The 72,089-nt window shown below is 35.2% G+C and overlaps 3 protein-coding genes and 1 long non-coding RNA gene across 11 annotated transcripts; 2 read left to right on the top strand and 2 right to left on the bottom strand.

The window, feature by feature from the left end:
- Positions 1-19,239: 19,239 nt before the first annotated feature.
- LOC120580187 (uncharacterized) lies at positions 19,240-26,240 on the bottom strand. Of its 3 annotated transcripts, XR_005645872.1 has the most exons (11): positions 25,021-26,240; positions 24,872-24,943; positions 24,373-24,506; positions 24,227-24,279; positions 24,043-24,144; positions 23,852-23,927; positions 23,692-23,764; positions 23,520-23,589; positions 23,357-23,433; positions 19,712-19,758; positions 19,240-19,584 (listed from the first exon to the last, which is right to left on the bottom strand). It is a non-coding gene; the product is annotated as an uncharacterized lncRNA (long non-coding RNA). The 3 variants fall into 3 exon arrangements; XR_005645870.1 differs by having other exon boundaries at positions 19,240-19,758; positions 25,021-26,238; XR_005645871.1 differs by having other exon boundaries at positions 19,240-19,758; positions 24,227-24,274; positions 25,021-26,238.
- A 5,821-nt stretch (positions 26,241-32,061) lies between these two features.
- On the top strand, positions 32,062-33,742 carry LOC25491902 (glucan endo-1,3-beta-glucosidase). Its single transcript, XM_024780469.2, has 4 exons — positions 32,062-32,113; positions 32,869-32,955; positions 33,111-33,341; positions 33,681-33,742. The coding sequence occupies exons 1-4, from the start codon at positions 32,062-32,064 to the stop codon at positions 33,740-33,742; spliced, it is 432 nt and encodes a 143-aa protein (XP_024636237.2).
- Positions 33,743-34,403: 661 nt separating this feature from the next.
- Positions 34,404-40,572, bottom strand: LOC25491901 (probable acyl-[acyl-carrier-protein]--UDP-N-acetylglucosamine O-acyltransferase, mitochondrial). 6 transcript variants are annotated; one of them, XR_005645866.1, is made up of 4 exons: positions 40,123-40,572; positions 39,423-39,499; positions 38,172-39,198; positions 35,677-38,141 (listed from the first exon to the last, which is right to left on the bottom strand). XR_005645866.1 is itself a non-coding variant. In XM_013599946.3 (3 exons), the coding sequence occupies exon 3, from the start codon at positions 35,637-35,639 to the stop codon at positions 34,641-34,643; it is 999 nt and encodes a 332-aa protein (XP_013455400.1). In that variant the 5' UTR covers positions 35,640-35,670; positions 39,423-39,499; positions 40,123-40,475; the 3' UTR covers positions 34,404-34,640. The 6 variants fall into 6 exon arrangements, 4 of the variants coding, with proteins under 4 accessions (XP_013455400.1, XP_024638615.1, XP_024638613.1 ...); XM_013599946.3 differs by lacking the exons at positions 35,677-38,141; positions 38,172-39,198 and adding an exon at positions 34,404-35,670 and having other exon boundaries at positions 40,123-40,475; XM_024782847.2 differs by lacking the exons at positions 35,677-38,141; positions 38,172-39,198 and adding an exon at positions 34,404-35,557 and having other exon boundaries at positions 40,123-40,475.
- A 7,346-nt stretch (positions 40,573-47,918) lies between these two features.
- On the top strand, positions 47,919-51,479 carry LOC112420783 (uncharacterized). The gene is made up of 2 exons (XM_024780468.2): positions 47,919-50,880; positions 50,968-51,479. The coding sequence occupies exons 1-2, from the start codon at positions 47,919-47,921 to the stop codon at positions 51,477-51,479; spliced, it is 3,474 nt and encodes a 1,157-aa protein (XP_024636236.2).
- Positions 51,480-72,089: the final 20,610 nt, after the last annotated feature.

Genomic DNA, 72,089 nt, shown 5'->3' with positions numbered 1-72,089 from the left:
TTAATGAAACATTTAGTGAGAAAATATTCACTATTATCACTGACCAAAATTTTAATTGTTTATGCTTGGATCATTACATATATTATAATAATAAAAAAACACATAATCAGAAGAAAAAAAATGACCTCTATTTTAAATGATTATGTTACATACATATGTCAAAATCACCTCTAACTTAACATAGGAGATTTCCTAAAAAAAAAACTTAGAATATGAGATTTTTTTATGATACGCTATTAATGGCTATTAAAACAATTTAAGGACATTAAAATTGATTCATGACCAAATAATTTTGTAAATGAATACCCTGCATAGAACAATTGTTTTTTAGGAATGTTAAAAATATAATGGTTATTATACCAAATTACGGTGTGAAACAAGTCTATAAATTAGAAATATGGATTGGCATAATTTCACATCACAATTCATAACTCTTATCCCCCGTTTTTTATTCTTTGTTCTTCTTCTTCTTTTTTAACTTTGATATCAATGCTCCAAGATTTATATTTCCTTTATGTTGTGACTTTGATGAATCAAATGTTCAAACAAAGATTGTTTAGTTTTTTTATTCTTTTTTCTTCATATTTTTTTTCATTGATATCAATGTTCCAAGAGTAATATTTCCTTCATGCTACAATTTTGATGAATCAAATGTTCACATAAAAAGTAGTTTCTTCGTCTCTCATATAAAAAAATTATTCATCTCTCCTTTATTTTTTTTCATGTGACTTATTTTATTCTTCCTTATGCTTTTATGACATTGTTATGCTTTTTTGTTTTCGTTATTATTCTATTTAAATTTATGAATGGTTTATAGATGAATGCTATAGTTTTTTTTTTTTTTTTTTTTTTTTTTTTTTTTTTTTTTACTTTTGTGGTTCCTATGCATACAGGGTATTGAATCAAGAAATCACGAACAAGCACAAAAAATAAGAATATGGAGATATTATTTTATAGATGAAACCGATTATATGATGGTTGAGTTCAAGACAACATATTCTTCACACGAGGGCCTAGGGGAAAAAAAGATGACATTATGACAAACTTTGAGATTCCAAAGAAATTAGTCGTTCTTAGAAAAGAATCTAGATAAAAATTTTACTATGATGAGTCACTCTTTTATGTCTCTTATACAAAGAAGGATTGTGTAGTTTTTTGGTATGATTTATATGTAATCGGACTGAAAAATGGAACAATGGAGTATTATATTGATGAAATTAGTTAATAAATTACTTATCATTTTAATGCTTTTTACTATTAGTTCATAATGGAGTTTATCATTTTCTGCATATTTAAAGTCAGTTTAGTCGAAATCAAAAATAAACATCATGCACACACACTATCAAATGGCAACACCCAAGTTTCACCAGCAATCTCATGTCCTATTTTCTTCGGTAAATTGTATATTCGTTTATAATTTTTTATGATTTTATTTCAATAATTTCTTTAAAAAATTATTTTTCATTATGTAGTTGACAAAGAAAGCTATGACCAGTTGTTTATTTGACTTTAATCAATAGCAATATTTGTTTGTTGTTGAGGAAAGTAATAATCTTGATTAACATTTAATTTATCCATCACAACACCTACACCATATATGCTGTAATGTAAATGGTAATTAATAAAAAAATATATTAATTGAGTAATATAGTTACAGCTCATTAAGTCATTTTCACAAAAGAGTAGATAAAACTCTTATTTTTTTTCGAGAAAAATTTAAGAATGCCATGAAATAAACCTTTGACCAAATAATTAAGGAGTTTATATTTTCATGTTTATAAATCATGAAAATTCTAGACATTATTATTTTTTAATTAAGACAAATATCTCTAAGGATCAACAATATTTTGGATGTAATTAATTTGATACAAACTTTTTGAATAAGTGATTCACCCCCCTAATAGGCCAAACAAAAACCAATTTTATTTTTTTTTTAAGAAATTTTCAATTTTGTTTGGCCTATTAGGGGGTAAATCAAAACAAAAATATTTTACAAGGGGGTAAATCAAAAAAAATATTTTACAGGGGGGAAAACCAGAAATGACCTATATTACAGGGGGGTAAAGACCTATTAACCAAAAAATTGTTAGTAATTAAGTACCTTTAAATAACCTTTAAATAAGCATAACAAAAAAATCTATTTTGTTCTTTCAAAAATTAAACACATACTTTAATTGTCTTAATTATAAATGATTTGTTGAAACTTTGAAATGCTCCAATCAGGGCTATCTTAAAGAAGAAACTCACAGAGTTCTTTAAATCATATGAGAATATAAAGCAAGTTTTCCGTTTTCCCTTAGCTCACCTTAGTGTTGTTAATGGATTCTACAACCAAACTTTGATCATTCACAATAATTAAAGATACAATTATGTCTTGATAATAATAAAAAATGTATAATTACTTCATTAAAATTAATAAGTAAAAAAGAGGACATTGAGATAGAGATTAAATTTTCAAATTAATTTTTTTGAACTTAGAGGTTTTTTTTTTCTTAGCAACTAATTGGGTCTCAGTTTTTATACGAAACTAAAATTTGTCTTAACTTAAAATTCAAATCTACCCTCAATCATCACATTAGCCCATAAATATAAATTTTACAGTATAATATTTTTAATAGAAATTATATTACCAATTAACCATCCATTATTGTATTTATAGCAAAAACCATGACAATCAAATGATTTCAATATAGAGATATACATATGTCAACATGTATTGAAAAATAAATAAGGATGCAAACTTTCTTGCCTTTCTAATTTGAAACCTTAACTATTAATTCCTTTATCTGCATTCTCATATATTTCATCTATTGCAGACCAAAGTTTGTGCTTTTTTTTCTTCATACATATATGACTCACTTATCACGTATCAAAATATTCTCCTAAATCATCAATCATAAAAAAGTTTAATAGACATGCATTTTGTCAACTGAGCATTACACATTCATGTTTTTCTATGATTAGTTTTCACCAAAGATCAAAAGTGAAGGAATTTAAAATAATACAAAAAATTTAAATATTTTTTTTATATTTAATATAAAAAAGTAAGAAAATAACACCTAAAAATAACAAAATATTTCATCATAACGTTTGGAGTTCTGAGGGAGTCTACAATTTGTTGGATCATCATATTTGGGTTAGAGAAACCCAACATCTTCATTGAAAACACTTAAGACATGCGGAAATGGATTGCATCATACGCGAATAGATTGCATATAGAATGCAAGATAGGGTCGTTGATTATGGCAATGTTGTTAACTCGAGGAGATCTGTTGATTGCTATACTATGATTGAATCACAACGGTTGAGGTGCATTAGAAAAAATCAAAAGACCATAAGGTGCGGCATTCTGAATGGTTTGCACGAGGCAATGGATATGGGTGAAACTGATGTGTCTAATGTTGGACGAGAGATAGTGTTATAGCCGTCCTTTGCGGGTGGCAGACATTACATGTTCAATAATTGTCAGGATGCAATGTCAATTTGTAAGAAATATGGATATCCCGATCTGTTCGTAACAATCGCGTGCAATACAAACTGGCAAGAAATTCAAGATTTTCTTAAAGAACGAAACTTAAAGGCATCTGATAGACCTGATATTGTTTGTCGAATGTTCAAAATGAAGTTGGATAAATTGATGGATGATTTTAAGAAAGAAGAATGTTTGGCAAAGTTGATGCAGGTATACACTGTAATATTAGTAGTATTTTAGGCTTAAATATGCAATCCGTCCCAGTAATTTGGATGCGTTTTGATTTTCGTCCTTATAAAAAAAACTAAAAACATCCCTGTAAAAAAAAAATTGTTTTAAAAAGGTCCCTAGCCCCACTTTTTTGCTGACATGGGATGGCTTTGGCCACGTGGCAGTTGCTAACTGTGCGACTTTTGCCACGTGGCCCTGACGTGGCAGTCCACGTCATTATTATTATTTTTTCTTAAATTTGAAAATAAATTAAAAAATCATAAAAAAATTCCAATTTTTTTTTTTTTGAAATATGAAGAAAAAAAATTGGAAATTAGTGTTTTTAAAATTTAGAAATAAATTTAATAAAAATAAAATTGAAAATTATATAATATCAAAATTTATAACTTTTGAAAATATAATTTAACAGAATTTTGAAAAATATATTTTTTTAATTAAAAATCGAAAATTCAATTTTCTGAATTTTTTAATTTAAAAAAAATGAATTTTCAGAATTTTGAAGAAAAAAAATTAATTAAAAATCGAAAAAAATTAATTTTCAGTTTTTTTTTCTTCCGATTTTTCAATTTCAAAAATGAATTTTTAGAATTTTGAAAAAAAAAACAAATTAATTATGTGGCATGCCACGTGCCATGTGGTAGTGCCCGTCCCTTCTCGCCTTGCATGGACAGGGGCAGATGTACGAGATATTATCCGAAGGATTATAAAGGAACTACGACGATTGACGAGGGTTATCCCAGGTACAAACTTCGCGATTTTGGGATACATGTTGACAAGCAGAGGGTCCTATTGGATAATCGCTATGTCGTCCCATACAATCCACATCTTCTCATTAGATACGGAGGTCATGTAAATGTGGAATGTTGTAACAAATCCAACTCCATCAAGTACCTTTTCAAATACGTGAACAAATTTCCTGATAAGGCATTGATGCAGTTGTCTGTTGACGGTGACAATCATGATAAGTCCAAGCCGGTTGATGAAATAAAGCAGTATTACGATTGTCGTTATGTTTCACCTTGTGAGGCTGTTTGGAGGATATTTGCTTTTGATATACACCATAAATGGCCTCATGTTCTCAAACTAACGTTTCACTTGCATAATGAACAATCAGTACTATATGATGGTGATCATGACATCGAGGACGTGGTGATGTATAACAAGGAAGCATAGACCATGTTTCTCGTGTGGTTTGAAGCAAATCGTCAGTATGTAGGCGGTCGCGATCTAACGTATGCTGAATTTCCAACAAGATTTACTTATGAGAAGAAGGACAAACAGTGGCAGCCACATAAACTAGGATATCAAATTGGAAGGCTTCATTACACGCCGCCTGATATATGGGAGTTGTACTACATGAGGATACTATTGACCGTTAAGAAGAGCTGCATGAGATATAGATGCATACAAACGATTAATGGACATACCTATGACACGTTCCAGGAAGCACGCTCTACTTTAGGATTACTTGATGACGACAGAGAGTTTATAGATGGTATCACGGAAAATGGTGAGTTAGGTTCGGGCCATCAATTGCGTTGGTTGTTTGTGCATCTCTTAACCACTAGGACAATGACGAGTCCTGATATAGTATGGGATGCGGCATGGCAGTTACTGTCCGATGATATCTTATTTGAACGTAGGAAGCGTCTGAATATTCTGGGTAATGTTTATTGTACTTATTACGAAATCTATGCACCATTTTTTGTTTTGTTTACGATCTAATTTTTGCATTTTTTTTCTCTGTCTAAAATGGCACATTTTAGAAAATTGGTTAACATAGTCCTGTTCAAAGTATTGCATGCCTATCTCAATAAATATATTTATCTATTTAAGTAGTGATAATAAACAAATACAATATTCTTTCAAAAAAAAAATAAGCAAATACATTATTAATTTGATTATACACTATTAAATAAATATATTTATCTACTGTCAACGCCACAAAACTGTCATATATAGCTTTCCACTATGTATATCTTGATTAATTTGTTCACATTTTCTGTTTTTTAATTGATTACTTTTTCACGTTATCTAGATTAGTGAGCATTCATGACATCATTTTGTAACAGTTCCTATATCTATCTATTTTCACTTTAAATAAATAATGGCTTGGGAAATCCTTTACAAATAAGCTTATTTTTTTAGTTTGAGTTAAGCTGAAAGAAGCTTTTTCGATTAAGAATTGAGTCGTGACTTTAATATCATTTTTTTATGTTGCATTGCATATATTCTCTTACTATCATTTTTCTTTATATGTGCATATTAATTTCGTGACTTTACATTTAATATGTAGATATGCGTATCGGTGGCAATGACTTGAAGAACATGTGTTTGATTGAAATATAAATGTTGCTTCAGGAAAACGGACGTCGCTTACTGACTTCAAATCTATGCCCAGGCCAAACGCGACAGACATGCTAACTTTCACAAACAAGCTTATCATTGATGAGCTAAATTACAACAAAGTTGAACTGGAAAAGACACACGCTGATATGTTACTGATGCTGACTGATGAACAAAGATGTGTGCATGACAAGATCATGGAGTCTGTTGGTTCTGACGACAGTGGGTTCTTTTTCTTATATGGTTACGGTGGTACTGGAAAAACCTTTATATGGAAAAGATTGTCGGCTGCTGTTAGATCGAAGGGGTTAATTGTATTGAATGCTGCATCCAACGGTATAGCGGCTCTTCTATTACCAGGTGGAAGAACCGTGCACTCCACGCCGATAGTCCCTATTGAGATTAATGAGGCGTCATCGCTTACGATGGAAAAGGATAGTCCTAGGGCAGACCTGGTGCGTGCTGCAAAGTTGATAATTTGGGATGAGGCTCCAATGATGCACCGATGGTGGTTTGAGGCAGTTGACCGATCATTGCGTGATATCATGTCCAAGAATGATCCCCTAAACACACTTAAACCTTTTGGTGGAATGACAGTAGTTTTAGGTGGTGATTTTAGGCAGATATTGCCTGTTGTCCGAGGAGGAACGAGGCCGGATATTGTTGATGCCTCGGTCAATTCGTCAAAGATATGATATTATTGTAATGTGTTGAGGTTTACTGTTAATATGAGATTGGGTGCATCTTCGGTACCTGCAGAGCAGGAAGAAATTGCTAATTTTTGCAAGTGGATACTCTCAATTGGAGACGACAACGATGCTTCGGGTGACAATGGTGAAATGAAGGTAGAAATTCATGAAGATTTGCTGATATCGGACACAACAAATCCGTTAATGTCACTTATAGACTTTGTGTATCTCGATTTGAATGATAACCTTGGTGACCAACTATTTTTCCAAGAAAGGGGAATACTCGCATCAACGCTTGATTTATAGGTGAATGATTTGTACATTGCATTCTTTGAATGAAATTTTGTAGAAATATAGGTATTAACCAATTTAGAATATTTGTGGTCCATACTTTCTGTTTAAGACAAGGCCCACACTAAAAATCTTCATGTTGTAGACTCAAGAAATATTGAAAGAATAAAGATAAAGATAGGACCAAATCCACAAAATACCATCATAAAGGAAAAAAAGAGAAAAAGAAATAAAGCAAAAAATATAAAGACTAAATATGTATTTGCATAAAACGTTTTTTTTTTTAGCTAAGCAGGGAGAAAGACAGACATCAGGAGGCCACACCGACATCCCAACTAGATTGACACCCCGGGAAGCCTCCGTCCTATGCCCGTTAAACTCTAAAATTTTAGGCTTAAATATGCATTTCATCCCTGCAAATATAGGTCATTTGAAATTTCATCCCTGAACTTACTAATCCTCCCATTCTTTCCCTGCAATTGTTAATCACTTGAAATTTGGTCCTTATTAGATATGATTACTGATGTGGCATGTCATTACACACATGGCAGCGATGTGGCGGATGCTGAGTGGGTTATGACAGTGATGACTGGGCAAAAGCCATCAGAAATGACCATGTTACCCTTATTGAAACTAGACAAAAGAAAAATTACTATAATACTCCTGTTTTCTTCCCTCTCTTCTTCCCTCTTTTCTTTCACGTCAGTTTCCCTTTCTTCTTCCTTCTATCTTCTTCATTTTTTACAAGAAGCATTGAAGAATGGAGTACCTATGGGAAAACAAAATCAAGTACATGTTGACCATTATTAGCAGGTTGTTTTGAAAGAAACAATGTCCAGTGTTGAAAATCTTCATAGACATTACTCCTTTAAACTCTTTTCATATCTCTTTCAACTTCAATCCTTTTCCGTTTTCTGTGTCTTTTTCTTCCCATTTCCTTCAATTTAGTGACCAAGACAAGGGTTGGTGGGAGGAGGTTGGGTTTGTTGTTGTTGTTGGTCGAAGTTGAGTTCGTCGATGGGATCGGAGGTGGTGGATAGATCGGAATCTTCATCGGAGAGGAGAGTCCAGGGGTTGGAGGGGGGGTTTGGAGTTGGAGAGAAAGGCGGGAGTAGATGACACAGACTCAGAGAGGGAGGAGTACGGCGGAGATTATGGGAAGGGATGGATGGTGAGAGGAAGGAGTACGACGGAGACGGAGATATGAACAGAAAAAGTGGAACTTGGGTCTTGCTGTGATTATTCTTTCCCAAATCTTCAACTTCTTCTTCCTCCGATCTCATCTCCTTCTCCATCTCTCTCTCAAAATTAACAACATTCACAGCTACAAAACATCAACACCATTAAACCTAATAACTGTCAAATTTGAAATTTCTAGGATTAGAATTTTTTGAGTTTGGAATTTGTGTGTGTGAATTTGTAGTTGTATGATTGAAGCACACACACAAAAAAAAAAAAACAAAGTTGGAATGGTTGGAACAAAGGAAAGAAGATTTAAGCCGAGGGACAAGAAGATGATTTAAGAGGAGGAAGAAGGGCAATAACGTCTTTTCCATGTTGGTTTGATTCATTAAGGGCAATTTTGTCTATTCATGCCATTTTGTTTGAGTCATCAGTGTTATGGCACAGTCAACAGCTGACACATCGCTATTACCCTCCACCTCAGCAAAAAAAATATGATTATGACCAAATTTCAAGTGATTAGCAATTGCATGGAAATAATGGGAGGATTAGTAAGTTCAGGGATGAAATTTCAAATGGCCTATATTTGCAGGGATGAAATGCATATTTTAGCCAAAATTTTATTAAAAAAGGGGGAAAAATATACAAGGAGAAGAGGGACTAGGCCAAAACCCTCAAAGAAAAAACAAAAAAAAACATAAAAAAAAAAAAAAAAAAAGACTACGAAAATCTATAATTGGGCAAGCCAATTCTGTCTCGAAAGAAATCCAGATGCAACTCCGCTGGAAGCCTGTCTAACCAAACATTACCTTGAAATGCATTGGGCAGTAGCACGAGCTTCCCTCCTATTATTATCATCACAGATGTTGACCCTATGATGCAAATTTCACCTGACAATTCATTGACGAGTTGGATAAGGTCGCTTCGAATGTTCCAGTAGAAAAAATTCATTGGCGATTTGGAGAAGGTCCCCTAGAACGGGTGCTATAAGGCGGCTTCCCATCAAGAAGTTCTTTACGCATTATTTGTTGTTGCTTCTTTATCAAAGCCATTACTGTACGACCTCAGCCGTTTTTTTTTTTTTTTTTTTTTTATCATATTCCTTGATGCGATGCCAAAGGTCCAGATCTTGTTGAAGTCTTGGAGGGACTCGTTGGACAGAAACAACACCATGGGGGGCACTCCCTATCAAATTAACATCAGATTCTACAATTGTTGAAGCGGTAGCCCTTGCGGAGCCGACAACCGTGACTGGATGTTCTGAGGTCTGATCTGCAAGTAGAAGTTGTTGCTTGACATGTTGCTTCTGTTTCTTTGATAAAACCGGAATAAATTGGTTGGTTGTATTTTCTTTATCATAGGCGCGGATACGCCGCCATAAATCCAAGCTATCCTGAATTTTGGGATTAATTTGAGCTTCCTCCATAGTAACCGAGTTTCTTTCACCATCTTGAAGCGAATCAGTGGATGCATTAAATGTATGGGGATGTTCTTAGTCTAGTCTCTCCATCTCAGCTATCAATTATGTCTCTACTGGGATTGAACGGACAAGAGGAAATTGAGAGTTTGCTTGCACTCCATCTTGGGCTACCTCTTGTTGCGCCGGTGAATCCTCCCTAGTGGAAGCGGAGGAAGCCGATTCATTAGATTTTTTTTGCACATCATGATGCGCAAAGGATGAAAGTGTTGTCGTCGCCTCCGTGATTCGGGGAACCAACTCCTCCTCCCAAATAACGGGAATAGACTGCTCCACATCATCAGAATGCATGCCATCATGCGCTACTAGTGGATCCACTTCAAACACCGTACCCGTTGGGAGAGTACTTGGAACAATGTCATCTGTAACATTTTGTAATTCAAAAGAAAAAGATGTAGTTTGAGTGTCATGTTGCTTCGGACCCTTAGGGTCTTGAGCTGGAGCTGAAGTGGTTGGAACCATGTTTGTAACAGCGGGGGGTGCTTCAAAGGCCCTGGAGGAGCCGGTTCCCGAGGGGTTGTCTTACGAAGGTTTCCAAACAGGTTTTGTTGTCGGTATCTGTTCTTTTCCCTTATCGCTTCTTCCCTTCTCACCCGTAGCTTTAGGAATAGACTCATCCTTTCTAGGGTACAACCAACGGCAATTGGAAACATCATGGCCAATGCTATTACAGTGCTTACAAAAATCAGGCAGTCCCTCGTACTCTATTGCCAACGGAAACGCAAAACCTTCAAGTTCTACCATTACCTCATAAAAAATATCTTTCGAGAGATCCATGTCAACCAGGATGAGAGCATAATGGCCATAAAGTTTGTTTATAGTAATATTATCAATGAGTAACAGAGTTTCCACCGCCCCTGCTATCTCATATAAGGTCTTCTCCATCCAGTACTCCCGTAGCAACTCCCATAACTGAATCCAAACTGAGTGTGGGTTTGCCGTTGCGTGTGCATGTTGAAGTCTTTTGTCCATTCAAAAAATCGCAGTAAGCCTGACTTCAAGCTAATAGTACCGGCTGCTCAAACTGTTTGCATGTCCTCTTCTGAATTAAAGTAAAATTCATAAAAACCCAGTCCAAGGGACGTCAAATGCCATGGTCCCTTCACTTTCCACAGCTTATGTAATTTGGCAACAAGATCTTTGGAGGAGTAAGGCTTGTCTCCTTTGTTCAGAACCAACCGACCTCGAAGGTTGGTTTTGCAAGCATCCAGTCCACGAACATATACATCATCCGTAATTTTAACCGATAACATATCACCACGAATGTAAGGCACCGGGAGAGGGTCAGATAGTACCGTATTACCTCGAAGGGCCTGAGCAAAAGAGGGCTTAGGTGCAGCAGATGACATCTGAACTGTAGGAACGACGGTAGACATAACCGGTGGGGGAGTGACTACTGTTGAAAGCTGTCGTGATTCCTTGACGCCAAAGTTGAGGGCTGGAGACGCTAGCTCTTCCTGCCAGTCAAACATGGCTGAGGTAGGCAAAGCCACACCGGAGGTATGGCAGTCGTAAATCAAACCGTGGCAACAATCAAAAGCTTAAAGGCGAAATTCTGCAATTTTGACAATATGAAGAAAATCGGTAGAGAAAAGTTCCCAATGATGAAATAGCGTGACTCAATCTTTGTAACACACATGGTATTAACGCGATTGCACTAATTCAATGGAAGGAAACAAGTCTGAAACGACTACAATATATGAACGAACAGTGTTGCCAAAATAATTCGGTTAAGATATCAGAGTTGCCAAACGAAACAGCCTTGAAAATTAAGAATAGATAAACGAAAGTGGTCCAATTTAATAACTAGCAATTTAAAAACCGATTGGAATTGGAATTCATGGAAGCGGCGTCGTCATCAACTCCTAAATCAAACGATTGATACAAATGTTTAATGAAAGAATTCGAATTTGATTATTAAGTGAAATATATCTTGATCATGTTTTATTTACTTTTTTTTAATTTTTTTAATGCAATGAGCTCTGGAGATTTTTTTACTGTTCATTGTCACCTCCGATAGCTTTAAACAATCCACCACCGCCTAGCTGTTAACATCTTTGATGGCCACCAAACCTTACCAAATCCCTTGGAAATTCCTTCTTGATGATGATCCACCTAAGATCGCTACAAAATCTCAACCAGCCACCAAACCCGTTTTGAATAAATCCTTTGCCCAAGCCTTAAATAATGTTTGTGATATCCCACAAAGTCAGCTTCCTAAGCCAAGCAAGAAAGGAGACAACTTTGCTATTTCAATCCCTGATGATGAGTATGACAAAGGTATGGAGGCATGCAAATACAACTTGCATGCTAGGATCCTCTGGCCCAAAGGCTCTACGCCTCTTACTGTGGTAGCGCTGCGTACAAAACTTCAGCTAGTTTGGAAGAATCTGGGTAGATGGGGAATAACCTCACTAGGTAAAGGATTTTATGAGTTTACTTTTACTTCAATAGAAGATGCTAATAGTGTAAGATCTGTTGGATCCTGGAATCTTAATCCTGGAATTTTGAAATTGTTTGCTTGGACAACTGACTTTAACCCTAGCTTGCTTCAAAATTCCACTGCTCAAGTGTGGGTCCGTATTTATGGCCTATCACAAGAGTATTGGAGACCCAAAATCCTCTTTGCCATTGCGAGTAGTGTTGGAACGCCCCTGTGCACTGATGCAGTCACTAGTAAACCAGCCATTGATAGAACTTTCGGACACTTCGCTAGAGTTCTTGTGGATATGGATTTATCCAAGGACTTAAAATACAAAGTGCTGGTTGAAAGGAAAGGGTTTGCTTTCTTTGTGGAGTTAGGCTATGACAATTTACCTGCCTTTTGTAATTACTGTAAGATTACGGGTCACAGTTTAGATAAATGCAGAAAATGGAATGAAGCAAACAAGCCTATAGGTAAAACTACAAAGGAGGCAGATAGAAAAGGAAAGCATGTGGAGGTCATTCAGGTTGATCAGGAAGAAAACAAGATGATAGAGGAAGAGCAACCAGTGAATGTGAAGACATCGTTGAACAAGGAAAGTGAAGCAGTTTTTCAAGACAATTATATGGCACATGACACTGGTGCAGTAGGTGATATGCAATATGCAGGACATTTCAATCATGGGGATGCAGGGGAGGATGAAAAGGAATCTTCTTCTGATGGCTCAGAATTTGCAGACAACACTCCAATAGGTGCAATATATGCTCACGGCTCCAGCCAAAACACAAACCCTAGCCAAAATCCAACCTACAATCAAAGTCATAGCACTAGCCAAAAAACCAGCAATAGCCCCACAACACAACACAGGCTGAACTCTAAACCTAGCCAGCAATCTCAAAACACTCAAAAATCCAAAGCCACCATAAATCAAACACCAACAGAAGGTACACCTCGAAATACTCCTGCTAGAATACAACATGACATGGATTTCCTCAACAAATCTTGGGCCAATCTTGAAGATATGGAGGGAGATACTGATATTGAAATCAATCTAGAACAACAACATAGATGCATTGATCAACAAATAGCACAAGAAATCCAGCACAACATTCAAGATTCAGGTTTCCAAGTTGTCACTTCCAAATCAAACTAGAAAAAACTCAAAAAAAAGAAAAACAATGAAGTTGCCAGTACGTATGTCACCAGGTCAAAGGTAGTTAACCCACTATCTTTTAAATGAAGTGTCTTTTTTGGAACATTAGGGGGATAGCCAATTCCCCAACAAGATTGGCTTTAAAAAGATTTATTGTAAAACACAACCCTGACATTATCATCATTGCTGAACCTTGGATTAGTTTTAGTAGCTTCCCTTATTACTGGTTGAATAGACTTGACCTAAAGCTGTTTGCAATTAACAATAGAAACAACCTCACCCCTAACCTCTGGTGTATATGTACCAAAGACCTGAACCCTTCCATTATTGATATTGACAATCAACAAGTGTCTTTTACTATTTCTATTGACAACTTAACCTTTGGCTTTAATGCTGTCTATGCATCTACTAACTATATCACTAGAAGACTTTTGTGGACCAAACTTCAACATATTCACAACCAATACAATATACCCTGGTGCTCTATAGGTGATTTCAATTCTATTCTAGGATCTCATGAAAATAGAGGAAATTCTAACCCTGCAAGAACCCCTATGGCAGAATTTTTCAATTGGTCTGACACTAACAATTTATTCCACCTTCCAACAAGGGGAGTTCAGTTTACCTGGACCAATGGCAGAGGAGGTACCAGACACACAGAGAGAAGGTTAGATAGAGCCATCTGCAACCAACTATGGCTTGATAGCTGTGAATCACTTGCAGTCACATCTCTGACCAGACACAAGTCAGACCACTTCCCCATTCTTCTAGATTTCACAACATCCTCAATTACAAAAGCTACACCATTCAGGTTCATGAAAATGTGGCTGCTGCATGAAGACTGTAAGAGAATTGTGAGTGAAACATGGAATGACATTGTTGTTGGTAGTCCAATGTTTGTGTTATCTCAAAAGCTCAAAGTTTTGAAGCTAAAACTTAAAGACTGGAATCACAATATTTTTGGCAATGTTCATGTTCTTGTTAAAGAAGCTGAAAACAAGCTGGCTGACATTCAGGTGCTTCTAGATAATCTTGGAATCAATGATGATTTATTAGAGCAACAAAAGATAGCACAGATCAACTTTGAAGATGCTCTAAATAAAGAAGAAGCTTTCTGGCAAGAGAGAGCGAAGTCTAAATGGCACCTTGAAGGGGATAGAAACACTAGATACTTTCATAGACTGGCAAAGATCAAATCCAAAACCAAACCTATCACTGCTATCAGAGTTGATGATGACATTATTAATGATCCAGAGCAAATTGCCACACACTTTACAAATCATTTTAAAAATTTATTTTCTTCTAACATTGTTTTGCAGGTAGATGAGCTTGTGGAGGAGGTGATTCCAAATGCGATTTCCAACAACACAAATTCAATGTTAACCATGATACCTACAAATGAGGAGATCAAGAATGCAATCTTTGCTCTAAACAAAGATGGTGCTCCAGGTCCTGATGGATTTGGTGCTATCTTTTACCAATCTTTCTGGAGTATTATCTCTAATGATGTTTGTAATGCTGTCACTGAGTTCTTCACAAAGGGAGGCTTCCCTCCTTGTTTCAATTCTAATACCATTGTGTTAATTCCAAAGAATGATAATGCAGATACAGTGGAACAGTTTAGACCCATTGCTCTTGCCAACTTCAAGTTCAAAATAGTAACAAAGATACTTGCTGATAGAATGTCACCTATAATGAAGTCCATCATCTCTGAGGAACAAAGAGGTTTCATACAAGGCAGGAACATTAGGGATTGCATTTGCACCACCTCAGAGGCCATTAATTTGCTTCATAATAGATGTTTTGGGGGAAATATCGCTTTTAAAGTTGATATTGCAAAGGCTTTTGATACAATAGAATGGAGTTTTCTATTGAAAGTGATGAAACAATTTGGTTTTAATGATGTATTTTGCAGTTGGATCAGTGCCATATTAGAATCAGCTAACCTTTCAATTTCTATCAATGGTAAGCAGCATGGTTTCTTCAAATGTAAAAGAGGAGTGAGGCAGGGTGACCCCCTATCGCCCATTCTATTTTGTCTGGCAGAAGATGTTCTTAGTAGAAGCATCAGAAAGCTTGTGCAACAAGGTAAGTTGGAGCTCATCAAAGGGTCCAGAAACCAGGCAGTTCCTTCTCATACTTTATATGCAGATGACATCATGGTTTTCTGCAAAGCTAAAGCATCATCCATTCAAGCATTAAAGGACCTCTTTCAAAGGTATGCTGCTATTTCTGGCCAAATGGTGAATCCTGCAAAATCAACTTTTATGCTGGATCTATTTCTAATGCAAGAATTCATCAAATCTCAGCTCAAATAGGTTTCAACATTGGTAGTCTTCCTTTCAACTACTTAGGGGTCCCCATTTTTAGGGGAAAACCTAAAGCAATACATTTATACCCTATTGCAGATAAAATCAAAAGTAAGTTATCTGCCTGGAAAGCATCTCTCCTCTCTATTGCTGGGAGGGTTCAATTGGTGAAATCAGTTATTCAAGGTATGTTAATTCATAGCATATCAGTGTATTGTTGGCCAAAATCTCTCCTTAATGATCTGGAAAAGTGGATTAGGAATTTTATCTGGAGTGGTGATGTGGATAAAAGAAAATTGGTTACAGTTTCTTGGTACAAAAGTTGCAAGCCTTTATCTCAAGGGGGTTTAGGCATACGATCATTAACTTCTTTGAATGAAGCAACTAACCTCAAATTATGTTGGGATCTCAGAAACTCTTCAAAACCCTAGGCTTTACTTCTAAAAAGCAGATGCATAAAAAATAGAAAGCCAATTCCATATCATATACATTCTTCTATATGGAGCAGCGTACGAAATGAATTTGAAAATACCAATGATGAGTCATGTTGGTTAATTGGTAATGGCGAAAATGTGAACTTTTGGAATGATAATTGGTGTGGTGCACCTTTATCTATCACTTTTAATTTGCCTGAGCACATCTCTCAAAACCTTCATGCTTCAGTTCAAGACTTCATTTTTAATGGCAGCTGGAGTATCCCACTATCTATGCAGTCAATGTTTCCTGGAATCAATCTCCTGGTCCAGCATGTCACAATTCCAGTTGAAGATTCTCAAGATAAGATTGTATGGAAGAATACAACTAATGGAGAACTCACTCTTAAGGAAGCTTACATGTTTAAGACACAAGGTGGTCAGAATGTCCATTGGAGCAAATTGATATGGAACAAAGATATTCCTCCAACCAAATCCCTACTCACTTGGAGGTTAATGCATCAAAGGGTCCCCACTGATGAAATTTAAGACACAAGGTGGTCAGAATGTCCATTGGAGCAAATTGATATGGAACAAAGATATTCCTCCAACCAAATCCCTACTCACTTGGAGGTTAATGCATCAAAGGGTCCCCACTGATGAAAATCTAGTGTTAAGAGGTTGCTCATTAGCATCTATATGCTCTAACTGTAATCAGGCTGCTAAGACATCATTTCACTTATTCTTTGAGTGTTTGTTTGCAAAGCATCTTTGGAATTGGTTAGTTGGTATTCTTAATATTTCATTTCATATTCTGGATTGCAATGATGTTTGGAAAATTTGCGAGAGGAATTGGTCCCCTCAGTGTAAAGTGGTAGTCCAAGCCAGCATAATCAATGTCATCTCTGCCATTTGGTTCAGGAGGAATCAAGCTCGTTTTCAGGACAAACGCATACACTGGAAGATCATCATCAACAATATCACCTCATCTGTTCACCTATCTGGCTGCAACACATCCAAATCCTCATCTCCAGATATGACAGAATTCAGAATCCTGAAGCACTTCAGAGTCCCTATACATCCTCCCAACGCCCCTCAGATAAAGGAGGTCATCTGGTCTCCCCCGGTTTTTAACTGGCTTAAAGTAAACACGGACGGAGCTGCTACAAAAAACCCTAATAATGCTTCTGCAGGAGGAATATTTAGAGACAAGGACGGTTTGTGCATAGGCTGCTTTGCACAAAACCTTGGTAATGTGAATGCTTACCATGCTGAACTTATGGCCGCTATCATTGCTATGGAAATTGCTCAAAGTAGAAACTTCAAATATCTCTGGTTGGAAACTGACTCACAATTAGTTTATTTGGCTTTAAAATCTTCTTCAATCATTCCTTGGTCCATAAGAAATAGATGGCAAAACTGTTTGAATTATGTTGGCTCCATAGGTTTTACATTTTCTCATGTATATAGAGAAGGCAATGCATTTGCTGACGGTATGGCTAATATTGGTCTATCATTGCCTCTCAACTTTTTGTCTTGGTATAGTATTATCCCTGATGCAATCAGGGGGAGTACACCTTGAATAGGATGGGCTTACCTAAGTTTAGATTTGTTAGATTCTAAAAAGGTTTTGGCCTAGTCCCCCTTTTCTCTTTTGTACTCCTCTTTTTCCTTTCAATGAATTTTGGTTGATGCTCTTTGCATCTTCCTTTTTGCAAAAAAAAAAAAAAAAAAAAAAATGTGAGAATGTTTTGAGGGAATTCAAATGTGAATTTTATTGTTTGGATAATAATTTGAAGAATTTTCAAAATGATAGAAACTTATGAAGTATTTTGTTCAAGTTAAATTTAGAGAATTTCAAATGACACCTAAAATCTAAGAATTTGAAATTTCTTCATTGTTATAATTTTTCAAATTTTGCATTTTGGTCCTCAATTTTTCCAAAATTTTCAATTTGACCCCTATAAAATTGCAAATTGACCCCTCAATTTTTCCAAAAAGTATAATTTGACCCCTCCAATTTTTAAAATTTACAAATTGAACCCTAATTTCAATTTTCCTTTAAAATTTATAAAAGTTGCAAAAAATTGACGAAATATTTTATCGCTTCAACCAAACAAAAGTATTGAGAAATGAAAGTAATTTAATTGAATCATTTAAATTCCATAAAATCTAAATTCTTTAAAATTTCTCAAATACATCATCCAAACACACTCAAAAGAATATATATTATTAAAGGAAAAGAAATTGGGTTGATTTTAAAAAGGTGGTTATGGTGGGTTGATTTGTATATCATTGTAAAATACAAATATTTCCGCTAATAATACATGTAAGCTTCTCTAACAATAAATACATGCTAAGCTAAACTATCTAGAATCGATCATGTGCACATGTCATAGATGACACAAAAACAAAAGTTGAGAAAGAAACCAAGGAGTCTTAATCATTTTTCTAAAACTTGCATAAAGTTACATTAAACATATATTCTTTAATTGGTTCCTCTATACATGGAAACCTCGTCTATAAAAAAATATTATGGACCACAGATATTCAATACAGTGTAATCATTCACCTATAAAATTTAATGACAAGAAAGAAAACAAAAAACTAATGACAAGATGTATGACTTTGTACACATTAGTGTTTGGACCTGTTTGTGTTTGTTTAGGTGGTGGCATCTTTTTTTAGGTGGTGTGGTGTTGTAACAGATATTAGCGAATTCATCATTTTAACACACCTTGTGTGGGGTGAATCACTCTGTTCTTGAGTAATATATTCCATTTTAATTTGTTCAAAAAAAAAACCGTCAATATTTTTCTAATAAAAACATAAGCTAAGAGTTAATAAAGTTAAAATATCTAATTTGACTTTGGAATTAGTCCTAATAATTAGTGGATTATATTAATTTTATACATAAATAAAGTGCATGTCACAGGACTAAAAAGTCAATTAAACTTTTAAAAACAAAACAAAGTACATGTCACAGGACTAAAAAGTCAATTAAACTTTAAAAAACAAATCGAAGGAAAGAGAAATAATTACTAGATTGGAACACACAGCAAACAGAAATAATTACTAGATTGGAACACACAGCAAACAGAGGAAAAGTTTCACATGCTATCACTTCATACCCTCATAATTCTTGGTTTATAAAAATAAAATGAAGCAAAGAGAAATAAACATTCTTCTAGTACTATAAAGTGAAGAGCTAAACAAAACAACTATTTTAAGTTAAAAGACTAATAAATATATAAAACAATTAATGTATCAAATAAAAAATGTATATTTTAAGCAATTTCTTTCTAATAGTAGTATAACACAAATGTGATAATGTGTGTAGATGGATGGAGCCATATATAGAAGGTGCATGAATTTGTATAGTTTGGTTGGAGCCACTTATAAGTGGTAGTGCAACATAAAAAAAAAAAACATTTATTATGAACCTGTCATTGTAGACAATACTACTATTAGACACACATTGTAATACTTGAGTCTCTCTCATGTCCACCACCAAATCATCATATGATCAAACTCTGCATCCATGCCTCCCAACAATACATCATCTAACTTGGTCAAAATGAAATATCCTCTGTTGGCTGAATACCTCGCAAAGTCATCGAAATTTAGCTATTGGTATCAAAGTTCCAATGAGTAGATTTAAAATAGATGGACGGATTACAGGCCGGCCTAACAACGCTAAGAAATCCGCTGCATGATACCTACCGCGCACCAGAATCACAATCTGCGCCACACAACATCTAATACAAGACCTGCAACACAAATAACCCAACAAAACCTGTTGAACAGACCATCAAAGGATATGCACTATTGTAAAACTGACCCTATCATCAATAAAAATAATGTGAGCAATGGTGATTTAAATTTTAAAAACAAATAAAACTCATAATTTTAGATAACAAAAACAAAATTGTGAATTCTAGGATATATACATACATTTTATCTGCTAAAAAAAATACAGAATCCTAATTTATAAATAATAGCAAGTACATTCATTGTGTTGTGTCATTATCCAAACAAAATAACAACAAATTCAAATGTAAGAGAAAAATCTAAATAAGTTACTAGAGACTAGCATTACTTTTCTCTTCTTAATTATTTGCTCCTTCTCTTCCCTGTCAGATATATATTGCATTTTAATCTCTTACTGTGTTCCCACCCAACTTCCATATTTCTTGTTCTCTTCCATTATCTCAACAACAATGAAACCTTTTCTTTTCTTTCTCTTCACATTCTCCTTCTTTTCCCAAACACAGTTGCTATCACTAGTTTCCTCTGCCACAACAACTATTCCCCATCAACTCATCACCCTCCTCTCAATAAAATCCTCCCTCATTGACCCTCTAAACCATCTCAATGATTGGAAAAACACTTCCTCAAACTCCAACAACATCTGGTGTTCTTGGAGAGGAATCAGTTGCCACCCAAAAACAACACAAATTACTTCCCTAAACCTCTCTAACCTCAACCTTACAGGCATAATCTCGCTCAAAATCCGCCACCTAACCACCTTAACTCACTTGGACATAAGTGGAAATGACTTCAATGGATGTTTTCAAGCAGCAATTTTCCAACTCACAGAGCTTGTAACACTAGACATAAGCCATAACTCATTCAACTCAACTTTCCCAAAGGGAATTTCAAAACTAAGATTCTTAAGAATCTTTAATGCTTATAGCAATAACTTCATAGGCCCTCTTCCTGAAGAACTCACCGGATTTCCATTTCTAGAGAAGCTCAACCTTGGTGAGAGCTATTTCAATGGCACAATCCCAGCAAGTTATGGAAACTTTGAAAGACTAAAGTTCCTCTATTTAGCTGGTAATGCATTGGAAGGTTCTGTACCACCTGAACTAGGGTTATTATCAGAGTTGCAACATTTGGAAATTGGATACAACAAATTTTCAGGAACACTACCAGTGGAATTAACGATGTTGTCTAATCTCAAATACTTAGACATCTCATCGTCCAATATTTCTGGTCAAGTGATTCCTGAGCTAGGAAACTTAACCATGCTTGAAAAGTTGTATATCTCCAAGAATCGCTTAAGCGGCGAAATCCCATCAAACATAGGCCAGTTGGAATCACTACAACATCTTGATTTATCGGATAATGAACTAACTGGTTCAATTCCATCAGAAATAACAATGCTGAAGGAATTAAGATGGATGAATCTCATGCTAAACAAGCTAAAAGGTGAAATTCCACAAGGAATTGGTGAGCTTCCAAAACTCAACACTTTCCAAGTTTTCAACAATTCACTCATTGGTAGACTACCCCCGAAACTCGGTTCCAACGGGTTGCTACAAAGAATAGATGTTTCCACAAACCTAATCCAAGGCTCAATCCCCATCAATATTTGCAAAGGAAACAATTTGGTTAAGTTGATTCTCTTCGACAACAACTTTACCAATACTCTTCCATCGTCACTCAACAACTGTACTTCACTCACTAGGGCTCGAATCCAAAACAACAAACTCAACGGGCCAATTCCACAAACCCTTACCATGCTTCCTAAATTAACATTCCTTGATCTAAGCAACAACAATTTCAATGGAAAAATTCCACAAAAATTAGGGAACCTACGATACCTAAACGGGCTGTGGGAGTTCACAGCGTTTCAGCAGTTAAATTTCACCGTAGATGATTTATTTGAGCGTATGGAGACCGCTGACATTATTGGAAAGGGATCAACAGGAACTGTTCACAAAGCAGTGATGCCAGGCGGTGAAATCATAGCCGTCAAAGTAATATTGACGAAACAGGATACAGTCAGTACTATCAAGAGGAGAGGGGTTTTGGCTGAAGTGGGTGTATTGGGAGGAAACGTGAGACACAGAAACATTGTGAGATTGTTAGGTTGTTGTAGTAACAAGGAGAAGACAATGTTGCTTTACAATTACATGGAAAATGGCAACCTTGATGAGTTTTTGCATGCAGAGAATAATGGGGATAATATGGTAAATGTGTCTGATTGGGTTACTAGGTATAAGATAGCCTTAGGTGTGGCACATGGAATCAGTTATCTTCATCATGACTGCAATCCTGTGGTTGTACACAGGGATATCAAACCTAGCAACATTTTATTGGACGGTCAGATGGAAGCGAAAGTAGCTGATTTTGGTATTGCCAAGTTAATTCAAATAGATGAGCTTGAGTCTACGATTATTGGTACCCATGGTTACATCGCTCCAGGTCAGCACCACTTTGATTATTTTTATTATTGTTATTTATCAAGAAATGTTCCTTTCTTGTTATTCCATTTTCATTATGTGCATGCATTATTAATTTATCTTATATAAAGAGTACATAGATATATGAAGTGAATGAGAGCATGAACATAACTTTGATGGATGTTATATATGTTAAGGTGTGGTGTAATTGAATCAGTTAAATTGTTCTTGTACAACCAAAATAATACATCTGTAATAATAAAATGGTGTTGTTTGTTTTTTTCATTTTTGCAGAAAATGCTGAAAGACTCCAAGTTGATGAGAAAACTGATATTTACAGCTACGGAGTGGTTTTAATGGAACTTATAAGTGGAAAACGTGCATTGAATGAAGAATTTGGTGAAGGTAAGAACATTGTGGATTGGGTTGATTCCAAACTAAAGACTGAAGATGGAATTGATGGTATATTGGACAAGAATGCTGGGGCAGATCGTGATTCAGTGAAGAAAGAAATGACAAACATGCTTAGAATTGCATTGCTTTGCACAAGCAGACATAGAGCCAATAGGCCTTCAATGAGAGATGTTCTCTCAATGCTTCAAAAACGAAAGTATCAACCTAGGAGGGAATTGAATGATATTGATATATATAATTTTGATGTAGGTGAAGGTAGTGGTGACGGACAGACCTAGTGATAGGTTCTAATATGTACTGGGCCAAAATGTTTAGGGCCCACTTAGAGGGATGATTAGGCAGTGAGAGAAATCTTTACTGCGGAGCTTATGGGCAGTGTGAATGTTAATCCACTGATTGTACTTTTCATTTCCACAAATATCATAATCATACATTCTCCATTACTTTCCTTTAGTCAGCATTTTATGCGTTAAATCCTTAATCTTCTGTTTGGGGTTCTATCACCTAGTTTAACGTTAGAATAAAGCTAACCGCACAGGGAAAATATATGAATAGATAATAATTTTGCCTTCTGCAAGGTTTTGACCGTATAGCCAAACAGGCATGGAATAAACCGTGATTCCGTGAATATATGTATCAAATTATCAGATCATGAAAGCAATTCTAAAGTCGAAAAAAAACACTATTTTACAAATCTATAGAACAGAGAAATTTATTCAACCCAAAATATAATGTATGAACTCAGTTAAAAACTGGGAAATACCTCTGATGAATCACGACAAGAGTAAATTGCATTGCTTTCCTTTGGTTCTGAAGGCCTTTAATTCCCTCTCTCAAAGCCTGTTACATTTCATCTCATATCAGTAAGTTAAAATACACGCAAACAAGTGGAAGCCACACAATCCTCACTGCAAGCTAGATATTACCTTAAATGCATCTTAATCCATCCGATCATTGCTGATAATATAGGAAGCACATCGTTGCAATCGTTAAGTCCTAAAAACAATATTTTCTGATGTCATATACTGCACAAAACAAAGAACTTTGATCTTAAAGAAAAAAGAAACCATATACTAAAGAAACGGGAAATAAACTCACCAAGTGACTCGAGTAAAAAAAATGTAACTGCTTCTGCCTTATCCCAGTTAATCACAGGTCGGACCTCTAAAACCTACAAAAGAGGGAACGACCTTTAAATGCACTGAGTTAGTTTATTCTCCTAATGAAGCGAGTAAAAAATTGGCCCTTAAAATAGTACCTTGCAACCATGAGCTAACCGCAAACGTGGAAAGCCCTGAAGAACATCGTTAACTCGACACCCCACCAAATCCCAACTATATAAAAAATCGAAAAAAGAAAAATATGAACGTAACTTAATGTCGATGAAAAGGGTAATAATCAATGTTGCATAAATTTTTTCAAATTAAACATAAGAACATAAGCCTATACCTTCTCATCTACATTGAGGCAATGTACAGATACACAATTGATTGGTTTCAACTTTTGCACCTTCAATGTCTTGTGTACACTCAATGAGAGAGAGTTAAGTACCTGCACAAACATGAGTTGATCAGGACATAACATCACAATAAAGAAAGAAAATTGAAAAATGATTAATAATAGTAGTATCCACCTCATTAATCATTGGCAGGAATTCAGCAGCAGGTTGGAATAAATTAACCTTCCCTTGTAATTGGATCATAAGAGAGATATCAATTTATTAAGATTCTCGAAGAGATATTCATAATTGGAAGAATGTAGACACATTGACCACAGTACCTGCTTGTCTGCGGACTTAATGATGCAATTAGGGTGGTTATGTGATATAGATAAAGATTGTCTAACAGGGCCAATGATGTCCATGCCATGGCTACCAGCGTAATAGAGTTCCGTTAGTCCTACAAATTCATGTACTTGAACCAGTAGGAAAGCTAGTTAGAATCAAAACCAACAACGAATGCGGAAGCTTGTTGTTTGCAGGTAGTGAGAAAATGCATTTTAATAGAAGTTGTTTATTTTAACAACTATAATTTCACAACTTTGAATTTGAATGTGATTAAACACTATTTTAAGGTGTTCAATTCTATATGTAGTTGAACACCTGAAAATTAGAGTTAACCACATCCAATTTCGTGGTAAATGAACAGCGTAATCCACTTGAAAAAATTGGCACGAAAGTTTGTCTAAATTTGGTTGAACAAAAAAATCATTTATCTTTAAACTGGTAAGAGAAAAGAAAAATGAAGAAAAAAATGATTAGATAGAATTTTTTAACTACCTTGTCACATTTTTTCCGACAAGTTATTGTTGTTGAAAAATACTCTGCCACCTCTTAAACAGCAGCACACATCTGCAGACCTTACTAAATCAGAATCAGTGTAGGAAGAATAGTAATTAGACAGTAAAATGGAAGAGAATATCACACACATGCATTGTCCAACATGAAAGCACAGTCAGGGTTATCCACAATGGGTGAAAATGTTCCATCATAGTCCAAAAGCAGGGCAATTATTTTGCCCTTTACGAAGTTCCTAATTTGATCAAAAAATGTAAGTGGCTTTTCGCATGGCTTCAATCAACGCTTTCGTCGTTGATTCTTAATCGTGTGCTTGGTTGCTTTCACTCCTATGAACTTTGGGATCGTATTCCTGCACACTTCCAGAAACTCACATGTGCGAAGGCGCGACAGTTACGCACAGAACTTCACTCAGCTTCTCTTGAAGGTCGTTTTATTGCTGAATATCTGCCACGCATCAAGGCGCTAGTTGACGCACTTGCTTTTGTAGGAGATCATGTTCCTTCACAGCAACACATTGATGTGATTTTGGGACTTTCTCAAGAATTTTCTCCGGTAATTTATGCTATTGAAAGTAAATTTCGTATGGTTCAGCTGAGGCGTTGCTTCTGGCTCATGAGATGCGTCTTCAAAAGTTCAAGAAAGCTGCAAGCACTGATTCAGTGTCGATTAATCTCACATCTGCACCTTCTACGGGTGACATGTCTGTATCCCAAACTGTGCCTCCCTCTTCTGAATCTACTCCTTCAGGTTCTGGCTATCCTAATTCAGGTTGTAGCAGTGGAGGAGGACGTTTTGGCAATATTCAGTGTCAGGTCTGTTTTAAGTTTGGGCACATTGCATTCTATTGTTACCATAGGTTCAATCAACAGTTTCAACCTGTTATACCTCGTGAGTGTCATGGTCAAGTTTGCAGAGATGGCCTCTATGAGTTTCCAAATCTCAAGTTCCTTCCATCAGCTCAAGCCAGTCCCGCCTCCTGTTTTAATTCTAATTCTAGTCCTAGCACTGGTATACAGTCCTCTACTGATGTATCTAAACATTTATCTTGTACTGCTCAATTCAATTGGCACCTAAGATTAGGTCATCCCAATCCACAAACTCTTAAACAAATGTTATCATCAAGGTAGCCAGGATCGAGTCCCAGCTTGTAGGATTGCACGATCTTACGTGCTTTCCTCACCCAAACGAGCTGTGACCTTGATCTGGGCCGCTTTTGCCATTTTTTTGGCCAGGATCGAGTTCCTGTAGCAGGAACCTATTTGTATGTAGACTGAATGATGCAATTAGGGTGGTTATGTGATAGAGATTGTGTAACAGGGCCCATGATGTCCATTCCATGGCTACCAGCGTAATAGAGTTCCGTTAGTCCTACAAATTCATGTACTTGAACCAGTAGGAAAGCTAGTTAGAATAAAAAACAGCAACGAACGAGGAAGCTTGTTGTTTGCAGGTAGTGAGCAATTGCATTTTAATAGCAGTTGTGTTATTCGAACAACTAAAATTTAACGACTTTGGTGATAACAATCTAAGTGATTAAGGTGGTCCAAATATGTGGTTGATTACGTTCAGTAGATGGTTAATGGATGCAACAGGAGTCAAAAAATTCATTTACCACCAACATAAATTCATTAACCATGAATTTGAATGTGACTAAACACTATTTGTAAGGGGTTCAATTCTACATGTAGTTGAACACCTGAAAATTATAGTTAAACCACATCCAAGTTCGTGGTAAATGAACTGCGTTAACCACTAGAAAAAATTGGCACAAAAGTTTGTCTCAATTTGGTTGTACAAAAATAATCATTTATCCTTAAATCGATAAGAGAAAGGAGAAAGGAAGAAAAAAAATTGTTAGATAGAATTTTTTAACTACCTTGTCACGACTTCTTAGACAAGTTATTGTTGTTGTAAAATACTCTGCGACCTTTTTAACAGCAGCACACATCTGCAGACCTTACCAGATCAGAATCATTGTAGGAAGAATAGAAATTAGACACTAAAATGGAGTAGAATATCTCACACATACATTGTCCGACATGAAAGCACAGTCAGAATTATCCACAATTGGTGAAAAAGTTCCATCATAGTCCAAAAGCAGTGCAATTATTTTGCCTTTTACGAAGTTCCTAATTTGATCAAAAGATGCAAGTTCTCCTGATGGATATTTTAGCTGCAAAATGAACAAAAATAAAGGCAATAAAAATAAATAACACCATCATAAAACTGCAGAACTCGGATACTAATTGAAATAGGGGAGTATTGATACCAGCCAGTTAGAGTAAGGATCAGTTTCAGATGATACGAAACCGTGATTAACATCCTTTGTTATATTCTTCGGTGGAGCGGAAGATGATTTCATGGCATCCAACCAACCACAAGAAAAAACATCTTCAAAAAATTCCGGTCTTCTTCCTTCCCTGGGATGTTCATTAGCATACCGTGCGGAAAGGTTGCAGCGGTATGGGAATAAGGCAACAAATTGAAATGCAGCCTTGAGTTTGTTATCAGAGCAGTATACGTGAGAACGGAATATGATTTGGATTCATGTCCATAGGATCCAGGTTTAGCAAGCCAACACACGCACAGAAACAATTTGATAAGAAACTAATATTTTTATCAGATTTCGACTTCACCATATTCTTTTGTCGATAAAAAACCACCTCTTCAATGTTTTCTTGTCACTACTCTTGGAGTAGCAGTCCATCAACCGTTGAGCTTCTGAAAATATTGATCATATAATTGACGAAAAATGAGTTGCAGATATGAACCAGCAAACATGACTTTTTAAAATAAATGTTTTGAGTTCTAAATGGAAATGGAAAAACAGCTTGCATGTTCAATGGATGTTAAAACAAACAGTGCAATGAAAATTAATAAAATAAATGATGCTATAATAAATATTACACTGTTAAACACATGAAGCAACCTAAAGCAAAACCAGGGAGCATAGAGGGAGCAGTAAGGGAGACAGCACTAAGAACTGCCGTTATCAAAAGCATAACAAAGTATGAATTTTTATTAACCATTTAATTATAATAAAAAATAAAAAAAGATGTGCAATAATAGGTTCTTCCTACTATCATTTATAATTAATATTTAAAGAAGGATTCTTCTTCCCAATAATGATTAGTATAAAAATTCAATTCAGTAAAATCTAAATAAAGAGGCTTGTCCTATTTAAAGATATGAAATGAAACACACAAAGTACAAATTGGTGCTAATTGACAACTAAACATTATTGAAGCTGGCCTTGAGCCATGATTGAGTCGTCGGATAACATAAATTCAGGTACTAGTATGAGAAAAGAAGGACAGAAGAAAAAAAAAAAAAAAAAATCTTCAAAAGATTTATGTATCGTTTGTAACATAACAATGAAAAAAATGAAACTTAACAACTTTTGGATTTTATCCTCAATTATTATTTATAAAACTGTACATCAACAGCTGTTAAACAGAAGAACAAGTATAATTTTCACATCATGTATCGTTTGATTATCAAGTTATTCACACAAACTACAAAGGTCGAATGAATTGTTGCACCAACACTTCTGATTGAAGGCATGTCATGGTGTCTGACACGTGTCGTGTCCGACACCAACACTTGTGATTACATTGAATTATGTCATTTTCTCAAAATTTTATCTGCATCAATGCCGTGTTTGGTGTCTGTGTCCGTGCTTCATAATTTAAACCTTACTCTTTAACAAACTCACTCAGCGAAACGACAGAGGTACCAGGTGCAATTTGTAACCGAAAAAAATTAAGCAAATGCTAATTATTTTTCAGCATAATGTAAAGTAGTACTGTACTACTACCCCACCAAGTGGAAACAGCACAACATTAAAGTTAATAGTAATAGATAGATATAGACCCCTAACAAATTAAAGAAAGATTCTTTAACGAAATAGGCAATAACAATAAAAAAGTTGTCTAAACTTTATATGCATAAATCCTTCAAAATTAGTAAATTATAAGGTATCTGAATCTGAATGAAATAACACTCATAAAGAACAAGTGAATACATGATGGAGACAACTAACATCATAATCAGCTTAATCAAAAACAGCTTCTATGTACAAACAAACCAGAATCAAGAATTCGCCAGTTTAGGAAAACCATTATTTAATCAAATTAACATTAATAATACAAATTACAACATAATCTTTTCATAAGAAACAAAATCAAAGGGTTTTAAATATACATAATACCCTTTTGGGGAAAATAAAAAGGATCATAGCATACCTAAAAAACGAGCTCCAATCTTCACCATTCAGTTTCTAATTTGGTTTTTGGTTAATCTTCAAAACCCAAAACAAATCTAAATAAAGGGTCACGGAAAAATGTAACTTTTTTAAATTTAATTACCGAAAAATAGAAAAAGCAAAAGAGTTAAAAATGAGTTTTGGGAGTGTATTATTAACAGCCAAACAGGCACAGAGAGAGATTGAGATGTTGTGAGTGAGCTGTGAAAACGTGGCTAGAAGAAAGAAATAAAGAAAATGGGGAAAGTACAATTGATTTATTTCGCATATATAAAAAGTCTAATTTAAATTAAAATAGGTTTAATTGCACTTTTGGCCCCCTATCTTTTCAAAAGTTGCGATTTTGACCTCCTAACTAATTAAAATATAAAACAGCCTCATATGTATTGGATCTTTGGCAGTTTTGGCCCCCAAAGCCACTTTTGGCCCCTATCTTTCCACTTTTGGTCCTCTATCTTTCTACTTTGGGGGCCAATACTTTGTTTTAAGACATAAATTTTAGTTTGTGATCTTGCACGCTTGAACAAATATTAGCATATCTAATTGAACTTTTAATACTTTGTTATCATCAAAACTTAAGAGACATTGTTTAAACTCATTTTGTTCCAACAATCTCCCCCTTTTTTATGATGACAAACACAAGTATTAATAGTCAATTGTTGTTAATCTAATTAACAAGTTGACTTTAGGGTCTGAGGTTTGTAAGATCTCCCTAAGTTTAATAGTTCTTAAGGTGAGTTTTGTAAACTCCCCGAGTTCAATTCAAGTTAATTAAATTCATTTTAAATCCAAAATAATTAAATAACGCATCACTCATAATGAAATCACATTAAATCCATAAGCTAAGAGGTAAGAAGTTGATTCCTAAGTTAAATTTTAAATGTATTTAGTGGACTCAACCTAAATACTTATATGTCTTACTCCCCTTTTCTCATCAACAAAAATAATGAAAAGAGTAAGAAAAGATTGGATAAAACATTATTATAAGCAACGAATGCAAATTATATATATATATATATATATATGAAACAGTTAAGGCACTAAGTTAAAAATTGTATGAGAAGCATAAATATATTAGAAGCAATAATAAAACATAAGAAAAAATTGAAGGGCGTGCAACTAAGGATTTAAGGTTTATGCTGATTCTTCATCATCTCCAAGAGAGCAGCAATCCCAGCATTTGTCTTTGCTTGCTCAGCCAAAGACTCCTCATGTTGCTTCTTCATATTTCTTTCTAGCTCTTCTTGCTTCCTTAGAGACTCTAAGTGTTGCTCCTGCATATTTTTCTCCAAAGCTTCTTGCTTTCTGATAAGTTCGGTTTGAATTTCTCTCTATCTCTTCTGCTCAAGATGTTACAACTTCGTTTTCTCTAAACATGCATAATTTCAATTTCAAATTCGCAACGTAAGACAATCAACATACAAAATATCTCATCACAAGTAAAATCCTCAAAATCAAGAGTAATAAATCTCAACATGTCATGTGTCACTCCACAAAACATTCATCACCATGATACAATTATCCTCATCATATAATTAACATTTGCCAAAAAACGGTATCAAAAGACAAAGTCATAAGAGCGACACCTCTACGTTAGAGCCTATATAGACTCTAAGCGAAAGCAAATAAAACGAGGAAGCATCCAAGCATCAAAGAAAAGCAATCACCTCAATCCTGCAAATCACCTACGCCATTCAAAAAAATGACATGGTGGTCAACCGAACGACCACTAGAGATTAGATTATATTTCACAAATAATATATAATCAAATGAAAGTAAAGCAACATGTTCATTTTCCAATGATTCCATAAACACTTAATTAAATCATCCAATAATAAATTTCCGCCTCAACATTATTCATCAAACATACAAGCATAATAAAGCAACGTATAAAAGTTCACCTTTCCAGATACACACAACATTAATCAAGTTTCACCAAATAAATATTAATCCAACATTTTTTTTTATGTATCAGTGATAAGAATTTTCTTGGATAAAATATGGAAGTGAAGTACTATTTTTTTAATGCATTGGTAGTTAAAAATGTAGTACAATGTCTGAAATGCGGAAAAAATGAGTTAGATATCAACATTTAACAGTAATATAAAAAAAAAATATATATATATTAGTTATGAATTTGATGTCATTAAATTTTCTTAAGTTTATATTAGATTGAAATTAATGTATTATAAATACTTTTATTTTTTAAAAATATATAAAAAAACTGACTTTAACTAATTGATCGGTCACAAATTGTATATATATTTTTTCAGTTTATTATCCACAACAAACTTTGGATATATATTTTAGGGAAATATTTTAAGTTTTATAAGAAACTATTACTTTTTCAGATATTATTAGTGATTTGTTTTTTATTTATATGGAGTACATCCTCTTATATGATATACCCCCCCTAAATCATCTCACTTTAAAAATATATTTCATGGAAAATTTCAGTTTTATAAGAAAACTATTACTTCCTTAAAAAAACTATTACTTTTTCAAAATTTATTATCAATTTGATTTTTTTATGAGGAAATCAATCACATTTATTTGAATCAAAAATTAAAATTATCTCCTTTTTTATTATAATTATAATATTTGTTTCGCTCTTGTGGGTATTAAGATCTCTCTTTTTTTTTAATCATAACATAATATATCTTTCTTTTTATTTTTATTTTAAGTGTAATGTTTTATTTTCTTTTGAAATATATATAAGACATGTCTTGCAATATTGAGAAATTATTTATAAGATATGTTACGATTTTAATGTATAAGCTTAAGGTCGTGTCTATATATAGACACGTGGGTTGTATCAATTTGAAGAAAACAAAAACCCTCTTAATATATAAGAAGGGTTTACCTTCCATCTTTTTATTGTTGATCAAGTTCTATGTCTTTTAATATGGTTATTTTGTTGCTTATTGTTCTTATTGGGTTGAAGACATCGGTTATAGGTACGTATCCTGTCTAATTTTGATTTCTATGTGTCTCCTTCAAGCAACTTTTTATGTTGATATTTATAAAACAAAATTGTTTCAAGTCCATAGAAAATACAAAAAGAAGTTATATGTTTTTTTTGTGGTGTTTGGAATTCAAATATCAAATCTTGTATATATTATGTATTATCCCTACCAACCGAGTTAAGTTCACGGAAATAAAAGTTATATGTTTTAATCTCACACTAACAAATAAAAGAATATAGTGTGGGCATTTTATTTAATTTAAATTTAAGAGTTAATATTTTTATTTTAGAAGAAGAATTTGAGCGTCTTTTGTTTTTTAGTCATGAATTTTTTATTTTTTTTTGACAAATAGTCATGTAAAACTTATTCGTTAAATATTTTGTTCATGATCATCTTTTGTTTTTTGGTCATGTAAAATTTATTCTGTTGTTTTTGTTTCTCTAAATATGAAATTGCTATTTACGACCTTGTAAAATAAGAGAATCCATTCTTTGATTTTTATCTCTTTAAAGTATGTTTGTCCCATAACAAACGAGCGAAATTTAGTTTTTATTTAATTTAATTTATGTTTTTTGTTTTTGTTTTGATTCTTTAGCATAATCAAGTGTTTCAATGACACCGCTACATGTTAATAAAAAAAATAGTTTTTTTTTTTTCTTTTCTTTTCGAGATGAAATTTAAAATTTATTCCTTTTACTGAAATCACAAACATATTCATCTGATTGTATTTGTTTAATTTAATGTAGGAGCACAATCTATTGGAATATGCTATGGGAGAGTGGCAAACAACTTACCTCCTGCAAAGGAAGTAATAGATCTTTACAAATCAAATGGTATTGAAAGAATGAGAATATATGACCCTTTTCAAGTAACCTTGGAGGCTCTAAGGAAATCTAACATAGAACTTGTCATTGGAGTCCCTAATGAAGACATCAAATCAATTGCCAATAGTATTTCATCAGCAACTAATTAGGAGCACTTTATGCAGCTCTTGAGAAAGTTGGAGGTGCTAATTTGGAAGTAGTCATATCAGAAAGTGGATGGCCTTCTCATGGTGATGTTGCTGCATCAGTTGAAAATGCACAAATCTACTATGAGAATTTAATTAAGCATGTTTCTAATGGGACTATTAGTAGACCTAATCAAGCATTAGAAACTTATTTATTTGCCATGTTCGATGAAAATAAAAAAGGACCTGCTGAAACAGAGAGACATTACGGTTTGTTTACTCCTAATAAACAACTCAAGTATCAAATCAGTCAATTACTTATGTCTTCTAACTCAACAACTCCCCAACCAGAAGAAGGAAGGATCTCTTCTAACTCAACAACTCCTCAATCAGAAGAAGGAGGAATATTATCTATGTGTTTCTCGTTATTATTTCTTTACTTTATTTAATTAGTAAACATTTTTTTTTTTAATTTCTCATGATATTTAATTTTTAGAAGGAGGGATATGTTCTATTTTTTTTTTTAATTTTATACCACTTACATCGGACCTTAGTGGTGATATTATGTTAAATTTTTGTTTCTTAGTTTTATAATATCCTTTATTATAGCCCTTGTTAGCAAGAATATATTTTATGCAACACTCAAAATTGTTCAGCCAAATACTGACTAAATTGGGTAAACTTTTAAGTTTGAGCTCATCCCTAAAGTGTGTTTCATAAATTAAAAAATTATCCCTAAAGTGTGTTTCATAAATTATAAAACTATGGACTATTTTTCTTCCCTTTTTTTTTTTTTGGTTTGAATGATTGATATTCAAACATCCAGGAATCATTTATGATTTTTCGTCTTATAAAGTACTCCCTATGATCTCATTTAGGAGCAACTTTTTTCCCTGTTCATTGAATAACTAATGTACCTTATCTCTATTATTGCAATAGAATGTGCCCCTAAGTCTCAATTCTCAACTTGGCGCAATTGCTTTTGTTTTCTATACAATTAGACTCTAATAAACGTTTAATCTAGATTTAAACCCCTGAATAATGAGTAAACCATAAATTGGTCCCCGTCTTTGTAAGTCACTCTCAAATTAGTCCTCGATTCTATTAATATTTCAAACCAATCATTGTTTTTCTCAAACTTTTGAAAAAGACAGAGACTATTTGAAATGTTAATAGAAGCAGGGACTAATTTGAGAATGACTTACAAAGACAGGGATCAATTTGGTGGTTTACTCCCTAAATAATCCTGTTATAGAGCTCAGAGCTCAACAGACCACACTTATGTCAATCTTTTGACACAATTCATAAAACAATTGATTCAAAGCAAAAACATACATCAAAATGGAAATCAGGATATTAGTTTTTATCAGTTCAATTTTTGAGAACCGGATACAAATCAGTATTATTGAGTACCTAGCTGTACAAAAATTAAGAGATATGTAACGAATTATTTCACTCTCATCCTACAAGTGTTTAATGAATACAACAAACTCTCACTTGAGTTGAAAACTGCATGACATATCTGCAAAATAATAAGTATTCATAGTGAAGTGCCCCTAGCAGCATGCTTCAAGAGCCATTCCAGCATCCATACTTGCATATTCCACGACGATCTTCAGCAAAAGAGTCGCGAATAGACTGCAACATAGCACGCACAGCAGGAACGTGAATCAATCCTTCATGCTGCTCCACTTGTGCAATCCTTTCTTCAAAAGACCCTATTGTTGTATCGGTACACATGAATATCTTTCGATAAGCTGTTTTGAGGTTCCTGATCTCTTCAATGCTGAATCCACGTCGAGTAAGGCCTACTAAATTTAGACCACGAAGCTCGGCTCTATCCCCGGCTACCATCATGTACTTTGGGACATCTTGTGAAACCACGGAACCACCACCGAGAAAAGAGAATGAGCCAAGGTGACAAAATTGGTGAATAACAGTTGCACCAGCAGTGTGAACATAGTCTTCCACCTCAACATGTCCAGCTAGAAGAGTGTTATTAGCAAAAATATTGTTGTTGCCAATCTTGCAATCATGGGCAATATGACAAGCTCCCATAATTAAATTTCCATTCCCAACTACTGTTGTGTCAGTTGACTTCGAAGATCGGTGGATTGAAGTATGCTCCCTAATATCATTATTATGTCCAACTTCCAGGAAGCACTCATCCTCTGGCTTGTATTTCAAATCTTGACATTTGACACCAACCACAGCATGATATCCTATTATGTTATTGCTTCCAATGACAGTACATCCAGGATAATCATCACCGACAACTGCACCAGTCATCAACATGCAATTGTCCCCTAAATCGGTATTTCCAAAAATATGGCTTCCTGGATAAAGTTGACAACCATTCCCCAGCTTTGCAGAGGAACTGATAGAACAAAAAGGTCCAATGGAAACTCCCTCACCAAGAACAGCATTGGGGTGAACAATGGCACTAGGGTGGATAATAGACTTGGAAGCATAACCCTTTTCCTCATCTGCAACATAAGAGAAGAAGCGTGGCTGGATTATTCGGAGAGATGAGTAACAGGAGCTTCGCATGCTGAGTTTGATCAACATGTTTGGTTTGCTATGGCTTTCGCTTCACCGGCTGCACAGTATTATTTTTTTTAAATGACTAGCTTACGATATTTGTTAACGCATGAAGTTGTACATAATAAGAGGGAAAAAAGAGTAAGGGAGATTCACGTGCAATAACTAAGACATCACTTCCACAAAAAAAAAAATTAAGACATGATCAAAGACAAAAAATGCAGACTGTTTGGAATGCATGCTAAAAAATACGTAAAATTTTACATGGACAAAAATGGAGGCCACATAATGAAAGAGATTCTCTTCAGACAAGCTTACCAAAATTATACCCATTTTAGAAATATTCATTGTGGAATCAATGCTAAAATATAAACATGCATAATCTGAGTTAAATACAATAAATTTCTGGCTTACAATATATCAAATACTGTTTATCTTTCATTTTGTTCTTCAAATATGAAGCTCTTTATCATTAAACATAATGTTTAGTAGCACATGCCTGGAACTTAACAAACACAAATTCTTATCAAGTAAAATAATGGATAAGTGTAATATTTTAAGCAGAATCAAAAAAGAGAAAAAGAAAAGTAGGTCAAATATTTTGAAATGAAATCGCCATTGTTTTCCTCAGAAAATTTGTTTCTTTTTCTTAGTAACTTGCCAAATGCCAATTGTCAATAAAAAGAATGCAGTATCGCTGTCTAACTTTTCGTATTTTATTAATTTTATACTTTCAGAAAAAATAAAATAAATACAAAATCAGAATCTTAAATTATTTCATTATACTTTCCTTGTATAACCTCATAAAGTTAAAGATTCAGAGTCAAGTGAAAAAACTCAAATGCTGAATAAGGCGATAGCATGCCATCCTTTCCTACATTTATTATGGCGTTTTCTGACTTTGTTCCTTTTGTACCTTTTGTATAAGGAAGTTTTTATTTTATTTTTTGTTTTATATACAACCATGTTATAGGTACGAATCCACCGCCGTTTAGCATCAACTAATCTTCGTCAGTGAGCCTATTGAACACACAAAGTAGGTTTTCCCCTCCCTATAAGAAAGGCTTGTAACCTACCCTTCTATAAAATATTGAATTCAATAAACAATCACAACAAAGAAGTGAGGAAGTATTTTGATTTTAAAGTTTTCAGCAACAATGGAGAGGAGCAACGGAAAAGCCTGTGGGATTTGTGGGAAGTGGTTTGCCAGTTGGAAAGCCATTGGAGGCCACATGAGATCTCACTTGGTCAAATTGCCGATTCCCCCAAAGCTTGAAACTAACAATCAAGCTCTAGATAATTCAGCCGATTTAACCCAGCATCCAAATCAAACTGCTTCCTCACTGACTTTCCATCCTGAAGAACACCAAACACAGAACTTCCGATCTATGAAACGCAACTTCTCTGCCTTCTCTGCAAACTCAAACAGAGAAAAAGAATCTGTGTCTTACCCAAAAACCCCAACCCGCAAAAGATCCAAATGCCACCGCAAACTTAATGTGGCAGCTGATACAAAAGATCTGCCAATAGATCCAGATGTTATGATGTTATGGGGGTTTTACAAAGATGCACAAAAAAGGGAAGAGATCAAGAAACAAAAAATAAAGGAAACCAACAAAACGAAGGAAAAACACATTGAAGGCAGTAGAGATGACTCGATTATTCAAGCTCACACTCAAGTCAGCTTCAAGTGCCAGAGGTGTGGAAAAATGTTCCGATCTTATCAAGCTCTTTGTGGGCACAAAGCATACTGCAAAAGTGACAGCGATGGTGATTTTAAAGATCAGAAACCTTTTCAGTGCCCATATTGCGACAGAGAGTTCAAGACTGCTCAAGCACTAGGTGGACACAAGAGGGTACACTTTTCAAGTGCTAATGAATTTCGAAGTGTGTCAGTGGATCTCAATTTTCCAGATCCTAAATGAAGAGGCTAGCAATTGTGGAGATAAAAATTTATAGATTTCATTTGTGATTCTGTACACAGTTATTAACTGTGTTCAGCTCTGAATGATAAGAATTATATATTATATATGCTTTCAAACATTTTAAGTTTTTACAACTTGACATTTTGGGTGCATATTATGCAAGAGAGATCTTTGTTTTGATCATCGTTTAAGTGTTATTGCTTCTTTGTTTATTATTTCATGTTATTTAGTGTTATCAAGTCAGATCGTGGAAATTATGTTATGCAACAGTGCTATAGTGCCATTATAGTCACTATTTGACAGCACTTTGTACTAAATAGCATATCACAGAACAATAGTGATTTGTTCAAATTCCGCTACAAGGCTGCTATTTAACAATACTGTTGTTGTTTAGCCTAACAATTTTTCCCTATCTCCATACAGACCAAAATAATCATATGTTCTTGTTTGCACGTGTAATCTTCAACAACTCCTACTCTGTTTTTGAATGTTGGTAAAAATGTACAAAGGCAAGGATGACTGGCTTCTCTAATGGGACATTAGAACACTGATTCTCACAAGGCTTGTACTGATGAACAGTGTTGTTAAATGGAAGCCATGGCACCTCCAGTGATGGCACCTCCAGTGATGGCACCTCCAATTGGTGAAAGGATGCACACCATGTAGCGCCATAGGCCTCAATGGTGTGTTTATACTTTTAAGTTTATATGGCAGCTTTTTGGCCTTCGGCCAATGACAACACTGCTTATGAAATATTAATCCCCATACTATGGTTTAGACTAATGGACTCCAATTTTATATAATGGAGTAACACATATATAACTTGCAAAACTAAATAATACTTCTTTGTTATTAATATAGTTGTAAAAGCTTCGACATAATTACAAGTGTTGCAGATGGTCTGGTATGGTTTTCTAGGAGAGAAATTGCGCTTTGATGAATTATCCCTTTTTCAAAATTTGATAACTCCTTTGAGTTCTTCTGATAGTTTGTTTGAAGCCATCACTGGCTGGCAAAAAGGCTGAATGTGAAAGAAATAAGTTCAGATATACCGCTCTGATTCCAAAACTAACAAAACAGGGATTTGGGATGGGCTTTGGCTCTCTTTCATTCCCAAAAAAAAAAAAAAACAGGGATTTGGGATTGTGCATGGTGTGGCGTCCTCTAATGGGCAAAAAAGCGAACAAAACTGTACAGATGGCAACTAGTTCGAATAATAAAATGGAGATAAAAGCAAAACCCAAACGGTTGAGAAGGCTGAATGGAGGAACATCAAATGTGTGTGTGTATGTGGTGGTGGGGGGTTGTGTCTTTGTGCATCTCCTATTGGTTCTTAAACATACTAATAATGTTGTCAATCACAGAAATAACTGTTCAAATTCTGCTACAGCGTTGCCACTTGCTACTGTGATAACCACTATTTGATGACACTTTCTACTAAATCGCGTATCGCGGAACAATACCAGTTGTTAAAATTCCGTTACGCATAGCAGTATAGTGCCGCTATGACCATTATTTTACAACATTGCACACTACCTGAATTGAAAAATACAGATACTAGAAACATATGGCATACAGACAGAGCAGAATGGAACTGCATATTTTGCTATGCTCTCTTTTGTTGCGCCTTTATATGAAGCTCAGGAACTTTCATTTAATATCTATTTAAGGCATACGTTAGCAACATGTCAATTACCAAGCGAGCAAAAAGAAATCCACAACAAATATATAACAATTTCATCAGTCTTCTACCCTCGGGTTAAGCAATCAAAGCGATTGTTATGATATTATTACATGACAAGTAATACACACACACACACACACACTAAACACACTCATAGCAAAGAAAAGCACGATAGAAGACATGAATCAAATAAATATTCACCTTTTGCAAAGTATAGGCTTACTTTGATATGAGATATCAATCCCTGAAATAGAGACCTTCAGTTGCAAAATGTTCATCTGCAATTAATTTCCATAACACAATAGATTCAGCTTCATATAGTACATCTATGTGTATTTACTCAATCAATATTAAACATTATTAGAATGCATTAGTGTGATCAATAGCAGAAAATAATTGTTTGTTCAAATTTCACTACACTACAGGTAATATAGCCATTATATGACAACGCTTTGTACTAAATTGCGTACAGGAGAACAATAATACAACAACCAAGCATTTTCCCACTAAGTGAGGTCGGCTGCATGCATCAAATTACGCTATAATGTTTAACCATACACCGTATTTCGGTCCAACTCATTAATTTCCAAATCTTGTCTAATAGTATCTCTAATAGCTTTCCTAGGTCTTCTTTACTGCAAATTCTAATAGCTTATAGGAGAACAATAATGATTTGTTCAAATTTCGCTACGCTATAGCGCTGTAATTTAACAACACTGGAATGCATAGAAATGTTGTTGTGTCTCATACAATGTTATATTTAAGATATGAAGTTCGAAAAACACATCAAATTGAATAGACATGATGTGAATAATAATAATAATAATAATAGTAGCTTGAAAGAGATAGAGAGAGAGAGAGAGAGAGAGAGAGAGAGAGAGAGAGAGAGAGAGAGAGATACCAATGAATCAGGTAAATCAACAGTTCTCTATGGCGGTGCGGACGGCGGAGTGGAGCTCTGCTCTGGTGCAACGCCGGTGGCTATGGCGGCCGCAAATTACGCTGAAATTCCATCCTCGCGCGACCTGTTCAAAAGAGTAAGTGGATTGGGCTTTGTTTATTAAATTTGTTAAGGATACCCCCACGAAAATTTCTTATCACACCCTTCAAGCTTCTCGCGCATCCACGTTTTTTTTTTCTTTCTATTTTGCTCGGATTCTATAACCCAAAACTTAGAAATATGTTTTGAGTTGTAGAGTCTCAAACATGCAAATATAAAAGACTTGCCTATCCTTCATTCTCTAATTTCTTTGGTTATGTTTTTTGATCATTCCCAAACCTCCTAAAATTTGAATTTTGATAAATTGTGTCATATTTTAAGTCAAGTTGCTTGAACCCGTCATTTTTTAGACTTTCCCACCGGCAAACAAAAGGCTAGTTTATATTTGGTCAAACTTTTGTTGGTTTATTTAATATTTTTTCTAGATATCGATTGTTAACGAATTTTAGAATATTAAATGTTTGTTCAACGTTTTGGTTTCTAAAATCTAAAATAGGTTCAGGAATGCTGAATTTTGACTTATCTCATAATATTATTAAACATATTGATTTGTTTATGTATTATGATTTATTTCAAATACGGAGACACACCATGATCGTGTTAGAGGTAAGAGGATGAGCATGACTTCCTTGGCTAGGAAGAAGCATTTGAGGAATCTCAGACATGACAGACTCAGGTGTGAAAGTTTGAGAATGTCCCCGAGCTTGATCCTGAGCTAGCACATCCAGTACATGAGCCTAGTAGAGGGAGGCTAAGCAACATGAGGCGCTGACAAAACCTCAAGAATCATATCCTGGTGGCCCAGAGGACACGTCAGTCCTGACCATGTATTCACACCATGTGGCTCGACACATGTGGGAGGAAGATTTAAGAATCGTCCAACTTATTTGTATATGGTTTCAAGTTATTTTTTAGTTATTTGTTCAAAAATAAAAACAGTTGTTTTTTAGTTGACTATATATGTTTTATTTCTTTTGTTCCAAAATTTTTCCTTTTATGTTAAATTGTTCTTTATTTTTAGTTATTAGTTCCATTTTTTTATTGCATATGATGTTTTACGAGGAATTCATTTAGTCACAAGCATAAATGAATAGTGTTTGGGCACATACACATTAATTTTTTTTAATAATGAAAAATAAATTGATAATAAAATAATTTGGTATTTTAAGGAAATGTTTTGTTATGTTTGTGTGATTAAACACTACTCATTTGTGTTTGTGACCGTGTAATAATGTCTCATGTTTTAGGCAAAATTACACAATTAGTCCCTTAACTTTATTTTAGGTAACACTTTCGTCCTTTATCTTTTTTTTGTCACGATTTAGTCCTTTATGTTATAAAATAACAACATAGTTATCCTTTTTCATGAAAAAAATAATCAAAAACTCAAAAAAAAAATCATCAAACACATAGGCAAATGTAAATCTTCATCATACAAGCATAGAAAATCAAATTTCTTTGAAAAAAATCTCATAAAAAATGATAAGATATTGTCATTTTATAACATAAAGGACTAAATCGTGACAAAAAAAAAGATAAAGGACGAAAGTGTTACATAAAATAAAGTTAAGGGACTAATTGTGCTATTTTGCCCATGTTTTACTATTTATCTTAATTTATCCTTTTATTGTTTATACAATTCTGTCTAACTTTAAAATGTTATAACAAAAGAAAAAAATGGTCCTAAAGTTAGATACTCCGAATGAAGAGTGGTTCAGAAATGCCATAAGATTTAGTGGGCCCGAGGACCTTTCTTATGAAGAATATTCACTTATCGACTACAATTTGTTGTGTGCCTTTTCTGAGAGGTGGCACGAGCAGACATCCAACTTATATATCCCAATTAGGGAGATGACACTGACAACATACAACTTGTCATGTTTGCGACATCTTCACATCAAAGTTCCTCTTCTGGGCCACGATGACAAACTGACCAGAGTTGACGGGAGTCAGGCTGATGGTGGAGTTGATAGGTGCTAACCTAGAGGATGCTGACTATAAAGTGGATGACACGAATGAGGATGATGCACTATTTAACTTCCTGGCGTGTGAGTTCAAAAGACATTTGTTGGCAACATGGCAGGTGAGAAGATAGGTGATTGATGAGTGTGTTTTGTAATATCAAATATTTAAAGTTATCAAAACCTTTTAATTTTCTGCAATCAACTAAACTGCTTTGTGTAGACAAATCAAACTTGCAAACTCTTCCATTTTCATTTCTTTTATTTAGAGATATAATAATTTTAGCTAGTTTTCTAGTTGAAACAACAATCTATTTGGATTGTTGATTTGTAAGTTTATATCATTTAGACCATCCATGTAGGTTTTTACATAAATATGAAATCTTTTGATAAGTTATTGAGACCCATCTACATTAACGATTTATTCATTTTTATATAACACCATTAATCTTGGTGATTCCCAAAACCATGTTAAATGATTTTAGATTTGTATAGCATGATATATATGATATAAACTTACAGTCTAACAGTCAAATTTGAAAAATATGAATAGAGTAAAATGATATTTAGATGTGTAACATTACTTTAGTGTTATTTGATCCCCCCGGCTAGACACATGTGAGAGGAAGATTTAAGAATCGTCCAACTTATTTGTATATGGTTTCAAGCTATTTTTTTAATTATTTGTTCAAAAATAAAAAGAGTTGTTGTTTAGTTGACTGTATATGTTTTATTTCTTTTGTTCCAATTTTTTTCCTTTAATGTTAAATTGTTCTTTATTTTTAGTTATTAGTTCCATTTTTTATTGCATATGTTTTACGAAGAATTCATTTATAGTCACAAGCATAAATGAATAGTGTTTGGGCACACACACATTAATTTTTTTTTAATAATGAAAAATAAATTGATAATAAAATGATTTGGTATTTTAAGGAAATGTTTTGTTATGTTTGTGTGATTAAACACTACTCATTTGTGTTTGTGACCATGGAAGAATGCCTCATGTTTTATTATTTATCTTAATTTATCCTTTTATTGTTTATACAATTCTTTCTAACTTTAAAATGTTATAACAAAAGAAAAAAAGGGTCCTAAAATTAGATACTCCGAATGAGGAGTGGTTCAGAAATGCCATAAGATTTAGTGGGCCAGATGACCTTTCTTATGAAGAATATTCACTTATCGACTACAACTTGTTGTGTGCCTTTTCTGAGAGGTGGCACGAGCAGACATCCAACTTATTGTTAGCCGATATTTGTGAAAAGACTATCATTTAATGCAGTCAAGGGTTTGACCTAAAGAAGATGGACTTAGCTTTGTGAAGGAATCTATCGAAAATATATATCTTCAGCAGGAATCGAAGAAGCCGTTTTAGTTTGATGGATAAAGGAAGTTATCGAAGCACCTTCAGACTTTTGTGGATAAGATCAAGCAGTTAGCAACGGCTAGTTTCGCTTTTCAAATCGAACAGATATGATCAGGCAGTTATAGGATTATTTGTATAAATAGTAGTTTTTCTTAGGAAAAACATGTCACAATTCAATCATACTAAAAACTTACACTCAATACTGTCCGTATGGAAGCGACAAACGAGTCACGAGTTGCAAAGTATGAATATGTGCACCAATTTTCATTAAATCTTTACAAATTCAATACAGTTCTTTAAACACCTTTGCAATTTAAGTCTTTTTCGAAGTATTTTCTTCTATTGTCATTCTTTACAGAATTTCGATTGGATTCAACACGGATTGGATTCAGTTCTTTACATTTTGTTCTTGTCTTTTACTTTATCAAAAATACTTTACGAACAAGTATTACGCTTACATTCAAACCACAAAAGCACAATATGCTCCTAAGATTTACTGGTTGATCTTGCAAGTAAACATTATTGAAACCAGCGATTGTTTACCAAAAATCAGTGTAAACAAATTGGCACACCCGGTGGGACCTTTTGTGCTTTTAACTTTGAACTTTTTCAATTCTAAATTTTTTTTAGTTGGTCTGCATTGTGTATGCGTTTAAGGAATAACAAATTACTTCCTAAAATGACGCATCCTTCTATCGTTTCTGGCACAACGGCATCGAACGCTGCTTCCGCTTCAGGAACAACGACCAATCAAACAATTCCGACATGGTCTACGCAACTTAACCAGAATAGTAACATGGCTCATGTATTGGAGCCTGTAGATGCCCCAGCGGAAGAAAACGTGAATTCACAAACGTCACAGGCCAGTACGTCGAATACTATGGCCAATACTACTTCAAGAAGCAGCCCAGCGGTTACAACGGCCGCTCAAACTAGCCAAGCTGCGGGAAATATGTTTTCTTAAGGGTTTCTTAATTTGGGAAACAATGGAAGAGGACCCTATGGGATGCCAACCTCTTCGACTCAAACTTCACATACAAATACGACCATACCACCATTGTCTAACCAAGGGGAGAATATCTCGTTTGGTAGATCCCAAGAAACTTTTATTCCATTTGGTTTGCCTCAACAATCGTTGACCAACGCCTCGATGAATGCGCTAAGGCAAACCATGGCAGATACTAATCACGATATGGTCAATATGGTGACTCAACAAGTCACAATGGTCATCAATCCTTTAATCAAAGAAACCAATAGTAGTTATCAAGCCCTATCACAACAAATGGGGCGAATAGCGGATTTTCTGGGTGCACCCCAAGTGCGCGTCACGCCGGCTGTGCGAAATACGAATGCCCGGCAGAGAGAAGCACTTGTCGAAGAACAGGCAAACTAAGTGCCCAAAAATCAGGCGCAAGAAGTGCAGCCTGAGATACCAGAAGAACCTGCTAGGATTCCTATAATGGTAAACAGAAACCAGAATGCAGACCAAGTGGTCATGCAGGCCCGTTGAAATAATTACGAGGGCCAAAATAACATAGCCAATATAGTCGAAGCATTGCTGGCCCAAAATGCTTTCAATACTGGATTGCACCGTCCAAATTTTGTTTCAGCGTTATCCGAATTCGTATTAGAAACGGAGATGCCCAGAAACCACAAAATCCCCAAATTCACCAAGTTTGCTGGGGAAACGAATGAGTCCACTGTCGAACATGTTGCTCGATATATTATGGAGGCCGGAGACTTGGCAAACAATGAGAATTTAAAATTGAAATATTTTCCAAGTTCTCTGACAAAGAATGTATTCACATGGTTTACAACGTTGCCTCCACACTCCATAGTTAGTTGGAATCAATTGGAGAAGGCTTTTCATGAGCAGTTTTACATGGGCCAATCTAAAATTAGTTTGAAAGAATTGGCCAGTGTTAGACGAAAAACGCATGAGTCGATAGATGATTACTTGAACAGATTTCGACTCCTTAAAGCCCGATGCTTCACCGTTGTGCCAGAACACGAATTGGTCGAAATGGCTGCAGGTGGCTTAGATTATTCTGTTCGAAAGAAATTAGATACACAATATATTAGGGACATGGCGCAATTAGCAGATAGGGTTCGCCAAGTCGAAAGACTTAAGGCTGAAAAGGCCAGAACAAATAGGTTCCCTAAGAAAGAGAAAGTTGCTTATATCGATACTGGAGATAGTGAACCAGAATTCGATTGGGGTTCAGATTCTGGAGAGGATAACGAAATAAATCTTGCAGAATTAAAAGATGGGCCGCCTTACACTTGTAAATTATTGAGGCCATCAAATGGGAAAAACGTAGAGGAACCCAAAAATGATAAATATCCCCCAAAAACTTATACTTTTGATGTGTCTAAATGTGAAGAAATATTTGATCTTCTAGTTTCTGATGGCATAATTTTAGTGCCAGATAATATGAAACTCCCTCCTCTAGATCAGAGGAAGAAAAGGGGTTTTTGCAAATTTCATGGTTTTTTGGGCCATAACTTATCCCGTTGCACTCGTTTCAGGGATTCTGTGTAGAAGGCTCTCGATGAAGGAACACTGAAATTTGGAGAAAAGGCTAAAACAACGACTAAGCTTGATGTCGAATCTTCTAAAAAAGCCGATTCCATGTACGCTGAAGTGGTTGGTATAAACATGGTAGATGTTGTAGAGTCAAGCGACGACAAACTATTATCGGGAAAAGCTTTACCTGATGATATAGAAATGGTTATTGAAGACCATGTTCGAAATACCAGTCTGGTCACTGAGGACCAACTCCAGAAGAATGTAGAAAGGGCATATCCTAAAGCTGAAGAAGATCTAGTTGATTTTCTAAACCGCTGCAAAATTTCGAACACCAACGCCATGCTTTGTCCAAGGTGTAGCACAGTCTTCGATAAAGAGGCTGCTAAAGCAATAGAAGGCTCTCAGCCACAGACAAAGTGGAAAGGGAAAAAGAAAGATAACCGCCCTAAATTTAGTTTCAACAAAAGGGGTATCCCGTATAAAGACCATTCTGCTGGAAATTCTCAAAAGAGAAATTGGAGAGGAACTTTCAATCCATCTGCAAACTCCCCCACTGACACTTGGGTCTTTTCAGGAGGAAGAAAATCTGGCTATTCTGCCCCTCCATCCAAATGGGTGAAGAGAAAGGTCCCTACTCCTCGACTTGATGCGCCAGAAGTGCCTACCAGGTATTCTTATAATAATAATTACAAAGGTAAGCAACCTATGACACGAACTCAATGGCGTAGGTATCAGCGCCAGAAAAAAGCAACAACATTACAAGACATCACCAATGTTGACAAAGGAGAGGGTAAGCAGAAAGCTGTGTTCGAAATGGTTAAAAAGCCAGCAACAGAGAGAATCTCGCCCCCATTGTCAATTTTAAAGAAAGATCATCCCAAAGAGGATGAAGAAATGACTTCGAATTTCACTGGATCTGACCCTAGTCTCGACATAGTATGCAATGTGGTTTCTATCCTACCTGTGGAATATGACGTTCAGTCAGAAATTAACGAAGTTGAAAGTGATTTCGTCGATGAAATGACAATTCACAAGCCACTATGCTATTATGTCATGAATAACGGTTGTGTAGAAGAGCAACATGCAGTCTTTGAAAAACCAGACACTTCGATGAAGTCGCATCTCAAGTCTTTATTTATTCAAGCCAAAATCAATGGCGTGGGAGTAAATAAAGTGTTAGTTGATGGTGGAGCCACAATCAACTTGCTTCCTCAATCATTCCTGGGAAAGATTGGAATCTATGATTCTGATTTAAAGCCTCATAATGTTATTCTCACTAACTATGAAGGCACTTCAGGAAATTCTTTAGGCGCTATCGAACTGGAATTGGTGGTAGGTAGCACAAGAAGGATAACAATGTTTATGGTAGTCCCATCAAAAGCAAACTTCAATGTGCTGCTGGGTAGAGAATGGATACATGGCGTGGGTGCGGTCCCCTCTACAGCGCATCAAAGGATTGCCATATGGAAAGAAGATGGGCTAGTTGAGAACGTTGAAGCCGATCAAAGTTATTTCTTGGCTGAAGTAAACACTATTACCAAGAAAAATTTCGATAATCAGCTGGCACATATAGCCCCAGTCATATCTCCAGGACCCAAAAAGATGACTTCGAATGATGAAATGTACTCCATGAAATTGCAACCAGAAGCGGGGTTCGTGTGGGAGAAAGAATTTAGAGACCATGACTTTGTAATGGTCAACCAACAGGAAGTTCAGATAGAGAACGAAGGTTTGCTCGAAACTAGAGCCCAAGCATACAAAAACGTTGTTGATAGCCTTGTACCTAACATTTCTGAGTATGCTACCCCACCAACTGGGGGGGATGCAAAAAATTGAAATTATGTCTGAGCCCAATATTTGGGAGAAAATTACGGCCTACTTGGCCGAAAACGAATTCCAAACGGCCAAAGAGGTCGAATGTTTGAAGCAAGAGGAGATCGAGAAGCTCGTGGACGGGTCCACAAACGACAGTATCGAAGACCAGAAATTGGATTGCATTTATGATGATGAACCGTTAGGCTTCGAAGAGGATCCTATGGGATCCACTACAAAAATGAAAGCGCAAGATCCCCTCGAAGAAATCGACTTGGGAGATGGTACTGTCAAAAGACCTACTTATGTGAGTGCCAAAATCCCTGAAGGATTCAAAAATCAAATTGCAGAGCTACTAAAAGAATACAAAGATTGCTTTGCATGGGATTACAATGAAATGCCTGGTTTAAACCGGGAAGTGGTAGAATTAACATTACCAATTCGACCAGACAAAAAGCCAGTCAAGCAAATTCCCCGTCGTTTCGCTCCACAGATCCTACCAAAGATCAAAGAAGAGATCGATAGACTGCTGAAATGCGGCTTTATCAGGCCTGCAAGGTATGTAGATTGGCTAGCAAATGTAGTTCCAGTTAAAAAGAAAAATGGAACGATAAGGGTATGCATAGATTTTAGAGACTTGAATCTCGCTACCCCTAAAGACGAATACCCAATGCCGGTAGCAGAAATGCTAGTAGATTCAGCGGCGGGTTTCGATTACTTGAGTATGCTAGATGGATACTCTGGCTACAATCAAATCTTCATCGCAGAAGAAGATATCGCTAAGACCGCATTTCGATGCCCAGGGGCATTAGGGTGTTATGAATGGCTAGTAATGCCATTCGGTCTAAAAAATGCTGGTGCTACGTACCAGAGAGCGATGAATTTAATGTTCCATGATTTCATAGAAAATTTTATGCAGGTTTATATCGATGACATTGTAGTGAAATCTTCTTCGGAAGAGAGACATTTACGCCGATCATTCGAAAGGATGAGGCAATATGGATTGAAAATGAATCCTTTAAAATGTGCATTTGGGGTTTGTGCAGGTGATTTCTTAGGGTTCGTCGTGCATAAAAAGGGGATCGAGATCAACCAGAACAAAACCAAGGCAATAATCGAGATCAAGACTCCTTCTACAAAGAAAGAGTTGCAGTCTCTACTAGGAAAGATCAACTTTCTCCGGAGGTTTATATCAAACCTAAGTGGCAAGAAACAAGCTTTCTCACCACTACTCCGACTAAAGAAAGATGATGTTTTCAAATGGGAACCAGAGCACCAAAAAGCTTTCGATGAAATCAAGTCATATTTGGTAAACCCTCCGGTTCTTTCTCCTTTGTTGAAAGGCAGGAGAATGAAGTTATATATAGCAACGTCAGATGGCACCATAGGAAGTATGTTAGCACAAGAAGATGAATATGGCACAGAAAGGGCCATTTATTATTTAAGTCGGGTACTTAATGATGTTGAAACAAGATATCATCCTAGTGAAAAACTTTGTTTGTGCTTGTTCTTCTCATGTACAAAACTTAAGCATTATATAAAACCTTTTGACGTTTATGTTTACTCCCATTTTGATATCATTAAGCATATGTTGTCGAAACCAATTGTACATAGTAGAGTCGGAAAATGGGCCTTAGCATTGACAGAATATTCATTGACTTATCAATCATTAAAAGCTGTCACAGGCCAAATCATGGCCGATTTTATCGTAGATCATTCAGTAGATGAAGTGTTGACGACTGAAATAGACAACCATCCATGGAATTTATATTTCGATGGATCTAGTCATAAAAATGGTACTGGCGTGGGGATAATGATAATCTCGCCCAAACACCATATATTTAAATACATGTTTCGAATCAATCAGCTTTGCTCTAACAATGAGGCTGAATATGAAGCCTTAATTACAGGTCTAGAAATCGCACTCGAACTGGGGGCAAGATACATCGAAATCAGAGGAGATTCTGAACTTGTCCTTAGACAGATGACAAAAGAGTATAGGTGCGTTAAGGAAAGTTTGGTCACCTATCATGCAATAGCTAGCAGATTGTTAAAACAGTTCACCCATGTGGAAATTCGGCACGTACCTCGAATGGAGAACCAAGATGCAAATGATCTGGCACAGAGGGCCTCTGGATACAAAATACCGAAGGACCAGACGCAAGAGCCAATAGAGATTAGAAACAGACGAAATTCGATGGAATCATTCCCTAGCAAATCGTTAACGCCAAAACTTGGGGGGACTGAAGCAAGTCAAAAGTCCATAAAAGGTACAGATTTTGTCGAAATTTTTGTCATTAACGATTTAAATGAAAATGATTGGCGAAAACCCATAGTGAAATATCTGGAACATCCAGATGGAACCACTTGTCGAAAAGTGAAATACAGGGCTTTAAGCTATGTAATAATGGGCAGTGAATTATTCAAAAAGACTTCGGAAGGAGTTTTGTTGAAATGCCTAGGTGAAACAGATGCATATTTGGCTTTTTCGAATACACACGACGGAAGTTGTGGAACGCACCAAGCAGGCCATAAAATAAAATGGCTTTTATTTCGACAAGGTTTATATTGGCCGACTATGCTCAAAGATTGCATAGAGTTCGCAAAAGGATGCCAAGGGTGCCAAAAATATGCCGGAATTCAGCGCGTCCCAGCAAGTGAACTTCATGCGATAATCAAACCTTGGCCATTTAGAGGATGTGCTTTGGATGTGATAGGGGAAATTAAACCCACTTCATCGAAAGGATATAGATACATCTTAGTAGGAATAGATTATTTCACAAAATGGATTGAAGCAATCCCATTAAAAGATGTTACTCAAGAAGAAGTTATAAGCTTCATCCAGAAGTTCATTATCTATAGGTTCGGTATTCCAGAAACCATAACCACAGACCAAAGATCCGTATTCACTGGTCGAAAGATGGCAAAATTTGCCGAAGATACAGGCTTTAAATTGCTGACTTCGACACCATACTACGCGCAGGCAAATGGTTAGGTTGAGGCAGCAAACAAAAATATCATTGCCATTATCAAACGCAAAATAAAGGCAAAACCAAAAAATTGGCCTGAAATTCTAGGCGAAGCCTTGTGGGCATGTCAAACATCTCCAAAAGAGTCGACGAACACCACACCTTCTAGGTTAACATTTGGTCATGATGCTGTGTTACCGGTAGAGATTTTGCTTCAATCAGTCAGAACCCAAAGGCAATGCGAAATACCAGTTAATCAGTATTGGGACATGGTCGTAGACGAATTGACCGATCTCGATGAAGAAAGATTAACGACGTTAGAAGTCCTTGCAAGACAAAAGGAAAGGGTAGCAAAAGCATATAATAAAAAGGTAAAATCGAAATTTTTCGCCCAAGGAGATTTGGTATGGAAAGTCATTTTACCAATGGATAAGAAAGATAGAGTTTTGGGAAAATGGTCACCCAGTTGGGAAGGACCATGGCGGATATTGAGAGTCTTTTCGAACAATGCATATGAGATCGAAGAATTAGATGAAGATCGAAGGATCTTGCGAATAAACGGAAAGTACTTGAAAAAGTATAAACCGACATTACAAGAAATTAAAATTATGCAGGAGTAATTCGAAAAGAAAAGTTCCAATATAGCATTTCATAAGGCCAGCTAATGGGCGGTTTACACGATAAAAATTCCAAAATGGGCTCTAAAGAGCGCAAAAGTAAACCATTACAAAAGGGATGCTATGAAACTTAAAAGAAAATTCTAAAAGGATGTTTCTTCGATGGAACGACCTACATAAGTTGGCCAAAGCCAAAAAGGTCGAGAAACCACCGAAGCTCACTATCAAGACGACATCGAAGACAGAAGCGCTGAAGATTGTATAGTTCATCCTCAGCAGGATGAATTCCTCGATAGTTGCGTCTCAACCCATCTCCAGGGCAGTTGTGCCAGTTGTTGCAGAATCGGCGACGAATTAACTAGGGGGGCAGCAACCTCTTGTACCAGCCTGAAACGAAGCGAAAATAGGAGTCCCCTCCCGTTATCTCCCTGCGATAACGAGCAACATTCTTCGTCTCCAAAAGAGACCAAAAGTCATTGAAGAGTTCAGTGGTATCAGGAGTGATACCGTCAAGCGCCCTCAGCATTACATCAAAGTAAAGAGCGCTCACAGAGCCAGCGTCCATAGCGTTCCTAAGCAAACGCTTGACGGTAGGAATGCATGGCTCAACATCTAGCATGTGTTGAGTGCATCTCAAAATACAAAACATGGGATTCCCATGTTCCCATAAACGAAGCTTGAAATCCAACTTCAGATGGGTAGGTTTCAGATCGGTGAGTAGCCTGATGCAATCCTCACCAAAGGCTCTAGAGACCTTACGATCTCTACAGAGGGCATCAATTCTCTTGTTTTGTCGTTGAAAACTAAAAAGATCAAACATGTTGTGCTTGGCAACCCTTGCTGTAACGCCCACTTTTGTTTAATCGTTTATTTAATCGAGTTTAGGTGATTATATTATAATTATATAATATATGCATGATTTTGGTATGTTTTGATGATTTATGATGATTTGATTGATGACGTGATAAGTTATGAGTTTTGGAGGATTTGATTATGATATGAGATTTATTTTATTGTTAAATAGAATAAAGATTTGAAAATAATATAAAATATTTAGTTGAGGGCTGTTTTGATATTTTAGATAGTGTTGGGGGAGAAAGTGAGATAAGATAAGTATTTTAAGAGGAGATATAAAAGGTTAGACCTAGTTTAGAAAAAACATAAAGTACGTACGACTGTTTTTGGAGAAAAAGGAAGAAAAAGCCAAGAGAAGAGGAACCTAGAGTGAGGGCTGCGATTTCTTCATACAAGGTAAGGGTGAGACTAATAACTCAGTATTGTTAATTGAATGTGATTCTGATGATTAGTTAACAAGAATTAGGAGTGAATTGGAGAAAACGAAAACTAGGTCAAAACCTTAGAATTGATGATCAAACGGTGAGAATTGGTTTAATTGATGTAGAAAGTGTTCCTAGACCTTAGATAATGTTTAGGACGAACTTTGGAATCAAAAACAAGCTTAGAACCATGTGAAACGTCGAGTTTTTGTGAATTTAGGAAGTCTGGCCGTAGCGACATTCATCGCTCGCCTCGCGAACCCTGTTCCCTCGCCTCGCGAGTTGTGCAATGCAGCTCGCCATAGCGAGCGACCTTACTCGCCATAGCGAGTTAAGGCAAAGTGCATGTTAGATTTTGTGTTTCGACCTTTTTAGTTGGACCTTGAATGCCTTAGTGTGCCTGAACATACCTAGTAATGATTAGGAATGAATGTAGGGCAAGTTTAGACCCAGAACAACTTTAGTTTGGGAATTGTTTAGTACTCGCCATGGCGAGCAAGAACCCTCGCCTCGCGAGCACCTCCAGCCTTGAGTGTTTTGAGTATTTGCGCGATTTGTGTCGCACGTTTTGATCAAGAGCGAACCCCCTTATGATAATAAGACCTAATGATGACGTTAAATGCAGTTTGTAAGCTGTTTAAGATATGTTGATATTGATTAAGTATGATTAAGGTATTGTATATTTATGTAAGATATGGAAGTTTAATTATGAAATAATTGATGTGCTATTGATATAATGATATCATCCTGTTATGTGACTTGATTATGTTGCTGCTGTTATTTAACTAGGTGCATTGTATGTATTTATATATGATGAAATGATGACGTTTAGCTCCAAGTTGTTGGATGCATGTTGATATGTTGATTACGATGTTTTGTTCATAAGAGTCCATGCATAGCATCTCATTGAGCTTAGTCCTCACCACGTTTATTAGGAGCTTTGTCCTCCGCACGATTATTAGGAGCTTTGTCCTCCGCACGATTAAAGTATATTAATACTTATGATGACGATTGGTACCACATGCATATAAGGAGTCTAAGAGCATTGTCACATTGTCATGTCCATAATGCTATGTTGTTGATGACGATTGAATAAGTGAATACGTGATATTTGTTGAATATATGAATACGTGATACTTGTTATTTGAATATGCAAAGTTATCCAAGAATGATTATGATGTTAATGTTAATTATGATTCGAATTACTTTGATTAGCATTATTTTGTTATGAAATCTCACCCCTTCTGCTTGAAAATGTTGCCCTTCGTATGGGTAACTTGCAGGTGATCGTGCTTAGTGTGCAGTTGCTTCTGTGAGTGGCCTTGCCTCACTGTGTCGTCTAGGTCGCTCTGATACGTAACGGGATGGGGTTTATGTTTATGCATGCTTCATTCTCTTACGTGACTAACATGTTATTTTTATAATGTTATGGATTCTGATTATGAACTTTTGATGGGGCCTGCGTGCCAAAACGTTTTATGAATTATGGTTATGATTTTCCGCTGCAATGTTTAAGATATTGGTTAAATTATTATTTAACTGTTTTGGATTATGTTTTATGTGATATCCCGTTGTTTATGATGCTTACTCTGATAAATGTTTTTAAGAATTTTTATGTTGGGAAAACGGGGTGTTACACTTGCAGCAATGTCTATGATCAGATCATCACTCAAGCAACTTATGAACTCCATAAAGAAATTTTGTTTTGTGGAAAAGTGTTTAATGAACACGAGGAAAGATAAGTGAGAGATGAAAAACACAAGACAAAGAGGATGGTATTTATAAGATAAGTGGGAAGTTGAAAAGTGGTTTTTTCTCTTTGAAACATAAGCGACGGTTCCTTTTCTTGATCATCATAGATCATAAGAAGACACGTGGCATCAAAGTGAGACCGTAATTCAAAGAGCCTTGGAGAGGAAGTTGTAAAAAAATTTATGTTTTATCTTCCCTAAAAAAGAATCTCATAATTAGATTTTTTGGAAGAGTTGCGGTTCCCAAGACAAGCTAATCCTACCAAGTTAAGAAAAGACTTTTTAGTTTCTCATCATTATAGTTGTCTTGAGATTTGTTCCATTAAGGGCTTTGCCATGATCAGTGAGGAGTGCTATTTCCTGCTGGGAAGATTTCGATTCCTTGATCTTCTTGATGGCAATTTGAGCTTCTGACTTCATTAAACCTTCTTTAGCCAGGAGTTGGGCTTTTTGATCCTCTAACTGCTCAATTTTGGGCTTATATTGGGAAATTGATGAGTCAATGTCTGCCACTTGAGATTGGATTAGAGGGGTTTCTTGTCGAAAAGCCTCGAGCTTGGTTTTGAATTCAGCAATTTCATCCAAGAGTTGATCATATCGAAGGGTTTGTTCTTCAAGTTTAACCTTACCATCTTTTCTTCGAAGACACCTTTGCTTGATATTATCCAAAAGAGGCTCTAGAGCTTTGAAGAAATTTTGGAACTTCAGGCCTGAAGGGAGGTCTATGAGTTTGTGTGACAATTCCCGTATTTCAAGTATGACGCTTTCGTCTTGCTCTATGACCTCAAATAGGTCAACTCTTAAAACTTTGCTTCGAAACTCTACGAAGAGATTTTCAGTCGAAGCTTGAGAGGGATCTTCAGTAGACACATTGGAGGATTTCCCGGTGCTCCTGGATAGGAGAATTTCACTGGCTAAAAGGTCAAAAGCATCCAAAGGATTGGCTTCCTCGAGTTGACCTAAAGCTATTGGATCCAAGGCTGGGTCATTTTGAAGTGGTTCAGCATTACCTATCGAATCTGGGGTGCAAGTGAGTGGAAGGTTTCCAGCGATGAGATTTTCTCTAGGAGTTATGACAAATGGATCTGCATCGAGCTCCGCTTCCATGTCGCTACCCTCTTCAGGTGCTACACCCTGACGACCACTTGATTCTACCACAATCTGATTGGGAGAAGTGATCTCCACATCAGGTGTAGGAATACTGGTCTCAACACCTTCATCCTCTTCAGCAGTAGGCGAAGCCTCTGCTTGACCAACTTGAGCGTGTTCGGGTGTATCGATTTGGATAGCCTGTAAGAGAAACAATGTTATGAGAAACACATTTTGATACTCATGGCTAAAATAAGAAAACAAAAAATGGTTTATGAAAAAACCTTCAAAGCGTTATCACTGACGCAAGAATGAGCACTGTTGGGATTCGAATCTTTGCGAGTTTTCATCCACTGCATCTACCTCGACCGCCGGAGAATCATATTTTCTCTTCTTACGACCTTCTTTCAGTTTGAGAGGTTCAGAAACAGCAGGTCTTTCAGCAGCATTGGGAGAAACTTCAACCTACGAGGAAGTTTAAACTCAAAAATCCCCTACGAAAAGTATAGTTGAGATGACTCAAGAAATAACTTACCTCATCCTCGACAGTGCGGGCTTGCTTTCCTTTGGAGGGTCTTTCAGATTTCTTCTTTTTGTCTATTTTTGAAGATTTCTTTTTCTGAGAAGTCTTGTCAGATTTCGACTTGGACGTCTTTCGGGAGCTATCTTCTTCCGGGTATTCTACTCCCCCTGAGGTCAAAGGAAGCGCTGCCAGCCATAAAACAAAAAACAGATAAGTATCCTCTTTTATTCAATATGATAAATTCGAAATTTGGATAATTTCTACAAAAGAAAATCGAAAGGTTCCATACCTAACCCTATTTCGGATAAAATTCGAATATGAGGATGATTTAAGTGCAGATGCCATCTAAAAGTGTACAAGCTGTGCTTGGTCGCAGTTACCCTGTCTTTTTCCCTCCTTATAAATTTTTGTTTCATTCCCATTAGACTATCACAAAATAACCATTTGGGATAGGGTGGCCTAAAGGCCAATGCCAACGGACTAGTTGGGAAAATGGGAAACCTCGTTTTAAAGTGAAGTGCAAAAAGATATTTACTAGGGGGTAAAAGGAGGGAAAGACATTGAGGGAATTTTATCATGGATCTTATCCCTTAACGTTTTAGCCGCATAGTAAACTGTCCTCTTTAGATGGAGAGGATCATATACAATTTGAAAGAAGTTTTGAAAAGCTTGAATTTCTCGAATATGCGTACCTCTGTTTTTCTTCGATTTCCTCTGCACAGTATGAAAAGCAAGGATCAATTCAGGAAGCAGAGTATCAGGATCTATACGATCGGTTTGGCGCTCGAAATAGCACTGCCACCATCGATAGAATGTTTCTGTACATGCAAAAGATGAAATATATGGCTTTGGTTCGAAAATAAGCTTTTGCCGTTGAGCCCGACGCAAGGTAGACCTCCAAACATGCTCTATAAGAGGTTGCCTCAAATCATCTAAACACTTGTACAACGAATTTGGCTTAATCTGAACTAGGCCAAATTGTCTGGCCACATGGTTAGGTTGATAACCGTATACTCCATACGGGCTTCCAGCGGTCACCCTACTGGACAGAAAGGTGGGGGTAAGGTAAGCTTCCCAAATGGCATTAATATCTACCTCTTCTTCAGTAGAATCAGTTGGGAACTTTGCTGTAAACCATGTAGGCCCATGAGATCTAGTGGTGAAAGGAGCCATCAAAGGTGTGAAGGTTGTGCAACCTAGAAAGGCAATGTAAGCCACTGCAAACAAATCTGGAGAACTCCTATTACCGTACTGGAGCATGGCCAAACCTAAACCTTCGATTGACCTATTATCATAGGCTTTCGAAAGAGCAGGAGGCATGTGTACTGCTAATTTTGTTCTGAAAGTGGCCAAAAGCCACAATTGAAACAACCAGATGGGGCCAGGAATGATAAGGCTACTACCAGGTTGGAAATCTTTTATGCTGGATACTACATGGTTCAAACTCTCATATAAAGATCCTAAGATGAGCTTACTCAAGCAAATATCTCTCCCTTCATGCAATTGGATTGCTAAGGTTGTAAACTTCTTAGGGATCTGAATCGATCTTGAGCAGAAAATATACATGGACAGCCAATAAGTCAGGAAAGCGATATGCTCCTGATCAGACACTGTGGTACTAGAAGTGTTATGATGGTCGATGATGAAGTTGCCATAAGCAGGTCTCGAGAAATCGAAAGATATCTCCGATGAATGGGTATCAGGATCGAAAGTTTGGCCTATAAGTTTCAAACCGACTAGACCAGCAACGTCTAGCAAAGTAGGTGTCAGCATTCCGCATTTTAAATGAAGGCTATTAGTTGAGGGGTTCCAGAAATGGAGGGCAGCAATGATCATCTCATTGTGATATTTAGGTCCCTGACAGGATAGCTGAATGAGATTAAAAATTCCCATTTCTTTCCAGAAGGAACCTTTGGTTTTTTCCACTTTATCCTGCCACTCAAGATATTTCTCATTGTTTTATATCTTGGGTTCGGTTCTAAATTTAGATTTCAAAAAGCTTAGGTCATATGGACCTTTTGTGAAAATAAGAGGTAGTTGTTCCTCGCTACAAGGAAAAACAGTATTTAGTTCTTCCTGGTCATCGGAGTCATCCGGCAAAGGCCCTAGGTATGCATGCGATGAATTTGGGCATGAGATGATTACCTGGGATTTCCAGATTTTGTCTTCAGCTTCTTTTACATCTGGTTCTTCCATAAATTGAGGATTTTTTGGAAGATTGACATTTGGTTCATGCTGTTTTGTTGAATAAGAAGAAGAACCTTCAGCGCGCGTCATGAAGTTACAAGTTTTTGGTTAAAAGAACGATGAACAGTGTTGAATCGTAAGGAAGAAGGAGGATACGGTGAAAAGAGTAAAAATACTAAAAGGAAGCAAAGTGAGAGTAAAAGTATGACCTAAAGGTCATATATAGCCTTTGATGTTTGACAGATGTCAACCATCGCGTGGAACAGTTGTTTTTTGATGGTTCCCAATAACAGACATGGTCCACTAAGCTCTGATGGAGCGGTTTAAAAGTTTAAACCTTTGAAGTGTCCTTTTTTTTTTTTCAAAAGGGTGATGTCACGCAGAGGAGTCATACTTTATCGAAAAATTTCAGAAACGTCAAGTTTCTCTTGATCGAAAAAGAGTTCAAACATAACGTTTCTGGGGGGCAATTTGTTAGCCGATATTTGTGAAAATACTATCATTTAATGCAGTCAAGGGTTTGACATAAAGAAGATGGACTTAGCTTTGTGAAGGAATCTATCGAAAATATATATCTTCAGTAGGAATCGAAGAAGCCGTTTTAGTTTGATGGATAAACGAAGTTATCGAAGCACCTTCAGACTTTTGTGGATAAGATCAAGCAGTTAGCAACGGCTAGTTTCGATTTTCAAATCGAACAGATATGATCAGGCAGTTATAGGATTATTTGTATAAATAGTAGTTTTTCTTAGGAAAAACAGGTCACAATTCAATCATACTAAAAACTTACACTCAATACTGTCCGTATGGAAGCGACAAACGAGTCACGAGTTGCAAAGTATGAATATGTGCACCAATTTTCATTAAATCTTTACAAATTCAATACAGTTCTTTAAACACCTTTGCAATTTAAGTCTTTTTCATTAAGTCTTTTTCGAAGTATTTTCTTCTATTGTCATTCTTTACATTTTGTTCTTGTCTTTTACTTTATCAAAAATACTTTACGAACAAGTATTACGCTTACATTCAAACCACAAAAGCACAATATGCTCCTAAGATTTACTGGTTGATCTTGCAAGTAAACATTATTGAAACCAGCGATTGTTTACCAAAAATCAGTGTAAACACTTATATATCCCAATTGGGAGATGACACTAACAACATACAACTTGTCATGTTTGAGACATCTTCACATCAAAGTTCCTCTTCTGGGCCACGATGAGAAACTGACCAGAGTTGACGGGAGTCAAGCTGATGGTGGAGTTGATAGGTGCTAACCTAGAGGATGATGACCATAAAGTGGATGACACGAATGAGGATGATGCACAATTTAACTTCCTGGCGCGTGAGTTCAAAAGACATTTGTAGGCAACATGGCAGGTGAGAAGATAGGTGATTGATGACTGTGTTTTGTAGTATCAAATATTTAAAATTATCAAAACCTTTTAATTTTCTGCAATCAACTAAACTGCTTTGTGTAGACAAATCAAACTTGTAAACTCTTCCATTTTCATTTCTTTTATTTAGAAATTTAATAAGTTTAGCTAGTTTTCTAGTTGAAACAACAATCTATGCGGATTGTTGATTTGAAAGTTTATATCATTTAGACCATCCATGTAGGTTTTTTCATAAATATGAAATCATTTGATATGTTATTGAGACCCATCAACATTAACGATTTATTGATTTTTATATAACACCGTTAATCTTGATGATTCTCTCTCTGCCTCCCTCCCTCTCTTTGTCCCTCCCTCCCCCCCCCTCTCTCTCTGTCTCTCTCTCTCTCTCTATATATATATATATATATTGAGCGAGTCGGGATGTCTGAGTTCTCCTTGATGTTCCCCTCACTCTTTCCTTATCTAATTTTTTTTTTTTTTTTTTTTTTGTGGGCGGAATTTGAAACACGGACCTTGCATATATTATGCATTGTCCCTACCAATTGAGTTAAGCTCACGAGGACAAAAAAAAATCTTGAATTATCAATTAAAAAAATATTTAAATACCAGGAACAATATTATCTATAACAATAATATATAAGGGGGATGATAGATTTTGTGCCCGATTTTTTATTTTCCAAGCAAATTTTCATATAATAATGATATATTGTTGGTGTTTGATGACGTAGCATCATAAGATATTTTAGGCTATGATTTTAGTTATTTTGTTTCCATTTGAAGACATATAAGGGGTCAATTTGTACCAAAATAAAAAAAAAAAAATAAGTAAGAGGTCTTTTAGAGGATTTGTACATGGTTTGAGAAACATGTTGTATTGTTTTCATTCGAGTCGTTATAATTCACTTTCATCCCAAATCATACAACTCTGTAGGTGTTTTGAGTCTTTTTATTGCTAAATCATGTAATTCGGCAAAGCAATACACCACACGAAGGATTAAGGGATATGAATATAATGAAGATCAATGGTTCTTTGAAGTTTTTTGAAGACAATACAAGTTGGGGAAAATTCATCCCTAGTTACAAGGCATTTCAAGACAACAGAAAACTAAAAACAGGACAAAAAAAACTGCATAATTCACACTTCGACTATTGCCTCATGCACCCCCTGCGCATGATTCATGTGCCCCTACGCATGGGAAAGCCATGGGGCTGCCTCATGTGCCCCGGTATATGCACCATTGCACATGAATACGGGAAAAATGCAATTTTAGTTTGTTTTCCAAGCTTCGAAGGAAAAATTCCAACTGTCATCTCGTAATCACCAAGTAATGAAGCCTATAAATATATACCCTTGCACACACTTTTATTCATTACAAGGCAAGGATTAAGCATTAGAGCTTCAAGGCAGAGCGTTTTCTCCTCATCTTTTTCTCTATACGAGATGTTTTTCTATTGTTTTTTGATGATGATGGATACCATGTGTTACTGAACCTCTCTTGATTAGGATTCCATGATGAACCTCTAAATATTTGTTGGATTTGATGAGATAAAACCGCAAGTGCACGGTCTTACCGAAGTAGTATAAAAGAGAGTATCGTTCCGACAGGGAGTAGTTCAATTTAATTAACCTTTAGAAATGATTAGAGAAGAGAAAAGAATTGTAGGTTGAGGTTTTCAAACGATTGAAAATTAATAATATAAAAAGAGCCTTGGGATCGTTGGTTTCATCTAAATAACAAGTCCTTCTCAAACCAAAACTATAAGCTTATAATGTTATGTTAGACCTAATTTCTCAAGACAGTTTCTCTTATGTTCCTCTAGCAACCAAGCCTATTTCGCTGACTTGATTACTATTAGATTTTGGTTCCTCTAACAACCAAGCCTATTTCGCTGACTTGATTGTTATTAGTTCCCTTGAAGATCGAAACTATATGTCTTAAAGATTGCAAAGCCTATTTCGCTGACTTTGCAATCCTTGTCTGAATTCACTTGTTCGAATATCAAAGCTCCACTTTCGTTTTATGAATTGATATTTGGAATAATGGATAAACAATTATCAAACCCTCCACTTTCGTTTCCACAGTTTGATAATGGTTGATCCATGTTAAAGCGGTGAATTCAGATAAGAAATTAGGGTTACATAAGCTTAGAGCTTGGTTTGATTAGGATTATGTCATTTAGACTTATCCAACAATCCCAAGACAAGGAGAAGTCTACTCACTCATGTTCATCGTAGACATGGGGGAGAAGAGAGATAGCATAAAAGTAAATGACAAGAAAGTAAAGGAAAAGAAAAGAACTTTAATTAGAAAAGCAATTGTCACTTATTGTATTCCAAGTAAAGATGAATATTTGTGATGGATGGCTACTCTATTTATAGCATTCAATCGACTTAAAATCTAAGCTATTACATTTGGGCTAAAAATAGAGTAGCTTAAAATCTAAGCAAAAGCAGCAAAAGCGACTCTGGAGGGTGGCACGGCCGTGCCAAGCTTCTGACTTGTGGGAGACATATTTCTGTCTCTCAATCTTCATATTCTTGCATCCAATCGGCTCCAAGTCCCTTTCTTTTGCTCCAAGACTCAATCCATCCAATATTCATTCCTGAAATATAATAAAATGCATTTTAAAGTAAACTATCCTAAAAAGGAAATAATACTAATATAAAATCAAATAAAATCTAAATAAAACTAAACTAAAAAGCATATTAAAATAGTCAATAAATGACTCATCAGGATTCAATTATTAAAGTTTTCTATTTTGTCAATGATTCAGTTGCCTGATTTAATTTGTATATGTTCCATTCTTAATCATTTTCAACTAGCTATTGGCATGATCTATAGGCTAAGGTATAAGACTAACTATGATGCATGTGTCCGAACAAGAACAATAGTAAATTGCTTTTTTTTTTCTTTTCTAAATTTAATTTTTTGAATCGAATATAAGTATGATTGTTTGGGTTATGGTTCATCTTTAGGGGAACGTTGCAAGTATAGCCCTTGTTGAGGCACAAATACTTGAACTTTCCACCGCTACATCACGAGGTCTTATCAGAACTTTCGTTTATCAAACCATGACCACCACTAAGAAGTAAACCTAGTTACTTCCAACAAAGAAGGTAGAGGAGATTCAAGGATACCCTAATTGCCGTTAAACATCTAAATCGAACAGCCTACTCTTGCTTTGTGCAAGACAATTCAAAACTTGAAAAACCATAAATTCTCTTTACGACTTTTATACTCGAATAAATTCCGTTGATTTCTAAGTTGAATGACAATCACTGTAGAGACGATCATGCATCACTTACTAGTTTATTACTTGTTACGATTTATTGCACTTCCCAATTCGTCCATCAGTGTCATTGAAAATGATAAGAGTTAAAACATCACAAACATCTATGCATATAATTTTAATCAAAATCTAAATAATTTTAATGAAGATCTAAATTTCATAAAAGAAATTGTTCATAATTTACACGCGTTAGCTTAATAAAAAGATTGAACAGACGAGCACGAAGTTCTCGTCTAACGCTAGTTTATATAATAGTAATAGTGTAATAATTCTTATACTATATGCTTATTTTTAAAGCATGGATAAAAAATATTTAATTATCCCTAAAAACATATTTAATTAATTTAGGCTCACTCATGTCTATATAAACTTACTTCTAAACAATTATCATAAGAGAAAGATGGAATCTACAAGAAATTTCTCTCTAACAATGGTATTCTTTCTGGCTTTTTTAATCATAGCATCAGGTCTAAAACCAACAGGTGATTTGTGGCATTTTTTAGATATTTTTTTTGTCTCTTATTCTATTTTACCATTCAATTCTTTCATATATTGCAAACAATATTTTTTCTTGTGTTTGTGTAGATCTTCATATGGAATTACAAGGAAGGAGAATGGCTCGTGAGGTTGGCCCGCCAAGTTGTATATCAGATGCAGACTGCAAAAATTATAAATGCCCACCGTCATTACCACATTCATATTGTGAAGTTCACAAGTGTACTTGTGGTAATTGATCTAAACCAACCTCAACCAATAAAACCCTAGTCCAGGAACCAAGTATGGATTATTGAAAAAGTTACCAAATCATATTTTGTATTAAAATATTACAAAAATGAAATAAAAATATTGGTTTCTTTCAAGTTTGACTAGAATATTATTTTGTTTACTAATAGTTTGACTAGAATTGTCAACTTTATTTTACGTAATATATTAATTAATTAGATATATTAATATTGGAACACAATATTATTTTTTATTTATTGATAGGATAAGGTATATTTATTGATAGGATAAGGTACATGTGAGTTGGGTTCCAGATTCACCAGTTTAAGAACATGACTCAAGAATCATTGAGTTTAAAAAAAATGTTTTCGCAGAGTTTGGTTCCAGGACTCACGTGGTTTAGGGCAAGATTCAAGACTCAGAGCGTTGATCAGCTTGCGAGCTATGAGACAACTCGTTACAAACTAAACAAACATGAGAGCTTAGTGTTATTTTTTGTGACAACACTTCATAGTTTGATTGTAATAGATATATTGAAAAAAATTTACATTGTTTATACATATAATTTAGAAAAAAATTACACTCACCTCCCCTAATATTTTACCAAAAGACACTCACAATCCTTCTAGTTCGGAAAACCACGTTCACCTCCCTTAGATTAACACAACTTGATTTTTTTCTCTCTCTCACTATTGCTTGGAATATGTAAATTATGTTATGAGTATCTATTAATTTGCATCCTGATCAGCAATAGAATCCCTAAGTTCGTAACCATGATTATTCAACTGGTGTTCAAGATAATGCCTAAATTTATGAATGAAGATGGAGTTTTTTATTTTACCTAATGGGGAGATTTTGTTATTCACCATGAAGTAACCATCGTTAGTGTCAAAGGGATAAAAGTCCCTTACTCATGGAACAATTAAGAGAGGCTGATTTTTTTATTTTTACCAAAAAATATCCACATCCATTAACTATTCCATAAGAGGTGAAATTCTGGTTACTAGAATAGTTGACCAAAACATATATTTAAACCTCAATACAAAGCCTCAAGCCCTATTAATTCTTGATGTTTTTTTTTTTTTTAACAGGCAAAAATGAGATATATTAATACGGACACCGCAATTGTTACTGCACAAGATGTGCCCAACAATCACAAAAAATGTCAGAGTCTAAGCAAAAATTACAAACAAATCAGTCAATACCCAGACATAAAAGATGGCTCGACCACCACTGATGAGTGCCAAAAATAAATACAACATTACTAGCCTTTAACCACCACAACGAAGTTAATTTCACTTTATCTAGCAATTGAGACACAGTACTTTGTCTATTTCTAAAAAGCCTATCATTCCTTTCATTCCACAACACCGAAACACAAAGCAACCAAATCAAGTGGAAGAAAGACCGTCGCCCTCTCGAACAACCTGCATAATGAATAAATTGCACAAAGTGATCTGAAGTTGATTGAGAGTCGACACCTACCACTCCTAACCAATGCCGCACCATCGGCCATAATGCACCAAAAGTTGCACAAGACAAAAACAAATAAGTAACATCTTCGACAATCCCACATCCAGCAACGCATAACCGCTCCTCCACAGATAGAATGCCACGATTTGCCAAATTAAGTTTTGTAGGTAACCGATCCCTCATTAGTCGCCAAGCAAGGATAGAGACTTTGAGAGGGACCTGTTTATGCCAAATTAAGTCCACATTATGGTGTAACTGGGGCTGCTCCTGTGATGTCAGCATGTCATAGACTCCACGTACAGAATACCCATCATCATGATTAGGTAACCAGAGCCATCTTAATTCTTGATGTTGAAAAATTCAATGTACATTGTTTCATCATTAAAGAAATACACATATAGAATTCTTTGTTTTTTTTTACATGAGTCATATAGAATTTTTTGTTGGTTTTTATTTTCAATATAAATTAGGCAAATACCCGTATTCCTGCACGAGTTTGTTATATATATATATATATATATATATATATATATATATATATATATATATATATATATATATATATATATATGTTAACTGTTGGCAAAATATGAAAAAATGATTTTTAAGCTAAAAAAACATATATCAATAGTTCTTATCCGGTATTAAGTATGCACAAGCTAAGTATGACAAAACAAAGTAAAAATACTCCATAACGCTTTGTTTGGGAGTTTGGAGGGGAGGGGAGGGTTTTGGAAAAAAGGAAGGAGCAAGTGGAAGAAATAGAAGACATTGGGAGTAGAGGGCTTTGGAGGTTAATTTTTTACTCATGATAAAAAATCCCCCTCATTTGGGGAATTCAAAAATTGTATTGGGGAGGGTTTTAGGAGGTTATGGAGGGTTTATATGAATTTTTCAAATTCAATCTATGTTGTTATAATATTCAAAGCCTTGTTTGGGAGTTTGGAGGGAAAGGGAGGAGAGGGCTTTGGGGGGTTGGAAATATATAGAAAAATGGACAAAAAATTCATATTTTTTTAAAGAACAGTTTTTTAGAGAATGATAAACTAATACTTATGATTAATATTGTAACAAAAAAAAAACTTATGATTAATATACTTTTAATTTTAAGAATATTATAACAACATAGATTGAATTTGAAAAATTCATATAAACCCCCCATAACCCCCAAAACCCTCCCACAATACAATTTTTGAGTTCTCCCAAATGAGGGAGATTTTTTATTATGAAGAAAAAATTAACCTTCAAAGCCCTCTCTTCACGATGTCTTCTATTTCTTCCACTTGCTCCTTCCTTTTTCCCAAAACCCTCCCCTTCCCTCCCAAACTCCCAAACAAAGCACACCACTCCTTCAATAATAAAACAAATTATGAAATGGGTACATTACAAACCCTAAGTCATTGTATCTGATAGCATCAACCAAGGGGAAGTAAATTGAGATAACCAATAACAAATGATGCTAAAGTGAAGGGATTATGTTACTATCCGGTAACAATTAGATTAGCAAAATTGTTACTATCTATTGGGTTTTAAATATATGTTGGCTGCATTTCGTTAAAACCTTAGTTATAGAAAAATGTCAGACATAATGTCTTAACATGTTGGTACGACATCAGAACGTGCCATGATCCGCTTCTTGGAGATTCGCTTTTAAATCCTGAAGATTTTCATATCATATCTAAAGATTTGTATCACGGGAAGAGTTGACTAAGATAGCGTGTTTCTAGAAGCAGAAGAAGGCGGTTTGCACTTAACTTAGTCCTTAAGAATGTTGTTGCAACATTTAAGGAAACATCCGATCTGCTTCAGAATACCTGTGTTGAAATTTCGAGATTTCAGCTGATTTTTAGCCAAGACTCGTGCATCACACCTATTCTGCATCAAGGCTATATAAACAAAGAGAGAAGACCTAATTCATCACTGAAGCCGCAATTGAAAAGAGTCATCTGGGGTTTTAGTCTGTCATTGTTATTTGTAAGCCACTCTTATATCACTTTGATATTTGAGTTCGACTTTGTAATTGAGTTGTAATACTCTGAATCTCTCTAAGCTTTTAAGCACGAGTGATTCTTTTTCTAGGAGAGTGTCTCCATCATTTGCTAAAAGATTTTAAGAACGGTCACGCGTCTGTGACTAATAGGAAGTGAGTGGGTTCTCATATTTAGGACTAGTTAGATTCTTAGTTAGAAATACCACGGGTAATGATTAAGTGAGAAGTTAGTAGGTCGGTGAAGGCTTTTATGTATGCTTCAAATTGATACTACTGTAGTGGATTTCCTTCCTGACTTGGTAGCCCCCAGATGTAGGTGAAGTTGCACCGAACTGGGTGAACAAACAACCTGTGCTATTTACTTTCTGTCCTTCATTATACTTGTTATCTGTGATTACTGTTGTCAAGATGTTCTGACTTCTTGCGAGACATCTGACTGATCATAACATCGTGTACTTAATTGGTGATCACTTCGTTCCGGAATTTCGCTATCCATTAATAATAGGAAAGTAGTTTTAAATCCACTTGTTATGCTAGGAGTAAATAATAGGAAATTTAGTTTCATATCCTTGTATATAAATAACTCTTTAGAAACTTTGAAAAGGTATTAAGAAAATAATAAGCAATTTTATTTTTTTTAATTAATTCCATGAATTTTAATAGGTGAAGTGTTGGTTAGTATTATTATTGATGCTGCTTTAGCTTGAATATTATTTTGTTGTTAAAAAGATAGAATATTGATGAGGATTGATAAGTAGTATGAGAATTTAAATTAAATAAAGAGATGAATCAAAACAAAAAAATAAAAAATAGTGTCGGAGGTGTAGAATATAAGTTTCAAATAAGTGGGAGAGGGGAGGAGTAAAAGAATAGTGAACGGAGGAGAAGAAAATTATAACAAGTGATTGACCCACTTATAAATAGAAACATTATGAATTAGAAGGGTTACTTTTGCTCAACGTGGAAAATAGAGAAGAGGGTAGGAGAAAAGGAGAAACCCTAGCTGGGACGGAATCAAGCCAAAGCTGGAATTTTCAAGGGAATCGAGGTAAGGGGGAGAATCTTTGCACTTTAGGGTATCTTAATTTATGATGGGAGGGTTTTCTTAAATTTTAATACATTGTTGTTGTTATGATGTGAATTTTGACGAGAGAATGATGATGAACGAATTGAAAGATGAAGTTGAAAGATGACAATTGAGTAAAACTAGTTTAGATTTTTGAATTGAGTTTTAGTCTTAAAAAAAGTGGATAATCAGGTAGGTTAACGAAGAATTAGTTTTTGAATGATAGGGTAGTCATGGAGTGAAGATTAGGGTCGAGTTTGGTGAGTTTAGGGTCGAAAACGGAGTTAGGAAAGGTCCCTTAAGGCTAAATCGCATATGCGAAATCGCAGAAAATCTGTGATTTTTGTAACCGACAAAAAAAATAAAAACTGGCACTTTTATATTTAGAATTAGGTTTTGATGTCTGCATGAAAGTTTTAGCTATGCATGTTCTTTAATTGGCCGTTGGTTTGACCTCATTCCAACAACTTGAACACAAGATATGGTCAAAATACTACACATAGGTCATCAGGGTCGTGCTCTTTTCTGAAGCTTAGGAAATCTAACTTTCGACTCTTTTATGTTAGAGAAATGATATTTGTACAACCATTTTGTGACAAATTTTGGAAAACTTTCTCTCACATACTCACATGATTTTCTTTTCCTCTCTCTTACTTTTTCTCTCTCCATTGTTTTTGACCAATAAGAAGAGAGAAAAACAAAGTTTTCATCAAAGTTGTATGAAATCGATTTACAAATATCACTACTCTTTATGTTATGAACTAGGTTTCGATGTAAACATGAAAGTTGTAGATATGAATGCGATATTTCATGTGGCTTTGGAGTTACTCCCATAAGACGTCAAAAACTTGAGTTATGATCAAAATACTACACAGAGGTTAGCAAGGTCGTGCACTCTGCCTAGGTTTAGGAAAACCAACCTTTTCACCCATCTGTGTATCGAATTGGATTTAGGTTCCTTCATGAAAGTTGTAGATATGGGTGTTATATTTATTTTAACTTTGGTTTGACCTCATTCAGACATTCCTAAGTTTATTTATGATTAAAATGTCGAACGTGGATCATGCTGCGTTTTTCATGAAGTTTTAGCACCACCGTTGTAGTGGACTCTAAACCATCCATGATAGTGTTAGTGATTTTAAGAAATATGTTAGCTTCTAATGTAAAGGTGAGGGTCCTTAAGCGTTACATCTAAATGAGGAAGTGTGATTAGGCATAAATAAAAGCGATTACCTCAGGATAATAGCAAGTCTAAAACATAATTCGGTGATAGTGATATAACTGAATTTAATGATGTTAAAAGATGACTTGACAATAGGACGTGAAAAATAATGAGATTAAGAGTATTGATAATTGGTGAGTGATAGAGCCAAGGTAATTAAATAACTTATGGTGAATGTTATATAGGAACGTTTAAAGTGTAAAAACAAATAAAGATTATAGTGTAGTCGAGTTAGATGATCGTAGGCAAGATGTAAAAAAAGATAGGGAGTTGTGAATTAGTTAATGAAAAACAATAGGAATGATAACATCGATGAAAAGGATGGGAAACAATTATAAGAGAGCAAGATAAGTAGGAATGCAGATAAGCGGTAATGGTTATAATGTTCGATAATAATAATAACAACCGGGTGTTGCATGCCCAACAAGTGGAGGTGTTACATTCCCACTAACTTCTTCTTGGTTTGTCCCCAAACCACATCGTATTGGGAAAGGCATGCTTTGATACCACTTGTAACATCCCATACTGCTTTCAGGATTGTCGACTGACCCCACAAACCAACACAAGTCTTTTCAACATGTTTTCTCCTCACTCGCACACTTTTCGGAAAACTTCCCAAAAGGTCACCCATCCTAAAATTTCTCAAAGTCAAGCACGCTTAACTGTGGGGTTCTTGTGATTTGGGCTACCGAAAATAAGATGCATCTTATTGATATAGGGAGTACTAAAAAATTATTATAAGCCTTCCTTCAACCATGCATTCCCATACCTGCACGGCTTTAAGATCCCTCTCATTCTAATGTGATTCAATTTTGCCCAGAAGTTGCCAGAAGTCGGACCACTCCCTCACCAGCCTCGAGCGTTACATGCCCACCAAGCGGAGGCGTTACATGCCCACCAATGTCCGCTTGGTTCGTCCCAGAACCATGTCGTACTGGGAGAGATATTCTCTGATATCACTTGTAACATCTCAGACTGCTTTCAGGATTACCGACTGACCGCACAAACTAACACGAGTCTTTTCAGCGTGTTTTCTTCATTATAATCCTGATCTTTTCTTATGTTTTTTTTTTAAACACACATTTTTGTACTAATCTGTCACGAAAAAAAAAAAGACGATAGAGGAAGTAACCCTAGTCTTTTCTTATGTTGAATTTTTATTTCCAAGGAAATGATTTTAATTTAACCCTCAAAAAAATCATGCAATTAAAAGACATTTATTGTTTTGTTATTTTGTACTTTGTAGTGATAAGTGTTAACTACAATAGAAAATTAAATTAAATTCTATCATATCAATTAATCCAAGCCATTAACCAATATTAAAATTAAAGGTCAAGATTTGGAGTAAGATATTACACTTACTCTTGGAGTCAAAATATCCCCACCCATATATATATATATATATATATATATATATATATATCCATATCGTATTTGTTATATTTTTTAATATTTAAATTTATTCTTATCTATTTGTTACATATGTTATTTGTATTAAAAATTGAGGGCATTTTTAGAAAGAAAAAGCCAGCTAAAAAAACCTAAAAGGGTTGTTTATATAGTATAGATAATAACAACTACAACACAAAAATTATAATATTTTCCATTGGTTTAATGTTTATTTTACACAAAGCTTAAAATATTAATTAAAGATCAACAAATTAGATGTTTATTGAAGAAAAAAAATTAATAGGATTAATTGATAAAATCTACTTGAGTTGGCCTAGAGGTATTGGCTTGGGACCTGGGAATGTGCTCCTCCTTATGGTTTCAGATTCGATTCTCTCTTGAGCCAATTTAAGGGATTAGTTTAGCTTCTTAAAAAAAAAAAGGATTAATTGATAAAAAAATATTCAAAAGTTTTTAATATATTATTCTTTATTTATTTATTTATTTATTTGATAAACCATAATAATAATAACGACAACAACAACACTTTTCATTGGTTTTTTGTTTCTCTTTAAAAAAAGCAAACAATATTAAAAACATATTAAGAAATTTAATGCTTGTTGAAAAGAAAATTTAAAGGAATTAATTAAATGAATTTTTTATATGTTATTAATATATTTTTCTTTATTTGTTTTGGCTTTCAACCATAATAACAATAACAATTGTTTTTCATTTTAATTTATATAAAGCAAAAAAAAAAGTAAATATTAACACATTTAATGCTTTTTTTAGCTGACATTTAATGCTTGTGGAAAAATAAGAGAAGAATCTTTTTTTTCAGTTTATTGAAAAATTAATGTACTTAAACTATAATATAAACTCAATACATCATTTATTCAATAAATCTGAAAAAAAAATCCTTTATTAATGTATTTCTTAAAAAAAGTTATTAATGTATTTTTTTAAAAGAATAAGTTATTAATGTATTATTCTTTATTTTATGATCAAAACATTCTCAATTGTTCTTCAATTTATTTTACAAAAAGCCAAAAACATAAAGTATATTTGACCAATTTAATACTTGTTGAAAAACACAATTTTAAAGACAAATAAAATAATAAAAATATTTGCAAGTTATTAATGTGTTCTTTATTATCCCCATGAGCTTCGCTCAGTTGGTAGGGATATTGCATATTATATGCAAGGACCGGGGTTCGAACCCCGGACACCCC

The sequence above is a fragment of the Medicago truncatula genome, chromosome 4 (genome assembly GCF_003473485.1).
Source record: "Medicago truncatula cultivar Jemalong A17 chromosome 4, MtrunA17r5.0-ANR, whole genome shotgun sequence".
Classification (NCBI taxonomy): domain Eukaryota; kingdom Viridiplantae; phylum Streptophyta; class Magnoliopsida; order Fabales; family Fabaceae; genus Medicago; species Medicago truncatula.
Note: the sequence above shows the minus strand (reverse complement) of the source record. Positions and strands in the feature narration are given on the sequence as shown.

Coding starts and splice junctions, on each gene's coding strand:
- LOC112420783 (XM_024780468.2), top strand. CDS start 47,919: ATGTCTGAGCCCAATATTTGGGAGAAAATTACGGCCTACTTGGCCGAA. Junction 50,881..50,967: donor ATACTACGCGCAGGCAAATG/GTTAGGTTGAGG, acceptor CTGAAATTCTAG/GCGAAGCCTTGTGGGCATGT.
- LOC25491901 (XM_013599946.3), bottom strand. CDS start 35,639: ATGTTGATCAAACTCAGCATGCGAAGCTCCTGTTACTCATCTCTCCGA.
- LOC25491902 (XM_024780469.2), top strand. CDS start 32,062: ATGGTTATTTTGTTGCTTATTGTTCTTATTGGGTTGAAGACATCGGTT. Junction 32,956..33,110: donor AGATCTTTACAAATCAAATG/GTATTGAAAGAA, acceptor CACTTTATGCAG/CTCTTGAGAAAGTTGGAGGT. Junction 33,342..33,680: donor TGAAACAGAGAGACATTACG/GTTTGTTTACTC, acceptor CCTTTATTATAG/CCCTTGTTAGCAAGAATATA.